This window comes from Lissotriton helveticus, chromosome 5_1 (genome assembly GCF_964261635.1).
Source record: "Lissotriton helveticus chromosome 5_1, aLisHel1.1, whole genome shotgun sequence".
NCBI lineage: Eukaryota > Metazoa > Chordata > Amphibia > Caudata > Salamandridae > Lissotriton > Lissotriton helveticus.
In genome coordinates, this window is record NC_136065.1 from 424,450,499 (window position 1) to 424,522,587 (window position 72,089).

Here is a 72,089-nt window from a genome sequence, read left to right on the forward strand (position 1 = left end):
CACACTTATGGTGGCCAAAAGCGGTACAAAAGGGGGTGGTGATGGACGGAGCATCTGAACCAATCAAACACTCACACCCAGTCAAAAGATCTGGGTTTGATCCATCACCGTTCTTTAGCCCACTCTGCCACCCCAGTTCAGACATGGCTATATGCAAATCAGTCTGACCCTGTGCCTCATGGGAACAGTCCAGCCCGAACTGCCAAGCCATGCCTTCCCTGGACCGGAAACAAGCTTCCGAGGACTGGTTTCTGGCATTACAGTCGTCTTCAGCCCGGCTTGCTTGAATACAGTGGCAAAGTGAGCAAGGGACTCACATCTGAGCATACCCTGCCACACTTATGGCGGCCAAAAGCGGTACAAAAGGGGGTGGTGATGGACGAAACATCTGAACCAATCAAACACTCACACCCAGTCAAAAGATCTGGGTTTGATCCATCACCGTTCTTTAGCCCACTCTGCCACCCCAGTTCAGACATGGCTATATGCAAATCAGTCTGACCCTGTGCCTCATGGGAACAGTCCCGCCCGAACTGCCAAGCCATGCCTTCCCTGGACCGGAAACAAGCTTCCGAGGACCGGTTTCTGGCATTACAGCCGTCTTCAGGCCAGCTTGCTTGTATCCAGTGGCAAAGTGAGCAAGGGACTCACGTCTGAGCATACCCTGCCACACTTATGGCGGCCAAAAGCGGTACAAAAGGGGGTGGTGATGGACGGAGCATCTGAAGCAATCAAACACTCACACCCAGTCAAAAGATCTGGGTTTGATCCATCACCGTTCTTTAGCCCACTCCGCCACCCCAGTTCAGACATGGCTATATGCAAATCAGTCTGACCCTGTGCCTCATGGGAACAGTCCAGCCCGAACTGCCAAGCCATGCCTTCCCTGGACCGGAAACAAGCTTCCGAGGACCGGTTTCTGGCATTACAGTCGTCTTCAGCCCGGCTTGCTTGAATCCAGTGGCAAAGTGAGAAGGGACTCACATCTGAGCATACCCTGCCACACTTATGGCGGCCAAAAGCGGTACAAAAGGGGGTGGTGATGGACGGAGCATCTGAACCAAACACTCACACCCAGTCAAAAGATCTGGGTTTGATCCATCACCGTTCTTTAGCCCACTCTGCCACCCCAGGTCAGACATGGCTATATGCAAATCAGTCTGACCCTGTGCCTCATGGGAACAGTCCAGCCCGAACTGCCAAGCCATGCCTTCCCTTGACCGGAAACAAGCTTCCGAGGACCGGTTTCTGGCATTACAGTCGTCTTCAGCCCGGCTTGCTTGAATACAGTGGCAAAGTGAGCAAGGGACTCACATCTGAACATACCCTGCCACACTTATGGTGCCAAAAGCGGTACAAAAGGGGGTGGTGATGGACGGACCATCTGAACCAATCAAACACTCACACCCAGTCAAAAGATCTGGGTTTGATCCATCACCGTTCTTTAGCCCACTCTGCCACCCCAGTTCAGACATGGCTATATGCAAATCAGTCTGACCCTGTGCCTCATGGGAACAGTCCAGCCCGAACTGCCAAGCCATGCCTTCCCTGGACCGGAAACAAGCTTCCGAGGACCGGTTTCTGGCATTACAGCCGTCTTCAGCCCGGCTTGCTTGAATCCAGTGGCAAAGTGAGCAAGGGACTCACGTCTGAGCATACCCTGCCACACTTATGGCAGCCAAAAGCGGTACAAAAGTGGGTGGTGATGGACGGAGCATCTGAACCAATCAAACACTCACACCCAGTCAAAAGATCTGGGTTTGATCCATCACCGTTCTTTAGCCCACTCTGCCACCCCAGTTCAGACATGGCTATATGCAAATCGGTCTGACCCTGTGCCTCATGGGAACAGTCCAGCCCGAACTGCCAAGCCATGCCTTCCCTGGACCGGAAACAAGCTTCCGAGGACCGGTTTTTGGCATTACAGTCGTCTTCAGCCCGGCTTGCTTGGATCCAGTGGCAAAGTGAGCAAGGGACTCACATCTGAGCATACCCTGCCACACTTATGGCGGCCAAAAGCGGTACAAAAGGGGGTGGTGATGGACGGAGCATCTGAACCAATCAAACACTCACACCCAGTAAAAAGATCTGGGTTTGATCCATCACCGTTCTTTAGCCCACTCTGCCACCCCAGTTCAGACATGGCTATATGCAAATCAGTCTGACCCTGTGCCTCATGGGAACAGTCCAGCCCGAACTGCCAAGCCATGCCTTCCCTGGACCGGAAACAAGCTTCCGAGGACCGGTTTCTGGCATTACAGCCGTCTTCAGCCCGGCTTGTTTGAATCCAGTGGCAAAGTGAGCAAGGGACTCACGTCTGAGCATACCCTGCCACACTTATGGCGGCCAAAAGCGGTACAAAAGGGGGTGGTGATGGACGGAGCATCTGAACCAATCAAACACTCACACCCAGTCAAAAGATCTGGGTTTGATCCATCACCGTTCTTTAGCCCACTCTGCCACCCCAGTTCAGACATTGCTATATGCAAATCAGTCTGACCCTGTGCCTCATGGGAACAGTCCAGCCCGAACTGCCAAGCCATGCCTTCCCTTGACCGGAAACAAGCTTCCGAGGACTGGTTTCTGGCATTACAGTCGTCTTCAGCCCGGCTTCCTTGGATCCAGTGGCAAAGTGAGCAAGGGACTCACGTCTGAGCATACCCTGCCACACTTATGGCGGCCAAAAGCGGTACAAAAGGGGGTGGTGATGGACGGAGCATCTGAACCAATAAAACACTCACACCCAGTCAAAAGATCTGGGTTTGATCCATCACCGTACTTTAGCCCACTCTGCCACCCCAGTTCAGACATGGCTATATGCAAATCAGTCTGACCCTGTGCCTCATGGGAACAGTCCAGCCCGAACTGCCAAGCCATGCCTTCCCTGGACCGGAAACAAGCTTCCGAGGACCGGTTTCTGGCAATACAGCCGTCTTCAGCCCGGCTTGCTTGAATCCAGTGGCAAAGTGAGCAAGGGACTCACGTCTGAGCATACCCTGCCACACTTAAGGCGGCCAAAAGCAGTACAAAAGGGGGTGGTGATGGACGGAGCATCTGAACCAATCAAACACTCACACCCAGTCAAAAGATCTGGGTTTGATCCATCACCCGTCTTTAGCCCACTCTGCCACCCCAGTTCAGACATGGCTATATGCAAATTAGTCTGACCCTGTGCCTCATGTGAACAGTCCAGCCCGAAATGCCAAGCCATGCCTTCCCTGGACCGGAAACAAGCTTCCGAGGACCGGTTTCTGGCATTACAGCCGTCTTCAGCCCGGCTTGCTTGAATCCAGTGGCAAAGTGAGCAAGGGACTCACGTCTGAGCATACCCTGCCACACTTATGGCGGCCAAAAGCGGTACAAAAGGGGGAGGTGATGGACGGACCATCTGAACCAATCAAACACTCACACCCAGTCAAAAGATCTGGGTTTGATCTATCACCGTTCTTTAGCCCACTCTGCCACCCCAGTTCAGACATGGCTATATGCAAATCAGTCTGACCCTGTGCCTCATGGGAACAGTCCAGCCCGAACTGCCAAGCCATGCCTTCCCTGGACCGGAAACTAGCTTCCGAGGACCGGTTTCTGGCATTACAGCCGTCTTCAGGCCAGCTTGCTTGAATCCAGTGGCAAAGTGAGCAAGGGACTCACGTCTGAGCATACCCTGCCACACTTATGGTGGCCAAAAGCGGTACAAAAGGGGGTGGTGATGGACGGAGCATCTGAACCAATCAAACACTCACACCCAGTCAAAAGATCTGGGTTTGATCCATCAACGTTCTTTAGCCCACTCTGCCACCCCAGTTCAGACATTGCTATATGCAAATCAGTCTGACCCTGTGCCTCATGGGAACAGTCCAGCCCGAACTGCCAAGCCATGCCTTCCCTTGACCGGAAACAAGCTTCCGAGGACCGGTTTCTGGCATTACAGTCGTCTTCAGCCCGGCTTCCTTGGATCCAGTGGCAAAGTGAGCAAGGGACTCACATCTGAGCATACCCTGCCACAGTTATGGCGGCCAAAAGCGGTACAAAAGGGGGTGGTGATGGACGGAGCATCTGAACCAATCAAACACTCACACCCAGTCAAAAGATCTGGGTTTGATCCATCACCGTTCATTAGCCCACTCTGCCACCCCAGTTCAGACATGGCTATATGCAAATCAGTCTGACCCTGTGCCTCATGGGAACAGTCCAGCCCGAACTGCCAAGCCATGCCTTCCCTGGACCGGAAACAAGCTTCCGAGGACCGGTTTCTGGCATTACAGCCGTCTTCAGCCCGGCTTGTTTGAATCCAGTGGCAAAGTGAGCAAGGGACTCACGTCTGAGCATACCCTGCCACACTTATGGTGGCCAAAAGCGGTACAAAAGGGGGTGGTGATGGACGGAGCATCTGAACCAATCAAACACTCACACCCAGTCAAAAGATCTGGGTTTGATCCATCACCGTTCTTTAGCCCACTCTGCCACCCCAGTTCAGACATGGCTATATGCAAATCAGTCTGACCCTGTGCCTCATGGGAACAGTCCAGCCCGAACTGCCAAGCCGTGCCTTCCCTGGACCGGAAACAAGCTTCCGAGGACTGGTTTCTGGCATTACAGTCGTCTTCAGCCCGGCTTGCTTGAATACAGTGGCAAAGTGAGCAAGGGACTCACATCTGAGCATACCCTGCCACACTTATGGCGGCCAAAAGCGGTACAAAAGGGGGTGGTGATGGACGAAACATCTGAACCAATCAAACACTCACACCCAGTCAAAAGATCTTGGTTTGATCCATCACCGTTCTTTAGCCCACTCTGCCACCCCAGTTCAGACATGGCTATATGCAAATCAGTCTGACCCTGTGCCTCATGAGAACAGTCCCGCCCGAACTGCCAAGCCATGCCTTCCCTGGACCGGAAACAAGCTTCCGAGGACTGGTTTCTGGCATTACAGTCGTCTTCAGCCCGGCTTGATTGAATACAGTGGCAAAGTGAGCAAGGGACTCACATCTGAGCAAACCCTGCCACACTTATGGCGGCCAAAAGCGGTACAAAAGGGGGTGGTGATGGACGAAACATCTGAACCAATCAAACACTCACACCCAGTCAAAAGATCTGGGTTTGATCCATCACCGTTCTTTAGCCCACTCTGCCACCCCAGTTCAGACATGGCTATATGCAAATCAGTCTGACCCTGTGCCTCATGGGAACAGTCCAGCCCGAACTGCCAAGCCATGCCTTCCCTGGACCGGAAACTAGCTTCCGAGGACCGGTTTCTGGCATTACAGCCGTCTTCAGGCCAGCTTGCTTGAATCCAGTGGCAAAGTGAGCAAGGGACTCACGTCTGAGCATACCCTGCCACACTTATGGCGGCCAAAAGCGGTACAAAAGGGGGTGGTGATGGACGGAGCATCTGAACCAATCAAACACTCACACCCAGTCAAAAGATCTGGGTTTGATCCATCAACGTTCTTTAGCCCACTCTGCCACCCCAGTTCAGACATTGCTATATGCAAATCAGTCTGACCCTGTGCCTCATGGGAACAGTCCAGCCCGAACTGCCAAGCCATGCCTTCCCTTGACCGGAAACAAGCTTCCGAGGACCGGTTTCTGGCATTACAGTCGTCTTCAGCCCGGCTTCCTTGGATCCAGTGGCAAAGTGAGCAAGGGACTCACATCTGAGCATACCCTGCCACAGTTATGGCAGCCAAAAGCGGTACAAAAGGGGGTGGTGATGGACGGAGCATCTGAACCAATCAAACACTCACACCCAGTCAAAAGATCTGGGTTTGATCCATCACCGTTCTTTAGCCCACTCTGCCACCCCAGTTCAGACATGGCTATATGCAAATCAGTCTGACCCTGTGCCTCATGGGAACAGTCCAGCCCGAACTGCCAAGCCATGCCTTCCCTGGACCGGAAACAAGCTTCCGAGGACCGGTTTCTGGCATTACAGCCGTCTTCAGCCCGGCTTGTTTGAATCCAGTGGCAAAGTGAGCAAGGGACTCACGTTTGAGCATACCCTGCCACACTTATGGTGGCCAAAAGCGGTACAAAAGGGGGTGGTGATGGACGGAGCATCTGAACCAATCAAACACTCACACCCAGTCAAAAGATCTGGGTTTGATCCATCACCGTTCTTTAGCCCACTCTGCCACCCCAGTTCAGACATGGCTATATGCAAATCAGTCTGACCCTGTGCCTCATGGGAACAGTCCAGCCCGAACTGCCAAGCCATGCCTTCCCTGGACCGGAAACAAGCTTCCGAGGACTGGTTTCTGGCATTACAGTCGTCTTCAGCCCAGCTTGCTTGAATACAGTGGCAAAGTGAGCAAGGGACTCACATCTGAGCATACCCTGCCACACTTATGGCGGCCAAAAGCGGTACAAAAGGGGGTGGTGATGGACGAAACATCTGAACCAATCAAACACTCACACCCAGTCAAAAGATCTGGGTTTGATCCATCACCGTTCTTTAGCCCACTCTGCCACCCCAGTTCAGACATGGCTATATGCAAATCAGTCTGACCCTGTGCCTCATGGGAACAGTCCCGCCCGAACTGCCAAGCCATGCCTTCCCTGGACCGGAAACAAGCTTCCGAGGACCGGTTTCTGGCATTACAGCCGTCTTCAGGCCAGCTTGCTTGTATCCAGTGGCAAAGTGAGCAAGGGACTCACGTCTGAGCATACCCTGCCACACTTATGGCGGCCAAAAGCGGTACAAAAGGGGGTGGTGATGGACGGAGCATCTGAAGCAATCAAACACTCACACCCAGTCAAAAGATCTGGGTTTGATCCATCACCGTTCTTTAGCCCACTCCGCCACCCCAGTTCAGACATGGCTATATGCAAATCAGTCTGACCCTGTGCCTCATGGGAACAGTCCAGCCCGAACTGCCAAGCCATGCCTTCCCTGGACCGGAAACAAGCTTCCGAGGACCGGTTTCTGGCATTACAGTCGTCTTCAGCCCGGCTTGCTTGAATCCAGTGGCAAAGTGAGAAGGGACTCACATCTGAGCATACCCTGCCACACTTATGGCAGCCAAAAGCGGTACAAAAGGGGGTGGTGATGGACGGAGCATCTGAACCAAACACTCACACCCAGTCAAAAGATCTGGGTTTGATCCATCACCGTTCTTTAGCCCACTCTGCCACCCCAGGTCAGACATGGCTATATGCAAATCAGTCTGACCCTGTGCCTCATGGGAACAGTCCAGCCCGAACTGCCAAGCCATGCCTTCCCTTGACCGGAAACAAGCTTCCGAGGACAGGTTTCTGGCATTACAGTCGTCTTCAGCCCGGCTTGCTTGAATACAGTGGCAAAGTGAGCAAGGGACTCACATCTGAACATACCCTGCCACACTTATGGTGCCAAAAGCGGTACAAAAGGGGGTGGTGATGGACGGACCATCTGAACCAATCAAACACTCACACCCAGTCAAAAGATCTGGGTTTGATCCATCACCGTTCTTTAGCCCACTCTGCCACCCCAGTTCAGACATGGCTATATGCAAATCAGTCTGACCCTGTGCCTCATGGGAACAGTCCAGCCCGAACTGCCAAGCCATGCCTTCCCTGGACCGGAAACAAGCTTCCGAGGACCGGTTTCTGGCATTACAGCCGTCTTCAGCCCGGCTTGCTTGAATCCAGTGGCAAAGTGAGCAAGGGACTCACGTCTGAGCATACCCTGCCACACTTATGGCAGCCAAAAGCGGTACAAAAGTGGGTGGTGATGGACGGAGCATCTGAACCAATCAAACACTCACACCCAGTCAAAAGATCTGGGTTTGATCCATCACCGTTCTTTAGCCCACTCTGCCACCCCAGTTCAGACATGGCTATATGCAAATCGGTCTGACCCTGTGCCTCATGGGAACAGTCCAGCCCGAACTGCCAAGCCATGCCTTCCCTGGACCGGAAACAAGCTTCCGAGGACCGGTTTTTGGCATTACAGTCGTCTTCAGCCCGGCTTGCTTGGATCCAGTGGCAAAGTGAGCAAGGGACTCACATCTGAGCATACCCTGCCACACTTATGGCGGCCAAAAGCGGTACAAAAGGGGGTGGTGATGGACGGAGCATCTGAACCAATCAAACACTCACACCCAGTAAAAAGATCTGGGTTTGATCCATCACCGTTCTTTAGCCCACTCTGCCACCCCAGTTCAGACATGGCTATATGCAAATCAGTCTGACCCTGTGCCTCATGGGAACAGTCCAGCCCGAACTGCCAAGCCATGCCTTCCCTGGACCGGAAACAAGCTTCCGAGGACCGGTTTCTGGCATTACAGCCGTCTTCAGCCCGGCTTGTTTGAATCCAGTGGCAAAGTGAGCAAGGGACTCACGTCTGAGCATACCCTGCCACACTTATGGCGGCCAAAAGCGGTACAAAAGGGGGTGGTGATGGACGGAGCATCTGAACCAATCAAACACTCACACCCAGTCAAAAGATCTGGGTTTGATCCATCACCGTTCTTTAGCCCACTCTGCCACCCCAGTTCAGGCATGGCTATATGCAAATCAGTCTGACCCTGTGCCTCATGGGAACAGTCCCGCCCGAACTGCCAAGCCATGCCTTCCCTGGACCGGAAACAAGCTTCCGAGGACTGGTTTCTGGCATTACAGTCGTCTTCAGCCCGGCTTGCTTGAATACAGTGGCAAAGTGAGCAAGGGACTCACATCTGAGCAAACCCTGCCACACTTATGGCGGCCAAAAGCGGTACAAAAGGGGGTGGTGATGGACGAAACATCTGAACCAATCAAACACTCACACCCAGTCAAAAGATCTGGGTTTGATCCATCACCGTTCTTTAGCCCACTCTGCCACCCCAGTTCAGACATGGCTATATGCAAATCAGTCTGACCCTGTGCCTCATGGGAACAGTCCAGCCCGAACTGCCAAGCCATGCCTTCCCTGGACCGGAAACTAGCTTCCGAGGACCGGTTTCTGGCATTACAGCCGTCTTCAGGCCAGCTTGCTTGAATCCAGTGGCAAAGTGAGCAAGGGACTCACGTCTGAGCATACCCTGCCACACTTATGGCGGCCAAAAGCGGTACAAAAGGGGGTGGTGATGGACGGAGCATCTGAACCAATCAAACACTCACACCCAGTCAAAAGATCTGGGTTTGATCCATCAACGTTCTTTAGCCCACTCTGCCACCCCAGTTCAGACATTGCTATATGCAAATCAGTCTGACCCTGTGCCTCATGGGAACAGTCCAGCCCGAACTGCCAAGCCATGCCTTCCCTTGACCGGAAACAAGCTTCCGAGGACCGGTTTCTGGCATTACAGTCGTCTTCAGCCCGGCTTCCTTGGATCCAGTGGCAAAGTGAGCAAGGGACTCACATCTGAGCATACCCTGCCACACTTATGGCGGCCAAAAGCGGTACAAAAGGGGGTGGTGATGGACGAAACATCTGAACCAATCAAACACTCACACCCAGTCAAAAGATCTGGGTTTGATCCATCACCGTTCTTTAGCCCACTCTGCCACCCCAGTTCAGACATGGCTATATGCAAATCAGTCTGACCCTGTGCCTCATGAGAACAGTCCCGCCCGAACTGCCAAGCCATGCCTTCCCTGGACCGGAAACAAGCTTCCGAGGACTGGTTTCTGGCATTACAGTCGTCTTCAGCCCGGCTTGCTTGAATACAGTGGCAAAGTGAGCAAGAGACTCACATCTGAGCAAACCCTGCCACACTTATGGCGGCCAAAAGCGGTACAAAAGGGGGTGGTGATGGACGAAACATCTGAACCAATCAAACACTCACACCCAGTCAAAAGATCTGGGTTTGATCCATCACCGTTCTTTAGCCCACTCTGCCACCCCAGTTCAGACATGGCTATATGCAAATCAGTCTGACCCTGTGCCTCATGGGAACAGTCCAGCCCGAACTGCCAAGCCATGCCTTCCCTGGACCGGAAACTAGCTTCCGAGGACCGGTTTCTGGCATTACAGCCGTCTTCAGGCCAGCTTGCTTGAATCCAGTGGCAAAGTGAGCAAGGGACTCACGTCTGAGCATACCCTGCCACACTTATGGCGGCCAAAAGCGGTACAAAAGGGGTTGGTGATGGACGGAGCATCTGAACCAATCAAACACTCACACCCAGTCAAAAGATCTGGGTTTGATCCATCAACGTTCTTTAGCCCACTCTGCCACCCCAGTTCAGACATTGCTATATGCAAATCAGTCTGACCCTGTGCCTCATGGGAACAGTCCAGCCCGAACTGCCAAGCCATGCCTTCCCTTGACCGGAAACAAGCTTCCGAGGACCGGTTTCTGGCATTACAGTCGTCTTCAGCCCGGCTTCCTTGGATCCAGTGGCAAAGTGAGCAAGGGACTCACATCTGAGCATACCCTGCCACAGTTATGGCGGCCAAAAGCGGTACAAAAGGGGGTGGTGATGGACGGAGCATCTGAACCAATCAAACACTCACACCCAGTCAAAAGATCTGGGTTTGATCCATCACCGTTCTTTAGCCCACTCTGCCACCCCAGTTCAGACATGGCTATATGCAAATCAGTCTGACCCTGTGCCTCATGGGAACAGTCCAGCCCGAACTGCCAAGCCATGCCTTCCCTGGACCGGAAACAAGCTTCCGAGGACCGGTTTCTGGCATTACAGCCGTCTTCAGCCCGGCTTGTTTGAATCCAGTGGCAAAGTGAGCAAGGGACTCACGTCTGAGCATACCCTGCCACACTTATGGTGGCCAAAAGCGGTACAAAAGGGGGTGGTGATGGACGGAGCATCTGAACCAATCAAACACTCACACCCAGTCAAAAGATCTGGGTTTGATCCATCACCGTTCTTTAGCCCACTCTGCCACCCCAGTTCAGACATGGCTATATGCAAATCAGTCTGACCCTGTGCCTCATGGGAACAGTCCAGCCCGAACTGCCAAGCCATGCCTTCCCTGGACCGGAAACAAGCTTCCGAGGACTGGTTTCTGGCATTACAGTCGTCTTCAGCCCGGCTTGCTTGAATACAGTGGCAAAGTGAGCAAGGGACTCACATCTGAGCATACCCTGCCACACTTATGGCGGCCAAAAGCGGTACAAAAGGGGGTGGTGATGGACGAAACATCTGAACCAATCAAACACTCACACCCAGTCAAAAGATCTGGGTTTGATCCATCACCGTTCTTTAGCCCACTCTGCCACCCCAGTTCAGACATGGCTATATGCAAATCAGTCTGACCCTGTGCCTCATGGGAACAGTCCCGCCCGAACTGCCAAGCCATGCCTTCCCTGGACCGGAAACAAGCTTCCGAGGACCGGTTTCTGGCATTACAGCCGTCTTCAGGCCAGCTTGCTTGTATCCAGTGGCAAAGTGAGCAAGGGACTCACGTCTGAGCATACCCTGCCACACTTATGGCGGCCAAAAGCGGTACAAAAGGGGGTGGTGATGGACGGAGCATCTGAAGCAATCAAACACTCACACCCAGTCAAAAGATCTGGGTTTGATCCATCACCGTTCTTTAGCCCACTCCGCCACCCCAGTTCAGACATGGCTATATGCAAATCAGTCTGACCCTGTGCCTCATGGGAACAGTCCAGCCCGAACTGCCAAGCCATGCCTTCCCTGGACCGGAAACAAGCTTCCGAGGACCGGTTTCTGGCATTACAGTCGTCTTCAGCCCGGCTTGCTTGAATCCAGTGGCAAAGTGAGAAGGGACTCACATCTGAGCATACCCTGCCACACTTATGGCGGCCAAAAGCGGTACAAAAGGGGGTGGTGATGGACGGAGCATCTGAACCAAACACTCACACCCAGTCAAAAGATCTGGGTTTGATCCATCACCGTTCTTTAGCCCACTCTGCCACCCCAGGTCAGACATGGCTATATGCAAATCAGTCTGACCCTGTGCCTCATGGGAACAGTCCAGCCCGAACTGCCAAGCCATGCCTTCCCTTGACCGGAAACAAGCTTCCGAGGACCGGTTTCTGGCATTACAGTCGTCTTCAGCCCGGCTTGCTTGAATACAGTGGCAAAGTGAGCAAGGGACTCACATCTGAACATACCCTGCCACACTTATGGTGCCAAAAGCGGTACAAAAGGGGGTGGTGATGGACGGACCATCTGAACCAATCAAACACTCACACCCAGTCAAAAGATCTGGGTTTGATCCATCACCGTTCTTTAGCCCACTCTGCCACCCCAGTTCAGACATGGCTATATGCAAATCAGTCTGACCCTGTGCCTCATGGGAACAGTCCAGCCCGAACTGCCAAGCCATGCCTTCCCTGGACCGGAAACAAGCTTCCGAGGACCGGTTTCTGGCATTACAGCCGTCTTCAGCCCGGCTTGCTTGAATCCAGTGGCAAAGTGAGCAAGGGACTCACGTCTGAGCATACCCTGCCACACTTATGGCAGCCAAAAGCGGTACAAAAGTGGGTGGTGATGGACGGAGCATCTGAACCAATCAAACACTCACACCCAGTCAAAAGATCTGGGTTTGATCCATCACCGTTCTTTAGCCCACTCTGCCACCCCAGTTCAGACATGGCTATATGCAAATCGGTCTGACCCTGTGCCTCATGGGAACAGTCCAGCCCGAACTGCCAAGCCATGCCTTCCCTGGACCGGAAACAAGCTTCCGAGGACCGGTTTTTGGCATTACAGTCGTCTTCAGCCCGGCTTGCTTGGATCCAGTGGCAAAGTGAGCAAGGGACTCACATCTGAGCATACCCTGCCACACTTATGGCGGCCAAAAGCGGTACAAAAGGGGGTGGTGATGGACGGAGCATCTGAACCAATCAAACACTCACACCCAGTAAAAAGATCTGGGTTTGATCCATCACCGTTCTTTAGCCCACTCTGCCACCCCAGTTCAGACATGGCTATATGCAAATCAGTCTGACCCTGTGCCTCATGGGAACAGTCCCGCCCGAACTGCCAAGCCATGCCTTCCCTGGACCGGAAACAAGCTTCCGAGGACTGGTTTCTGGCATTACAGTCGTCTTCAGCCCGGCTTGCTTGAATACAGTGGCAAAGTGAGCAAGGGACTCACATCTGAGCAAACCCTGCCACACTTATGGCGGCCAAAAGCGGTACAAAAGGGGTGGTGATGGACGAAACATCTGAACCAATCAAACACTCACACCCAGTCAAAAGATCTGGGTTTGATCCATCACCGTTCTTTAGCCCACTCTGCCACCCCAGTTCAGACATGGCTATATGCAAATCAGTCTGACCCTGTGCCTCATGGGAACAGTCCAGCCCGAACTGCCAAGCCATGCCTTCCCTGGACCGGAAACTAGCTTCCGAGGACCGGTTTCTGGCATTACAGCCGTCTTCAGGCCAGCTTGCTTGAATCCAGTGGCAAAGTGAGCAAGGGACTCACGTCTGAGCATACCCTGCCACACTTATGGCGGCCAAAAGCGGTACAAAAGGGGGTGGTGATGGACGGAGCATCTGAACCAATCAAACACTCACACCCAGTCAAAAGATCTGGGTTTGATCCATCAACGTTCTTTAGCCCACTCTGCCACCCCAGTTCAGACATTGCTATATGCAAATCAGTCTGATCCTGTGCCTCATGGGAACAGTCCAGCCCGAACTGCCAAGCCATGCCTTCCCTTGACCGGAAACAAGCTTCCGAGGACCGGTTTCTGGCATTACAGTCGTCTTCAGCCCGGCTTCCTTGGATCCAGTGGCAAAGTGAGCAAGGGACTCACGTCTGAGCATACCCTGCCACACTTATGGCGGCCAAAAGCGGTACAAAAGGGGGTGGTGATGGACGGAGCATCTGAACCAATAAAACACTCACACCCAGTCAAAAGATCTGGGTTTGATCCATCACCGTTCTTTAGCCCACTCTGCCACCCCAGTTCAGACATGGCTATATGCAAATCAGTCTGACCCTGTGCCTCATGGGAACAGTCCAGCCCGAACTGCCAAGCCATGCCTTCCCTGGACCGGAAACAAGCTTCCGAGGACCGGTTTCTGGCAATACAGCCGTCTTCAGCCCGGCTTGCTTGAATCCAGTGGCAAAGTGAGCAAGGGACTCACGTCTGAGCATACCCTGCCACACTTAAGGCGGCCAAAAGCAGTACAAAAGGGGGTGGTGATGGACGGAGCATCTGAACCAATCAAACACTCACACCCAGTCAAAAGATCTGGGTTTGATCCATCACCGTTCTTTAGCCCACTCTGCCACCCCAGTTCAGACATGGCTATATGCAAATCAGTCTGACCCTGTGCCTCATGGGAACAGTCCAGCCCGAACTGCCAAGCCATGCCTTCCCTGGACCGGAAACTAGCTTCCGAGGACCGGTTTCTGGCATTACAGCCGTCTTCAGGCCAGCTTGCTTGAATCCAGTGGCAAAGTGAGCAAGGGACTCACGTCTGAGCATACCCTGCCACACTTATGGCGGCCAAAAGCGGTACAAAAGGGGGTGGTGATGGACGGAGCATCTGAACCAATCAAACACTCACACCCAGTCAAAAGATCTGGGTTTGATCCATCAACGTTCTTTAGCCCACTCTGCCACCCCAGTTCAGACATTGCTATATGCAAATCAGTCTGACCCTGTGCCTCATGGGAACAGTCCAGCCCGAACTGCCAAGCCATGCCTTCCCTTGACCGGAAACAAGCTTCCGAGGACCGGTTTCTGGCATTACAGTCGTCTTCAGCCCGGCTTCCTTGGATCCAGTGGCAAAGTGAGCAAGGGACTCACATCTGAGCATACCCTGCCACAGTTATGGCGGCCAAAAGCGGTACAAAAGGGGGTGGTGATGGACGGAGCATCTGAACCAATCAAACACTCACACCCAGTCAAAAGATCTGGGTTTGATCCATCACCGTTCTTTAGCCCACTCTGCCACCCCAGTTCAGACATGGCTATATGCAAATCAGTCTGACCCTGTGCCTCATGGGAACAGTCCAGCCCGAACTGCCAAGCCATGCCTTCCCTGGACCGGAAACAAGCTTCCGAGGACCGGTTTCTGGCATTACAGCCGTCTTCAGCCCGGCTTGTTTGAATCCAGTGGCAAAGTGAGCAAGGGACTCACGTCTGAGCATACCCTGCCACACTTATGGTGGCCAAAAGCGGTACAAAAGGGGGTGGTGATGGACGGAGCATCTGAACCAATCAAACACTCACACCCAGTCAAAAGATCTGGGTTTGATCCATCACCGTTCTTTAGCCCACTCTGCCACCCCAGTTCAGACATGGCTATATGCAAATCAGTCTGACCCTGTGCCTCATGGGAACAGTCCAGCCCGAACTGACAAGCCATGCCTTCCCTGGACCGGAAACAAGCTTCCGAGGACTGGTTTCTGGCATTACAGTCGTCTTCAGCCCGGCTTGCTTGAATACAGTGGCAAAGTGAGCAAGGGACTCACATCTGAGCATACCCTGCCACACTTATGGCGGCCAAAAGCGGTACAAAAGGGGGTGGTGATGGACGAAACATCTGAACCATTCAAACACTCACACCCAGTCAAAAGATCTGGGTTTGATCCATCACCGTTCTTTAGCCCACTCTGCCACCCCAGTTCAGACATGGCTATATGCAAATCAGTCTGACCCTGTGCCTCATGAGAACAGTCCCGCCCGAACTGCCAAGCCATGCCTTCCCTGGACCGGAAACAAGCTTCCGAGGACTGGTTTCTGGCATTACAGTCGTCTTCAGCCCGGCTTGCTTGAATACAGTGGCAAAGTGAGCAAGGGACTCACATCTGAGCAAACCCTGCCACACTTATGGCGGCCAAAAGCGGTACAAAAGGGGGTGGTGATGGACGAAACATCTGAACCAATCAAACACTCACACCCAGTCAAAAGATCTGGGTTTGATCCATCACCGTTCTTTAGCCCACTCTGCCACCCCAGTTCAGACATGGCTATATGCAAATCAGTCTGACCCTGTGCCTCATGGGAACAGTCCAGCCCGAACTGCCAAGCCATGCCTTCCCTGGACCGGAAACTAGCTTCCGAGGACCGGTTTCTGGCATTACAGCCGTCTTCAGGCCAGCTTGCTTGAATCCAGTGGCAAAGTGAGCAAGGGACTCACGTCTGAGCATACCCTGCCACACTTATGGCGGCCAAAAGCGGTACAAAAGGGGGTGGTGATGGACGGAGCATCTGAACCAATCAAACACTCACACCCAGTCAAAAGATCTGGGTTTGATCCATCAACGTTCTTTAGCCCACTCTGCCACCCCAGTTCAGACATTGCTATATGCAAATCAGTCTGACCCTGTGCCTCATGGGAACAGTCCAGCCCGAACTGCCAAGCCATGCCTTCCCTTGACCGGAAACAAGCTTCCGAGGACCGGTTTCTGGCATTACAGTCGTCTTCAGCCCGGCTTCCTTGGATCCAGTGGCAAAGTGAGCAAGGGACTCACATCTGAGCATACCCTGCCACAGTTATGGCGGCCAAAAGCGGTACAAAAGGGGGTGGTGATGGATGGAGCATCTGAACCAATCAAACACTCACACCCAGTCAAAAGATCTGGGTTTGATCCATCACCGTTCTTTAGCCCACTCTGCCACCCCAGTTCAGACATGGCTATATGCAAATCAGTCTGACCCTGTGCCTCATGGGAACAGTCCAGCCCGAACTGCCAAGCCATGCCTTCCCTGGACCGGAAACAAGCTTCCGAGGACCGGTTTCTGGCATTACAGCCGTCTTCAGCCCGGCTTGTTTGAATCCAGTGGCAAAGTGAGCAAGGGACTCACGTCTGAGCATACCCTGCCACACTTATGGTGGCCAAAAGCGGTACAAAAGGGGGTGGTGATGGACGGAGCATCTGAACCAATCAAACACTCACACCCAGTCAAAAGATCTGGGTTTGATCCATCACCGTTCTTTAGCCCACTCTGCCACCCCAGTTCAGACATGGCTATATGCAAATCAGTCTGACCCTGTGCCTCATGGGAACAGTCCAGCCCGAACTGCCAAGCCATGCCTTCCCTGGACCGGAAACAAGCTTCCGAGGACTGGTTTCTGGCATTACAGTCGTCTTCAGCCCGGCTTGCTTGAATACAGTGGCAAAGTGAGCAAGGGACTCACATCTGAGCATACCCTGCCACACTTATGGCGGCCAAAAGCGGTACAAAAGGGGGTGGTGATGGACGAAACATCTCAACCAATCAAACACTCACACCCAGTCAAAAGATCTGGGTTTGATCCATCACCGTTCTTTAGCCCACTCTGCCACCCCAGTTCAGACATGGCTATATGCAAATCAGTCTGACCCTGTGCCTCATGGGAACAGTCCCGCCCGAACTGCCAAGCCATGCCTTCCCTGGACCGGAAACAAGCTTCCGAGGACCGGTTTCTGGCATTACAGCCGTCTTCAGGCCAGCTTGCTTGTATCCAGTGGCAAAGTGAGCAAGGGACTCACGTCTGAGCATACCCTGCCACACTTATGGCGGCCAAAAGCGGTACAAAAGGGGGTGGTGATGGACGGAGCATCTGAAGCAATCAAACACTCACACCCAGTCAAAAGATCTGGGTTTGATCCATCACCGTTCTTTAGCCCACTCCGCCACCCCAGTTCAGACATGGCTATATGCAAATCAGTCTGACCCTGTGCCTCATGGGAACAGTCCAGCCCGAACTGCCAAGCCATGCCTTCCCTGGACCGGAAACAAGCTTCCGAGGACCGGTTTCTGGCATTACAGTCGTCTTCAGCCCGGCTTGCTTGAATCCAGTGGCAAAGTGAGAAGGGACTCACATCTGAGCATACCCTGCCACACTTATGGCGGCCAAAAGCGGTACAAAAGGGGGTGGTGATGGACGGAGCATCTGAACCAATCAAACACTCACACCCAGTCAAAAGATCTGGGTTTGATCCATCACCGTTCTTTAGCCCACTCTGCCACCCCAGGTCAGACATGGCTATATGCAAATCAGTCTGACCCTGTGCCTCATGGGAACAGTCCAGCCCGAACTGCCAAGCCATGCCTTCCCTTGACCGGAAACAAGCTTCCGAGGACCGGTTTCTGGCATTACAGTCGTCTTCAGCCCGGCTTGCTTGAATACAGTGGCAAAGTGAGCAAGGGACTCACATCTGAACATACCCTGCCACACTTATGGTGCCAAAAGCGGTACAAAAGGGGGTGGTGATGGACGGACCATCTGAACCAATCAAACACTCACACCCAGTCAAAAGATCTGGGTTTGATCCATCACCGTTCTTTAGCCCACTCTGCCACCCCAGTTCAGACATGGCTATATGCAAATCAGTCTGACCCTGTGCCTCATGGGAACAGTCCAGCCCGAACTGCCAAGCCATGCCTTCCCTGGACCGGAAACAAGCTTCCGAGGACCGGTTTCTGGCATTACAGCCGTCTTCAGCCCGGCTTGCTTGAATCCAGTGGCAAAGTGAGCAAGGGACTCACATCTGAGCATACCCTGCCACACTTATGGCAGCCAAAAGCGGTACAAAAGTGGGTGGTGATGGACGGAGCATCTGAACCAATCAAACACTCACACCCAGTCAAAAGATCTGGGTTTGATCCATCACCGTTCTTTAGCCCACTCTGCCACCCCAGTTCAGACATGGCTATATGCAAATCGGTCTGACCCTGTGCCTCATGGGAACAGTCCAGCCCGAACTGCCAAGCCATGCCTTCCCTGGACCGGAAACAAGCTTCCGAGGACCGGTTTTTGGTATTACAGTCGTCTTCAGCCCGGCTTGCTTGGATCCAGTGGCAAAGTGAGCAAGGGACTCACATCTGAGCATACCCTGCCACACTTATGGCGGCCAAAAGCGGTACAAAAGGGGGTGGTGATGGACGGAGCATCTGAACCAATCAAACACTCACACCCAGTAAAAAGATCTGGGTTTGATCCATCACCGTTCTTTAGCCCACTCTGCCACCCCAGTTCAGACATGGCTATATGCAAATCAGTCTGACCCTGTGCCTCATGGGAACAGTCCAGCCCGAACTGCCAAGCCATGCCTTCCCTGGACCGGAAACAAGCTTCCGAGGACCGGTTTCTGGCATTACAGCCGTCTTCAGCCCGGCTTGTTTGAATCCAGTGGCAAAGTGAGCAAGGGACTCACGTCTGAGCATACCCTGCCACACTTATGGCGGCCAAAAGCGGTACAAAAGGGGGTGGTGATGGACGGAGCATCTGAACCAATCAAACACTCACACCCAGTCAAAAGATCTGGGTTTGATCCATCACCGTTCTTTAGCCCACTCTGCCACCCCAGTTCAGACATGGCTATATGCAAATCAGTCTGACCCTGTGCCTCATGGGAACAGTCCAGCCCGAACTGCCAAGCCATGCCTTCCCTGGACCTGAAACAAGCTTCCGAGGACCGGTTTCTGGCAATACAGCCGTCTTCAGCCCGGCTTGCTTGAATCCAGTGGCAAAGTGAGCAAGGGACTCACGTCTGAGCATACCCTGCCACACTTATGGCGGCCAAAAGCGGTACAAAAGGGGGTGGTGATGGACGGAGCATCTGAACCAATAAAACACTCACACCCAGTCAAAAGATCTGGGTTTGATCCATCACCGTTCTTTAGCTCACTCTGCCACCCCAGTTCAGACATGGCTATATGCAAATCAGTCTGACCCTGTGCCTCATGGGAACAGTCCAGCCCAAACTGCCAAGCCATGCCTTCCCTGGACCGGAAACAAGCTTCCGAGGACCGGTTTCTGGCAATACAGCCGTCTTCAGCCCGGCTTGCTTGAATCCAGTGGCAAAGTGAGCAAGGGACTCACGTCTGAGCATACCCTGCCACACTTAAGGCGGCCAAAAGCAGTACAAAAGGGGGTGGTGATGGACGGAGCATCTGAACCAATCAAACACTCACACCCAGTCAAAAGATCTGGGTTTGATCCATCACCCGTCTTTAGCCCACTCTGCCACCCCAGTTCAGACATGGCTATATGCAAATTAGTCTGACCCTGTGCCTCATGTGAACAGTCCAGCCAGAAATGCCAAGCCATGCCTTCCCTGGACCGGAAACAAGCTTCCGAGGACCGGTTTCTGGCATTACAGCCGTCTTCAGCCCGGCTTGCTTGAATCCAGTGGCAAAGTGAGCAAGGGACTCACGTCTGAGCATACCCTGCCACACTTATGGCGGCCAAAAGCGGTACAAAAGGGGGAGGTGATGGACGGACCATCTGAACCAATCAAACACTCACACCCAGTCAAAAGATCTGGGTTTGATCCATCACCGTTCTTTAGCCCACTCTGCCACCCCAGTTCAGACATGGCTATATGCAAATCAGTCTGACCCTGTGCCTCATGGGAACAGTCCAGCCCGAACTGCCAAGCCATGCCTTCCCTGGACCGGAAACTAGCTTCCGGGGACCGGTTTCTGGCATTACAGCCGTCTTCAGGCCAGCTTGCTTGAATCCAGTGGCAAAGTGAGCAAGGGACTCACGTCTGAGCATACCCTGCCACACTTATGGCGGCCAAAAGCGGTACAAAAGGGGGTGGTGATGGACGGAGCATCTGAACCAATCAAACACTCACACCCAGTCAAAAGATCTGGGTTTGATCCATCAACGTTCTTTAGCCCACTCTGCCACCCCAGTTCAGACATTGCTATATGCAAATCAGTCTGACCCTGTGCCTCATGGGAACAGTCCAGCCCGAACTGCCAAGCCATGCCTTCCCTTGACCGGAAACAAGCTTCCGAGGACCGGTTTCTGGCATTACAGTCGTCTTCAGCCCGGCTTCCTTGGATCCAGTGGCAAAGTGAGCAAGGGACTCACATCTGAGCATACCCTGCCACAGTTATGGCGGCCAAAAGCGGTACAAAAGGGGGTGGTGATGGACGGAGCATCTGAACCAATCAAACACTCACACCCAGTCAAAAGATCTGGGTTTGATCCATCACCGTTCTTTAGCCCACTCTGCCACCCCAGTTCAGACATGGCTATATGCAAATCAGTCTGACCCTGTGCCTCATGGGAACAGTACAGCCCGAACTGCCAAGCCATGCCTTCCCTGGACCGGAAACAAGCTTCCGAGGACCGGTTTCTGGCATTACAGCCGTCTTCAGCCCGGCTTGTTTGAATCCAGTGGCAAAGTGAGCAAGGGACTCACGTCTGAGCATACCCTGCCACACTTATGGTGGCCAAAAGCGGTACAAAAGGGGGTGGTGATGGACGGAGCATCTGAACCAATCAAACACTCACACCCAGTCAAAAGATCTGGGTTTGATCCATCACCGTTCTTTAGCCCACTCTGCCACCCCAGTTCAGACATGGCTATATGCAAATCAGTCTGACCCTGTGCCTCATGGGAACAGTCCAGCCCGAACTGCCAAGCCATGCCTTCCCTGGACCGGAAACAAGCTTCCGAGGACTGGTTTCTGGCATTACAGTCGTCTTCAGCCCGGCTTGCTTGAATACAGTGGCAAAGTGAGCAAGGGACTCACATCTGAGCATACCCTGCCACACTTATGGCGGCCAAAAGCGGTACAAAAGGGGGTGGTGATGGACGAAACATCTGAACCAATCAAACACTCACACCCAGTCAAAAGATCTGGGTTTGATCCATCACCGTTCTTTAGCCCACTCTGCCACCCCAGTTCAGACATGGCTATATGCAAATCAGTCTGACCCTGTGCCTCATGGGAACAGTCCCGCCCGAACTGCCAAGCCATGCCTTCCCTGGACCGGAAACAAGCTTCCGAGGACCGGTTTCTGGCATTACAGCCGTCTTCAGGCCAGCTTGCTTGTATCCAGTGGCAAAGTGAGCAAGGGACTCACGTCTGAGCATACCCTGCCACACTTATGGCGGCCAAAAGCGGTACAAAAGGGGGTGGTGATGGACGGAGCATCTGAAGCAATCAAACACTCACACCCAGTCAAAAGATCTGGGTTTGATCCATCACCGTTCTTTAGCCCACTCCGCCACCCCAGTTCAGACATGGCTATATGCAAATCAGTCTGACCCTGTGCCTCATGGGAACAGTCCAGCCCGAACTGCCAAGCCATGCCTTCCCTGGACCGGAAACAAGCTTCCGAGGACCGGTTTCTGGCATTACAGTCGTCTTCAGCCCGGCTTGCTTGAATCCAGTGGCAAAGTGAGAAGGGACTCACATCTGAGCATACCCTGCCACACTTATGGCGGCCAAAAGCGGTACAAAAGGGGGTGGTGATGGACGGAGCATCTGAACCAATCAAACACTCACACCCAGTCAAAAGATCTGGGTTTGATCCATCACCGTTCTTTAGCCCACTCTGCCACCCCAGGTCAGACATGGCTATATGCAAATCAGTCTGACCCTGTGCCTCATGGGAACAGTCCAGCCCGAACTGCCAAGCCATGCCTTCCCTTGACCGGAAACAAGCTTCCGAGGACCGTTTTCTGGCATTACAGTCGTCTTCAGCCCGGCTTGCTTGAATACAGTGGCAAAGTGAGCAAGGGACTCACATCTGAACATACCCTGCCACACTTATGGTGCCAAAAGCGGTACAAAAGGGGGTGGTGATGGACGGACCATCTGAACCAATCAAACACTCACACCCAGTCAAAAGATCTGGGTTTGATCCATCACCGTTCTTTAGCCCACTCTGCCACCCCAGTTCAGACATGGCTATATGCAAATCAGTCTGACCCTGTGCCTCATGGGAACAATCCAGCCCGAACTGCCAAGCCATGGCTTCCCTTGACCGGAAACAAGCTTCCGAGGACCTGTTTCTGGCATTACAGCCGTCTTCAGCCCGGCTTGCTTGAATCCAGTGGTAAAGTGAGCCAGGGACTCACGTCTGAGCATACCCTGCCACACTTATGGCGGCCAAAAGCGGTACAAAAGGGGGTGGTGATGGACGGAGCATCTGAACCAATCCAACACTCACACCCAGTCAAAAGATCTGGGTTTGATCCATCACCGTTCTTTAGCCCACTCTGCCACCCCAGTTCAGACATGGCTATATGCAAATCTATCTGACCCTGTGCCTCATGGGAACAGTCCAGCCCGAACTGCCAAGCCAAGCCTTCCATGGACCGGAAACAAGCTTCCGAGGACCGGTTTCTGGCATTACAGCCATCTTCAGCCCGGCGTGCTTGAATCCAGTGGCAAAGTGAGCAAGGGACTCACGTCTGAGCATACCCTGCCACACTTATGGCGGCCAAAAGCGGTACAAAAGGGGGTGGTGATGGACGGAGCATCTGAACCAATCAAACACTCACACCCGGTCAAAAGATCTGGGTTTGATCCATCACCATTCTTTAGCCCACTCTGCCACCCCAGTTCAGACATGGCTATATGCAAATCAGTCTGACCCTGTGCCTCATGGGAACAGTCCAGCCCGAACTGCCAAGCCATGCCTTCCCTGGACCGGAAACAAGCTTCCGAGGACCGGTTTCTGGCATTACAGCCGTCTTCAGCCCGGCTTGCTTGAATCCAGAGGCAAAGTGAGCAAGGGACTCACGTCTGAGCATACCCTGCCACACTTATGGCGGCCAAAAGCGGTACAAAAGTGGTGGTGATGGACGGAGCATCTGAACCAATCAAACACTCACACCCAGTCAAAAGATCTGGGTTTGATCCATCACCGTTCTTTAGCCCACTCTGCCACCCCAGTTCAGACATGGCTATATGCAAATCAGTCTGACCCTGTGCCTCATGGGAACAGTCCAGCCCGAACTGCCAAGCCATGCCTTCCCTGGACCGGAAACAAGCTTCCGAGGACCGGTTTCTGGCATTACAGCCGTCTTCAGGCCGGCTTGCTTGAATCCAGAGGCAAAGTGAGCAAGGGACTCACGTCTGAGCATACCCTGCCACACTTATGGCGGCCAAAAGCGGTACAAAAGGGGGTGGTGATGGACGGAGCATCTGAACCAATAAAACACTCACACCCAGTCAAAAGATCTGGGTTTGATCCATCACCGTTCTTTAGCCCACTCTGCCACCCCAGTTCAGACATGGCTATATGCAAATCAGTCTGACCCTGTGCCTCATGGGAACAGTCCAGCCCGAACTGCCAAGCCATGCCTTCCCTGGACCGGAAACAAGCTTCCGAGGACCGGTTTCTGGCATTACAGCCGTCTTCAGCCCGGCTTTCTTGAATCCAGTGGCAAAGTGAGCAAGGGACTCACGTCTGAGCATACCCTGCCACACTTATGGCGGCCAAAAGCGGTACAAAAGGGGGTGGTGATGGACGGAGCATCTGAACCAATCCAACACTCACACCCAGTCAAAAGATCTGGGTTTGATCCATCACCGTTCTTTAGCCCACTCTGCCACCCCAGTTCAGACATGGCTATATGCAAATCAGTCTGACCCTGTGCCTCATGGGAACAGTCCAGCCTGAACTGCCAAGCCATGCCTTCCCTGGACCGGAAACAAGCTTCCGAGGACCGGTTTCTGGCATTACAGCCGTCTTCAGCCCGGCTTGCTTGAATCCAGAGGCAAAGTGAGCAAGGGACTCACGTCTGAGCATACCCTGCCACACTTATGGCGGCCAAAAGCGGTACAAAAGGGGGTGGTGATGGACGGAGCATCTGAACCAATAAAACACTCACACCCAGTCAAAAGATCTGGGTTTGATCCATCACCGTTCTTTAGCCCACTCTGCCACCCCAGTTCAGACATGGCTATATGCAAATCAGTCTGACCCTGTGCCTCATGGGAACAGTCCAGCCCGAACTGCCAAGCCATGCCTTCCCTGGACCGGAAACAAGCTTCCGAGGACCGGTTTCTGGCATTACAGCCGTCTTCAGCCCGGCTTGCTTGAATCCAGTGGCAAAGTGAGCAAGGGACTCACGTCTGAGCATACCCTGCCACACTTATGGCGGCCAAAAGCGGTACAAAAGGGGGTGGTGATGGACGGAGCATCTGAACCAATCCAACACTCACACCCAGTCAAAAGATCTGGGTTTGATCCATCACCGTTCTTTAGCCCACTCTGACACCCCAGTTCAGACATGGCTATATGCAAATCTATCTGACCCTGTGCCTCATGGGAACAGTCCAGCCCAAACTGCCAAGCCAAGCCTTCCCTGGACCGGAAACAAGCTTCCGAGGACCGGTTTCTGGCATTACAGCCATCTTCAGCCCGGCGTGCTTGAATCCAGTGGCAAAGTGAGCAAGGGACTCACGTCTGAGCATACCCTGCCACACTTATGGCGGCCAAAAGCGGTACAAAAGGGGGTGGTGATGGACGGAGCATCTGAACCAATCAAACACTCACACCCAGTCAAAAGATCTGGGTTTGATCCATCACCGTTCTTTAGCCCACTCTGCCACCCCAGTTCAGACATGGCTATATGCAAATCAGTCTGACCCTGTGCCTCATGGGAACAGTCCAGCCCGAACTGCCAAGCCATGCCTTCCCTGGACCGGAAACAAGCTTCCGAGGACCGGTTTCTGGCATTACAGCCGTCTTCAGCCCGGCTTGCTTGAATCCAGAGGCAAAGTGAGCAAGGGACTCACGTCTGAGCATACCCTGCCACACTTATGGTGGCCAAAAGCGGTACAAAAGTGGTGGTGATGGACGGAGCATCTGAACCAATCAAACACTCACACCCACTCAAAAGATCTGGGTTTGATCCATCACCGTTCTTTAGCCCACTCTGCCACCCCAGTTCAGACATGGCTATATGCAAATCAGTCTGACCCTGTGCCTCATGGGAACAGTCCAGCCCGAACTGCCAAGCCATGCCTTCCCTGGACCGGAAACAAGCTTCCGAGGACCGGTTTCTGGCATTACAGCCGTCTTCAGCCCGGCTTGCTTGAATCCAGAGGCAAAGTGAGCAAGGGACTCACGTCTGAGCATACCCTGCCACACTTATGGCGGCCAAAAGCGGTACAAAAGGGGGTGGTGATGGACGGAGCATCTGAACCAATAAAACACTCACACCCAGTCAAAAGATCTGGGTTTGATCCATCACCGTTCTTTAGCCCACTCTGCCACCCCAGTTCAGACATGGCTATATGCAAATCAGTCTGACCCTGTGCCTCATGGGAACAGTCCAGCCCGAACTGCCAAGCCATGCCTTCCCTGGACCAGAAACAAGCTTCCGAGGACCGGTTTTTGGCATTACAGCCGTCTTCAGCCCGGCTTGCTTGAATCCAGTGGCAAAGTGAGCAAGGGACTCACGTCTGAGCATACCCTGCCACACTTATGGCGGCCAAAAGCGGTACAAAAGGGGGTGGTGATGGACGGAGCATCTGAACCAATCAAACACTCACACCCAGTCAAAAGATCTGGGTTTGATCCATCACCGTTCTTTAGCCCACTCTGCCACCCCAGTTCAGACATGGCTATATGCAAATCAGTCTGACCCTGTGCCTCATGGGAACAGTCCAGCCCGAACTGCAAAGCCATGCCTTCCCTGGACCGGAAACAAGGTTCCGAGGACCGGTTTTTGGCATTACAGCCGTCTTCAGCCCGGCTTGCTTGAATCCAGTGGCAAAGTGAGCAAGGGACTCACATCTGAGCATACCCTGCCACACGTATGGCGGCCAAAAGCGGTACAAAAGGGGGTGGTGATGGACGGAGCATCTGAACCAATCAAACTCTCACACCCAGTCAAAAGATCTGGGTTTGATCCATCACCGTTCTTTAGCCCACTCTGCCACCCCAGTTCAGACATGGCTATATGCAAATCAGTCTGACCCTGTGCCTCATGGGAACAGTCCAGCCCGAACTGCCAAGCCATGCCTTCCCTGGACCGGGAACTAGCTTCCGAGGACCGGTTTCTGGCATTACAGCCGTCTTCAGGCCAGCTTGCTTGAATCCAGTGGCAAAGTGAGCAAGGGACTCATGTCTGAGCATACCCTGCCACACTTATGGTGGCCAAAAGCGGTACAAAAGGGGGTGGTGATGGACGGAGCATCTGAACCAATCAAACACTCACACCCAGTCAAAAGATCTGGGTTTGATCGATCACCGTTCTTTAGCCCACTCTGCCACCCCAGTTCAGACATGGCTATATGCAAATCAGTCTGACCATGTGCCTCATGGGAACAGTCCAGCCCGAACTGCCAAGCCATGCCTTCCCTGGACCGGAAACAAGCTTCGGAGGACTGGTTTCTGGCATTACAGTCGTCTTCAGCCCGGCTTGCTTGAATACAGTGGCAAAGTGAGCAAGGGACTCACATCTGAGCATACCCTGCCACACTTATGGCGGCCAAAAGCGGTACTAAAGGGGGTGGTGATGGACGAAACATCTGAACCAATCAAACACTCACACCCAGTCAAAAGATCTGGGTTTGATCCATCACCGTTCTTTAGCCCACTCTGCCACCCCAGTTCAGACATGGCTATATGCAAATCAGTCTGACCCTGTGCCTCATGGGAACAGTCCAGCCCGAACTGCCAAGCCATGCCTTCCCTGGACCGGAAACAAGCTTCCGAGGACCGGTTTCTGGCATTACAGCCGTCTTCAGGCCAGCTTGCTTGAATCCAGTGGCAAAGTGAGCAAGGGACTCACGTCTGAGCATACCCTGCCACACTTATGGCGGCCAAAAGCGGTACAAAAGGGGGTGGTGATGGATGGAGCATCTGAACCAATCAAACACTCACACCCAGTCAAAAGATCTGGGTTTGATCCATCACCGTTCTTTAGCCCACTCTGCCACCCCAGTTCAGACATGGCTATGTGCAAATCAGTCTGACCCTGTGCCTCATGGGAACAGTCCAGCCCGAACTGCCAAGCCATGCCTTCCCTGGACCGGAAACAAGCTCCTGAGGACCGGTTTTTGGCATTACAGCCGTCTTGAGCCCGGCTTGCTTGAATCCAGTGGCAAAGTGAGCAAGGGACTCACGTCTGAGCATACCCTGCCACACTTATGGTGGCCAAAAGCGGTACAAAAGGGGGAGGTGATGGACGGACCATCTGAACCAATCAAACACTCACACCCAGTCAAAAGATCTGGGTTTGATCCATCACCGTTCTTTAGCCCACTCTGCCACCCCAGTTCAGACATGGCTATATGCAAATCAGTTTGACCCTGTGCCTCATGGGAACAGTCCAGCCCGAACTACCAAGCCATAGCTTCCCTGGACCGGAAACAAGCTTCCGAGGACCGATTTCTGGTATTACAGTCGTCTTCAGCCCGGCTTGCTTGAATCCAGTGGCAAAGTGAGCAAGGGACTCACATCTGAGCATACCCTGCCACACTTATGGCGGCCAAAAGCGGTACCAAAGGGGGTGGTGATGGACGAAACATCTGAACCAATCAAACACTCACACCCAGTCAAAAGATCTGGGTTTGATCCATCACCGTTCTTTAGCCCACTCTGCCACCCCAGTTCAGACATGGCTATATGCAAATCAGTCTGACCCTGTGCCTCATGGGAACAGTCCAGCCCGAACTGCAAAGCCATGCCTTCCCTGGACCGGAAACAAGCTTCCGAGGACCGGTTTCTGGCATTACAGCCGTCTTCAGGCCAGCTTGCTTGAATCCAGTGGCAAAGTGAGCAAGGGACTCACGTCTGAGCATACCCTGCCACACTTATGGCGGCCAAAAGCGGTACAAAAGGGGGTGGTGATGGACGGAGCATCTGAACCAATCAAACACTCACACCCAGTCAAAAGATCTGGGTTTGATCCATCACCGTTCTTTAGCCCACTCTGCCACCCCAGTTCAGACATGGCTATATGCAAATCAGTCTGACCATGTGCCTCATGGGAACAGTCCAGCCCGAACTGCCAAGCCATGCCTTCCCTGGACCGGAAACAAGCTTCGGAGGACTGGTTTCTGGCATTACAGTCGTCTTCAGCCCGGCTTGCTTGAATACAGTGGCAAAGTGAGCAAGGGACTCACATCTGAGCATACCCTGCCACACTTATGGCGGCCAAAAGCGGTACTAAAGGGGGTGGTGATGGACGAAACATCTGAACCAATCAAACACTCACACCCAGTCAAAAGATCTGGGTTTGATCCATCACCGTTCTTTAGCCCACTCTGCCACCCCAGTTCAGACATGGCTATATGCAAATCAGTCTGACCCTGTGCCTCATGGGAACAGTCCAGCCCGAACTGCAAAGCCATGCCTTCCCTGGACCGGAAACAAGCTTCCGAGGACCGGTTTCTGGCATTACAGCCGTCTTCAGGCCAGCTTGCTTGAATCCAGTGGCAAAGTGAGCAAGGGACTCACGTCTGAGCATACCCTGCCACACTTATGGCGGCCAAAAGCGGTACAAAAGGGGGTGGTGATGGACGGAGCATCTGAACCAATCAAACACTCACACCCAGTCAAAAGATCTGGGTTTGATCCATCACCGTTCTTTAGCCCACTCTGCCACCCCAGTTCAGACATGGCTATGTGCAAATCAGTCTGACCCTGTGCCTCATGGGAACAGTCCAGCCCGAACTGCCAAGCCATGCCTTCCCTGGACCGGAAACAAGCTTCCGAGGACCGGTTTTTGGCATTACAGCCGTCTTGAGCCCGGCTTGCTTGAATCCAGTGGCAAAGTGAGCAAGGGACTCACGTCTGAGCATACCCTGCCACACTTATGGTGGCCAAAAGCGGTACAAAAGGGGGAGGTGATGGACGGACCATCTGAACCAATCAAACACTCACACCCAGTCAAAAGATCTGGGTTTGATCCATCACTGTTCTTTAGCCCACTCTGCCACCCCAGTTCAGACATGGCTATATGCAAATCAGTCTGACCCTGTGCCTCATGGGAACAGTCCAGCCCGAACTACCAAGCCATAGCTTCCCTGGACCGGAAACAATCTTCCGAGGACCGACTTCTGGTATTACAGTCGTCTTCAGCCCGGCTTGCTTGAATCCAGTGGCAAAGTGAGCAAGGGACTCACATCTGAGCATACCCTGCCACACGTATGGCGGCCAAAAGCGGTACAAAAGGGGGTGGTGATGGACGGAGCATCTGAACCAATCAAACTCTCACACCCAGTCAAAAGATCTGGGTTTGATCCATCACCGTTCTTTAGCCCACTCTGCCACCCCAGTTCAGACATGGCTATATGCAAATCAGTCTGACCCTGTGCCTCATGGGAACAGTCCAGCCCGAACTGCCAAGCCATGCCTTCCCTGGACCGGAAACTAGCTTCCGAGGACCGGTTTCTGGCATTACAGCCGTCTTCAGGCCAGCTTGCTTGAATCCAGTGGCAAAGTGAGCAAGGGACTCACGTCTGAGCATACCCTGCCACACTTATGGTGGCCAAAAGCGGTACAAAAGGGGGTGGTGATGGACGGAGCATCTGAACCAATCAAACACTCACACCCAGTGTAGGAAGGTAGATCCCTGACTATGGTTGCCCCCAACTTTTTGCCTGGTGTTTTGCTGGTTTTCTGACTTAGTTGACCTGGGGCCCTGCTATTCAGGGCCCCAGGCCTACTGCTCTCTCTGTAAAATGGATTCCATGTACCTTAGGTACATATCTAAATTGGATACTGAGTCACCTTATCAGTCCCTGTACAGTGTACCTTAGGTACCCAGGGCATAGGTGTACCCAGGGCCTACCAGGGGCTGCAGCATGTATTATGCCACCCCTGGCTGGCCATCCAAATCTGACACAACTGGCTGCTTGACAGCTGGGGCAAGGTGGTGTAATCACCCTTTGCTTTAGATATAGTATACCTATATCTAACCCTAAAATGGACACACAGATCTCCTATCAGTCACTCCTATGGCAGGCCTTAACAATCCTGAAGGCAGAGTGCTTAGAATCGTGTGAGATGGTGCTCTGGCATGAGCTGAGCCTGTCTGCGGCTTTCGGGACCCATCCCTTAGCCGTTTCCATGATATCGCATACCATATACTCTTAAGTGCATTATAATCCTCGCGGTTAAATGCCAACTCTGGTATCGCTTTATCAAAACATGTCGAGTAAGGTGTCATACGAATTGGAATACTAACCCCTCGCCAATTCTGGCGACGGGGTTAGCATTCCACCCTTCTAGAGGGACACGACATGCATGTAACCTATAACCCGGTTAAAAGTCAGACAGAGCCTTAGCATCCACAAAATGGATGCTGCCACCGAGACACAAGTCTGCCCTCCTGCTGCTGGGAGTCCTCCCAGAGCAGGAGATAAGGACAAAGGGTTTCCTGCCAGGGGCGGTGCCAGCACCGTCCCAGACAGGGTTTTGTGTATTGTAGGTAGGCAGGGCTTTAGAGGAAGGTGACTGCACGTGGCACCCCGGTGCTCACTGTGCATAGGCTGGCTGGAACCAGTTCCAGTGACACTCCAGACCCTGTGCTGGGGAAAAGCCCGCCAAGGAAGTGGGTGTAACCACCCCCCTCCTAGTCCCACCCCTAGGGCAGGACTTAGTCGCGTGCCAGCCCCTTTTTACAGGATAAAGGTAGGAACTGGCCCCCTTCCAAATCAGATCATCTTTGAATCCTGAAACTACTTTCCACGAAAGGAACTCAAGACTTCTTCCTAAGATTTCTCCCTTGTGACTAAGGAGTAGTCACCCTGCATCCGCAGGCACCATCTAAGAACACTGCGGTCTGTTGTAAGTCCTTCCTCCGGAATCCGACTGCCCAGCTCGACGAGAACCGGCTTCCCTGGCACCTCTGACCTCTACCCGCCTCTACAGCCCAGCTGAGAACCGTGGGTGCGACGAGACCTCAAGGGACCGGCCATCTTCAAGACTGCACGACTTCTTTCCAGCAAGCCCGCCGAGTAATCTACTGGTGAGTGCTTTGGGGTCCGAGAAGCCCCGACTCTGAGCAGCTCCAGCTCCGAAGTGCAGCCCCCCCAGCATCTCCACGATCTGCGTGGGGCCCTTCTGCTTTCCGCTGCTCACCGCGTTGTTTGGCTACTAGCCCGTTGGCTTGTGGCCTTCCTGACGACGCCCGACGACATTTCTGCTGCTGGTCTGGTTGCTCCAGACTGGCCCTTGCTCCCTTCCAGAAGAGGAGCACCCCGGACCCTCCTGGTCCACTCAAGACGCCATTTTGAGTCCACCGCGTGGGCTTGAATTAGCCAAGGCTTGTTGCCCAATCCTGGGTAACTTCGACGCCGAGAACTTCATCCGACGTGGGACAGCTCGCACCTCCATCCTGGTCGCCGACAACGCCCCTGGTCCGAGAGACTGCAGAGCCCAGCAGCGCCCACTCACCTGACTGCGGTGACTTCGCCCGGTGCCATCCTGGTGCCCACTTAATCACTGGCTAGTGATTCAAGAACTTGGTCCCCTCTGCTTTCAGGTTTTCTTCTTCCTTGATCCAGGCTTGGATCCATCGAACTTTTCTTCACTGGTCGCCTGCCAGCAACTTCTTCCTTCCAGGCTCCTGGTCCGGCAACGAGATCCCCGACGTCTTTTCAGACCTATGCAGCTGCAGCCCCTGGGCTAGGTAACTTCGGCACTCCGGTGTCCCAGCATAGCCTCACTATCCAAGGGTCAGGATCCACTGTCGTTTTCTCCCTACCAGGTCGGGTTCGCCCGTGAACACTAACTTTGTGAATTCTAGCTTCCATAGACTTTGTCCCGCATCCCGCGTGAGAGTGCACACTCTGCACCCGAGTCCCCTGGGCCTCCTAGTAGTAATCTAACGATTCCCTAGTCCAGTCCTAGCGATTCCAAAGCCTATTAGAACTGTTACTTACCTGCTAGTAATTCGCATTCCACTTTTAGAGTATATGGTTTTTCGTGCCCCTCGGGCATTTGTGTATAACGTGCTAACTTAAGTATTTTCGTAAGAGTTTTGTTGTGTGCTTAGCTCCCTGTCTCATAAAGAGCCAGGGTAGTCTTGTTATAAATAAATACACTGTTTATTTTCATAACAACTTGTGTGGTGTCCTTTCACTGGGTGTTCAAGGGGTAATGTGATGGTAAAACAGCTGGCTTAACACGCCCTCTAGAGTCTTAGCCTTAGACTGCTCGTATCCATGCTACTAGGATAGCTGGTCTATAAGGTTGACTTACAACCAATCATCAATAAGGGTTGTTTGGACTGATATATAGTGATCACTAGAATAGTGAGCACTGCACATCAGGCCAACTTCTCACATTGGTGAGCAGCGGTTGGGATTTGAGCTTGCTGTTGTTTTACCACACATGCCCTAAGAATATCTTGTGAAAGATCACATAAGTACTAAAGGTACATATAACTTAGCTTAGAATACTCTGAGTTCTACTGAACCAGCTGTTGTAGCTCCTAGGGCCTAGCACACCCTAAACTACAACTCTAGCAAGGGATCAGTAGGCAAACATATAGTGTAGGTAAGTGCACCACTTACACCTCACTAGAAAAGCATGTCGACTCAGGGGGACTCTACTCAGACTCCCCTGGTCAGTGTTGACCCTCCACAGGTCACTTCAAGATATGCAGCTCTCAGTTTCCAGGAGATGAGACAAATCTGTGTCTCCAGGAAACTGAAGCAGGGGTCTAACCCCACCATTCCCTTCTTAATAGGCCTCTTAGAGACTTATGATGCGAGAAAGCTTTCTCAGCTAGATGGGAATATGCCAGCCTTAGAGGGAACCTCTGGGGATCCAGATCTCCCCAACACTGATTCAGCAGTTGAGGAGGAGGATCAAGAGGTGCTCTCTGGGGATGAGGTAGACAAGAGTCTTGAGGTAGTCAGAAGGCTAACTAGGACCAACTTAGACTTACTTGGGCTAGGATCTGGGGGCCCCCCAGTACTAACCCGAAGTGGGCCTAACCTTGGAGTTAGGAGAGATAGATCTCTTTCTAGGGACTCCAATAGATCTCTGCACTCTAATGCCTCTTCTCAGGGGAGAAGGAATCCTCCACAAAGGAGATTTACTTCCCCTCAGAGAAGGGAGCATGAAGCTAGGATGAGACAAGCTGAACTGAGGATTGAAAGGGAAGAAATTGCCCTGGCCAAAGAGAAGCTTGCCCTGGCAAGAGAGCAGCAGATGAGTGGGCTAGCTCCCACTGGTGGCAGCAATCTCCCACCCCAGTTCAGACATGGCTATATGCAAATCAGTCTGACCATGTGCCTCATGGGAACAGTCCAGCCCGAACTGCCAAGCCATGCCTTCCCTGGACCGGAAACAAGCTTCCGAGGACTGGTTTCTGGCATTACAGTCGTCTTCAGCCCGGCTTGCTTGAATACAGTGGCAAAGTGAGCAAGGGACTCACATCTGAGCATTCCCTACCACACTTATGGCGGCCAAAAGCGGTACAAAAGGGGGTGGTGATGGACGGAGCATCTGAACCAATCAAACACTCACACCCAGTCAAAAGATCTGGGTTTGATCCATCACCGTTCTTTAGCCCACTCTGCCACCCCAGTTCAGACATGGCTATATGCAAATCAGTCTGACCCTGTGCCTCGTGGGAACAGTCCAGCCCGAACTGCCAAGCCATGCCTTCCCAGGACCGGAAACAAGCTTCCGAGGACCGGTTTCTGGCATTACAGTCGTCTTCAGCCCGGCTTGCTTGAATCCAGTGGCAAAGTGAGAAGGGACTCACATCTGAGCATACCCTGACACACTTATGGCGGCCAAAAGCGGTACAAAAGGGGGTGGTGATGGACGGAGCATCTGAACCAATCAAACACTCACACCCAGTCAAAAGATCTGGGTTTGATCCATCACCGTTCTTTAGCCCACTCTGCCACCCCAGTTCAGACATGGCTATATGCAAATCAGTCTGACCCTGTGCCTCATGGGAACAGTCCAGCCCGAACTGCCAAGCCATGCCTTCCCTGGACCGGAAACAAGCTTCCGAGGACCGGTTTCTGGCATTACAGTCGTCTTCAGCCCGGCTTGCTTGAATACAGTGGCAAAGTGAGCAAGGGACTCACATCTGAGCATACCCTGCCACACTTATTGCGGCCAAAAGCGGTACAAAAGGGTTGGTGATGGACGGAGCATCTGAACCAATCAAACACTCACACCCAGTCAAAAGATCTGGGTTTGATCCATCACCGTTCTTTAGCCCACTCTGCCACCCCAGTTCAGACATGGCTATATGCAAATCAGTCTGACCCTGTGCCTCATGGGAACAGTCCAGCCCGAACTGCCAAGCCATGCCTTCCCTGGACCGGAAACAAGCTTCCGAGGACCGGTTTCTGGCATTACAGTCGTCTTCAGCCCGGCTTGCTTGGATCCAGTGGCAAAGTGAGCAAGGGACTCACATCTTAGCATACCCTGCCACACTTATGGCGGCCAAAAGTGGTACAAAAGGGGGTGGTGATGGACGGAGCATCTGAACCAATCAAACACTCACACCCAGTCAAAAGATCTGGGTTTGATCCATCACCGTTCTTTAGCCCACTCTGCCACCCCAGTTCAGACATGGCTATATGCAAATCAGTCTGACACTGTGCCTCATGGGAACAGTCCAGCCCGAACTGCCAAGCCATGCCTTCCCTGGACCGGAAACTAGCTTCCGAGGACCGGTTTCTGGCATTACAGCCGTCTTCAGGCCAGCTTGCTTGAATCCAGTGGCAAAGTGAGCAAGGGACTCACGTCTGAGCATACCCTGCCACACTTATGGCGGCCAAAAGCGGTAAAAAAGGGGGTGGTGATGGACGGAGCATCTGAACCAATCAAACACTCACACCCAGTCAAAAGATCTGGGTTTGATCCATCACCGTTCTTTAGCCCACTCTGCCACCCCAGTTCAGACATGGCTATATGCAAATCAGTCTTGACCCTGTGCCTCATGGGAACAGTCCAGCCCGAACTGCCAAGCCATGCCTTCCCTGGACCGGAAACAAGCTTCCGAGGACCGGTTTCTGGCATTACAGTCGTCTTCAGCCTGACTTGCTTGAATCCAGTGGCAAAGTGAGCATGGGACTCACATCTGAGCATACCCTGCCACACTTATGGCGGCCAAAAGCGGTACAAAAGGGGGTGGTGATGGACGGAGCATCTGAACCAATCAAACTCTCACACCCAGTCAAAAGATCTGGGTTTGATCCATCACCGTTCTTTAGCCCACTCTGCCACCCCAGTTCAGACATGGCTATATGCAAATCAGTCTGACCCTGTGCCTCATGGGAACAGTCCAGCCCGAACTGCCAAGCCATGCCTTCCCTGGACCGGAAACAAGCTTCCGAGGACCGGTTTCTGGCATTACAGCCGTCTTCAGCCCGGCTTGCTTGAATCCAGAGGCAAAGTGAGCAAGGGACTCACGTCTGAGCATACCCTGCCACACTTATGGCGGCCAAAAGCGGTACAAAAGGGGGTGGTGATGGATGGAGCATCTGAACCAATAAAACACTCACACCCAGTCAAAAGATCTGGGTTTGATCCATCACCGTTCTTTAGCACACTCTGCCACCCCAGTTCAGACATGGCTATATGCAAATCAGTCTGACCCTGTGCCTCATGGGAACAGTCCAGCCCGAACTGCCAAGCCATGCCTTCCCTGGACCGGAAACAAGCTTCCGAGGACCGGTTTCTGGCATTACAGCCGTCTTCAGCCCGGCTTGCTTGAATCCAGTGGCAAAGTGAGCAAGGGACTCACGTCTGAGCATACCCTGCCACACCTATGGCGGCCAAAAGCGGTACAAAAGGGGGTGGTGATGGACGGAGCATCTGAACCAATTAAACACTCACACCCAGTAAAAAGATCTGGGTTTGATCCATCACCGTTCTTTAGCCCACTCTGCCACCCCAGTTCAGACATGGCTATATGCAAATCAGTCTGACCCTGTGCCTCATGGGAACAGTCCAGCCCGAACTGCCAAGCCATGCCTTCCCTGGACCGGAAACAAGCTTCCGAGGACCGGTTTCTGGCATTACAGCCGTCTTCAGCCCGGCTTGTTTGAATCCAGTGGCAAAGTGAGCAAGGGACTCACATCTGAGCATACCCTGCCACACTTATGGCGGCCAAAAGCGGTACAAAAGGGGGTGGTGATGGACGGAGCATCTGAACCAATCAAACACTCACACCCAGTCAAAAGATCTGGATTTGATCCATCACCGTTCTTTAGCCCACTCTGCCACCCCAGTTCAGACATGGCTATATGCAAATCAGTCTGACCCTGTGCCTCATGGGAACAGTCCAGCCCGAACTGCCAAACCATGCCTTCCCTGGACCGGAAACAAGGTTCCGAGGACCGGTTTCTGGCATTACAGCCGTCTTCAGGCCAGCTTGCTTGAATCCAGTGGCAAAGTGAGCAAGGGACTCACGTCTGAGCATACCCTGCCACACTTATGGCGGCCAAAAGCGGTACAAAAGGGGGTGGTGATGGATGGAGCATCTGAACCAATCAAACACTCACGCCCAGTCAAAAGATCTGGGTTGGATCCATCACCGTTCTTTAGCCCACTCTGCCACCCCAGTTCAGACATGGCTATATGCAAATCAGTCTGACCCTGTGCCTCATGGGAACAGTCCAGCCCGAACTTCCAAGCCATGCCTTCCCTGGACCGGAAACAAGCTTCCGAGGACCGGTTTCTGGCATTACAGTCGTCTTCAGCCCGGCTTGCTTGAATACAGTGGCAAAGTGAGCAAGGGACTCACATCTGAGCATACCCTGCCACACTTATGGCGGCCAAAAGCGGTACTAAAGGGGGTGGTGATGGACGAAACATCTGAACCAATCACACACTCACACCCAGTCAAAAGATCTGGGTTTGATCCATCACCGTTCTTTAGCCCACTCTGCCACCCCAGTTCAGACATGGCTATATGCAAATCAGTCTGACCCTGTGCCTCATGGGAACAGTCCAGCCCGAACTGCAAAGCCATGCCTTCCCTGGACCGGAAACAAGCTTCCGAGGACCGGTTTCTGGCATTACAGCCGTCTTCAGGCCAGCTTGCTTGAATCCAGTGGCAAAGTGAGCAAGGGACTCACATCTGAGCATACCCTGCCACACTTATGGCGGCCAAAAGCGGTACAAAAGGGGGTGGTGATGGACGGAGCATCTGAACCAATCAAACACTCACACCCAGTCAAAAGATCTGGGTTTGATCCATCACTGTTCTTTAGCCCACTCTGCCACCCCAGTTCAGACATGGCTATATGCAAATCAGTCTGACCCTGTGCCTCATGGGAACAGTCCAGCCCGAATTACCAAGCCATAGCTTCCCTGGACCGGAAACAAGCATCCGAGGACCGATTTCTGGTATTACAGTCGTCTTCAGCCCGGCTTGCTTGAATCCAGTGGCAAAGTGAGCAAGGGACTCACATCTGAGCATACCCTGCCACACGTATGGCGGCCAAAAGCGGTACAAAAGGGGGTGGTGATGGACGGAGCATCTGAACCAATCAAACTCTCACACCCAGTCAAAAGATCTGGGTTTGATCCATCACCGTTCTTTAGCCCACTCTGCCACCCCAGTTCAGACATGGCTATATGCAAATCAGTCTGACCCTGTGCCTCATGGGAACAGTCCAGCCCGAACTGCCAAGCCATGCCTTCCCTGGACCGGAAACTAGCTTCCGAGGACCGGTTTCTGGCATTACAGCCGTCTTCAGGCCAGCTTGCTTGAATCCAGTGGGCAAGGGACTCACGTCTGAGCATACCCTGCCACACTTATGGTGGCCAAAAGCGGGACAAAAGGGGGTGGTGATGGACGGAGCATCTGAACCAATCAAACACTCACACCCAGTCCAAAGATCTGGGTTTGATCCATCACCGTTCTTTAGCCCATTCTGCCACCCCAGTTCAGACATGGCTATATGCAAATCAGTCTGACCATGTGCCTCATGGGAACAGTCCAGCCCGAACTGCCAAGCCATGCCTTCCCTGGACCGGAAACAAGCTTCCGAGGACTGGTTTCTGGCATTACAGTCGTCTTCAGCCCGGCTTGCTTGAATACAGTGGCAAAGTGAGCAAGGGACTCACATCTGAGCATTCCCTACCACACTTATGGCGGCCAAAAGCGGTACAAAAGGGGGTGGTGATGGACGGAGCATCTGAACCAATCAAACACTCACACCCAGTCAAAAGATCTGGGTTTGATCCATCACCGTTCTTTAGCCCACTCTGCCACCCCAGTTCAGACATGGCTATATGCAAATCAGTCTGACCCTGTGCCTCGTGGGAACAGTCCAGCCCGAACTGCCAAGCCATGCCTTCCCTGGACCGGAAACAAGCTTCCGAGGACCGGTTTCTGGCATTACAGTCGTCTTCAGCCCGGCTTGCTTGAATCCAGTGGCAAAGTGAGAAGGGACTCACATCTGAGCATACCCTGCCACACTTATGGCGGCCAAAAGCGGTACAAAAGGGGGTGGTGATGGACGGAGCATCTGAACCAATCAAACACTCACACCCAGTCAAAAGATCTGGGTTTGATCCATCACCGTTCTTTAGCCCACTCTGCCACCCCAGTTCAGACATGGCTATATGCAAATCAGTCTGACCCTGTGCCTCATGGGAACAGTCCAGCCCGAACTGCCAAGCCATGCCTTCCCTGGACCGGAAACAAGGTTCCGAGGACCGGTTTCTGGCATTACAGTCGTCTTCAGCCCGGCTTGCTTGAATACAGTGGCAAAGTGAGCAAGGGACTCACATCTGAGCATACCCTGCCACACTTATGGCGGCCAAAAGCGGTACAAAAGGGTTGGTGATGGACGGAGCATCTGAACCAATCAAACACTCACACCCAGTCAAAAGATCTGGGTTTGATCCATCACCGTTCTTTAGCCCACTCTGCCACCCCAGTTCAGACATGGCTATATGCAAATCAGTCTGACCCTGTGCCTCATGGGAACAGTCCAGCCCGAACTGCCAAGCCATGCCTTCCCTGGACCGGAAACAAGCTTCCGAGGACCGGTTTCTGGCATTACAGTCGTCTTCAGCCCGGCTTGCTTGGATCCAGTGGCAAAGTGAGCAAGGGACTCACATCTTAGCATACCCTGCCACACTTATGGCGGCCAAAAGTGGTACAAAAGGGGGTGGTGATGGACGGAGCATCTGAACCAATCAAACACTCACACCCAGTCAAAAGATCTGGGTTTGATCCATCACCGTTCTTTAGCCCACTCTGCCACCCCAGTTCAGACATGGCTATATGCAAATCAGTCTGACCCTGTGCCTCATGGGAACAGTCCAGCCCGAACTGCCAAGCCATGCCTTCTCTGGACCGGAAACAAGCTTCCGAGGACCGGTTTCTGGCATTACAGCCGTCTTCAGGCCAGCTTGCTTGAATCCAGTGGCAAAGTGAGCAAGGGACTCACGTCTGAGCATACCCTGCCACACTTATGGCGGCCAAAAGCGGTAAAAAAGGGGGTGGTGATGGACGGAGCATCTGAACCAATCAAACTCTCACACCCAGTCAAAAGATCTGGGTTTGATCCATCACCGTTCTTTAGCCCACTCTGCCACCCCAGTTCAGACATGGCTATATGCAAATCAGTCTGACCCTGTGCCTCATGGGAACAGTCCAGCCCGAACTGCCAAGCCATGCCTTCCCTGGACCGGAAACTAGCTTCCGAGGACCGGTTTCTGGCATTACAGCCGTCTTCAGGCCAGCTTGCTTGAATCCAGTGGCAAAGTGAGCAAGGGACTCACGTCTGAGCATACCCTGCCACACTTATGGTGGCCAAAAGCGGGACAAAAGGGGGTGGTGATGGACGGAGCATCTGAACCAATCAAACACTCACACCCAGTCAAAAGATCTGGGTTTGATCCATCACCGTTCTTTAGCCCATTCTGCCACCCCAGTTCAGACATGGCTATATGCAAATCAGTCTGACCATGTGCCTCATGGGAACAGTCCAGCCCGAACTGCCAAGCCATGCCTTCCCTGGACCGGAAACAAGCTTCCGAGGACTGGTTTCTGGCATTACAGTCGTCTTCAGCCCGGCTTGCTTGAATACAGTGGCAAAGTGAGCAAGGGACTCACATCTGAGCATTCCCTACCACACTTATGGCGGCCAAAAGCGGTACAAAAGGGGGTGGTGATGGACGGAGCATCTGAACCAATCAAACACTCACACCCAGTCAAAAGATCTGGGTTTGATCCATCACCGTTCTTTAGCCCACTCTGCCACCCCAGTTCAGACATGGCTATATGCAAATCAGTCTGACCCTGTGCCTCGTGGGAACAGTCCAGCCCGAACTGCCAAGCCATGCCTTCCCTGGACCGGAAACAAGCTTCCGAGGACCGGTTTCTGGCATTACAGTCGTCTTCAGCCCGGCTTGCTTGAATCCAGTGGCAAAGTGAGCAAGGGACTCACATCTGAGCATACCCTGCCACACTTATGGCGGCCAAAAGCGGTACAAAAGGGTTGGTGATGGACGGAGCATCTGAACCAATCAAACACTCACACCCAGTCAAAAGATCTGGGTTTGATCCATCACCGTTCTTTAGCCCACTCTGCCACCCCAGTTCAGACATGGCTATATGCAAATCAGTCTGACCCTGTGCCTCATGGGAACAGTCCAGCCCGAACTGCCAAGCCATGCCTTCCCTGGACCGGAAACAAGCTTCCGAGGACCGGTTTCTGGCATTACAGTCGTCTTCAGCCCGGCTTGCTTGGATCCAGTGGCAAAGTGAGCAAGGGACTCACATCTTAGCATACCCTGCCACACTTATGGCGGCCAAAAGTGGTACAAAAGGGGGTGGTGATGGACGGAGCATCTGAACCAATCAAACACTCACACCCAGTCAAAAGATCTGGGTTTGATCCATCACCGTTCTTTAGCCCACTCTGCCACCCCAGTTCAGACATGGCTATATGCAAATCAGTCTGACCCTGTGCCTCATGGGAACAGTCCAGCCCGAACTGCCAAGCCATGCCTTCCCTGGACCGGAAACAAGCTTCCGAGGACCGGTTTCTGGCATTACAGCCGTCTTCAGGCCAGCTTGCTTGAATCCAGTGGCAAAGTGAGCAAGGGACTCACGTCTGAGCATACCCTGCCACATTTATGGCGGCCAAAAGCGGTAAAAAAGGGGGTGGTGATGGACGGAGCATCTGAACCAATCAAACACTCACACCCAGTCAAAAGATCTGGGTTTGATCCATCACCGTTCTTTAGCCCACTCTGCCACCCCAGTTCAGACATGGCTATATGCAAATCAGTCTTGACCATGTGCCTCATGGGAACAGTCCAGCCCGAACTGCCAAGCCATGCCTTCCCTGGACCGGAAACAAGCTTCCGAGGACCGGTTTCTGGCATTACAGTCGTCTTCAGCCTGACTTGCTTGAATCCAGTGGCAAAGTGAGCATGGGACTCACATCTGAGCATACCCTGCCACACTTATGGCGGCCAAAAGCGGTACAAAAGGGGGTGGTGATGGACGGAGCATCTGAACCAATCAAACTCTCACACCCAGTCAAAAGATCTGGGTTTGATCCATCACCGTTCTTTAGCCCACTCTGCCACCCCAGTTCAGACATGGCTATATGCAAATCAGTCTGACCCTGTGCCTCATGGGAACAGTCCAGCCCGAATAGCCAAGCCATGCCTTCCCTGGACCGGAAACAAGCTTCCGAGGACCGGTTTCTGGCATTACAGCCGTCTTCAGCCCGGCTTGCTTGAATCCAGAGGCAAAGTGAGCAAGGGACTCACGTCTGAGCATACCCTGCCACACTTATGGCGGCCAAAAGCGGTAAAAAAGGGGGTGGTGATGGACGGAGCATCTGAACCAATCAAACACTCACACCCAGTCAAAAGATCTGGGTTTGATCCATCACCGTTCTTTAGCCCACTCTGCCACCCCAGTTCAGACATGGCTATATGCAAATCAGTCTGACCCTGTGCCTCATGGGAACAGTCCAGCCCGAACTGCCAAGCCATGCCTTCCCTGGACCGGAAACAAGCTTCCGAGGACCGGTTTCTGGCATTACAGCCGTCTTCAGCCCGGCTTGCTTGAATCCAGAGGCAAAGTGAGCAAGGGACTCACGTCTGAGCATACCCTGCCACACTTATGGCGGCCAAAAGCGGTAAAAAAGGGGGTGGTGATGGACGGAGCATCTGAACCAATCAAACACTCACACCCAGTCAAAAGATCTGGGTTTGATCCATCACCGTTCTTTAGCCCACTCTGCCACCCCAGTTCAGACATGGCTATATGCAAATCAGTCTTGACCCTGTGCCTCATGGGAACAGTCCAGCCCGAACTGCCAAGCCATGCCTTCCCTGGACCGGAAACAAGCTTCCGAGGACCGGTTTCTGGCATTACAGCCGTCTTCAGCCCGGCTTGCTTGAATCCAGAGGCAAAGTGAGCAAGGGACTCACGTCTGAGCATACCCTGCCACACTTATGGCGGCCAAAAGCGGTACAAAAGGGGGTGGTGATGGACGGAGCATCTGAACCAATAAAACACTCACACCCAGTCAAAAGATCTGGGTTTGATCCATCACCGTTCTTTAGCACACTCTGCCACCCCAGTTCAGACATGGCTATATGCAAATCAGTCTGACCCTGTGCCTCATGGGAACAGTCCAGCCCGAACTGCCAAGCCATGCCTTCCCTGGACCGGAAACAAGCTTCCGAGGACCGGTTTCTGGCATTACAGCCGTCTTCAGCCCGGCTTGCTTGAATTCAGTGGCAAAGTGAGCAAGGGACTCACGTCTGAGCATACCCTGCCACACCTATGGCGGCCAAAAGCGGTACAAAAGGGGGTGGTGATGGACGGAGCATCTGAACCAATCAAACACTCACACCCAGTCAAAAGATCTGGGTTTGATCCATCACCGTTCTTTAGCCCACTCTGCCACCCCAGTTCAGACATGGCTATATGCAAATCGGTCTGACCCTGTGCCTCATGGGAACAGTCCAGCCCGAACTGCCAAGCCATGCCTTCCCTGGACCGGAAACAAGCTTCCGAGGACCGGTTTTTTGCATTACAGTCGTCTTCAGCCCGGCTTGCTTGGATCCAGTGGCAAAGTTAGCAAGGGACTCACGTCTGAGCATACCCTGCCACACTTATGGTGGCCAAAAGCGGGACAAAAGGGGGTGGTGATGGACGGAGCATCTGAACCAATCAAACACTCACACCCAGTCAAAAGATCTGGGTTTGATCCATCACCGTTCTTTAGCCCATTCTGCCACCCCAGTTCAGACATGGCTATATGCAAATCAGTCTGACCATGTGCCTCATGGGAACAGTCCAGCCCGAACTGCCAAGCCATGCCTTCCCTGGACCGGAAACAAGCTTCCGAGGACTGGTTTCTGGCATTACAGTCGTCTTCAGCCCGGCTTGCTTGAATACAGTGGCAAAGTGAGCAAGGGACTCACATCTGAGCATTCCCTACCACACTTATGGCGGCCAAAAGCGGTACAAAAGGGGGTGGTGATGGACGGAGCATCTGAACCAATCAAACACTCACACCCAGTCAAAAGATCTGGGTTTGATCCATCACCGTTCTTTAGCCCACTCTGCCACCCCAGTTCAGACATGGCTATATGCAAATCAGTCTGACCCTGTGCCTCATGGGAACAGTCCAGCCCGAACTGCCAAGCCATGCCTTCCCTGGACCGGAAACAAGGTTCCGAGGACCGGTTTCTGGCATTACAGTCGTCTTCAGCCCGGCTTGCTTGAATACAGTGGCAAAGTGAGCAAGGGACTCACATCTGAGCATACCCTGCCACACTTATGGCGGCCAAAAGCGGTACAAAAGGGTTGGTGATGGACGGAGCATCTGAACCAATCAAACACTCACACCCAGTCAAAAGATCTGGGTTTGATCCATCACCGTTCTTTAGCCCACTCTGCCACCCCAGTTCAGACATGGCTATATGCAAATCAGTCTGACCCTGTGCCTCATGGGAACAGTCCAGCCCGAACTGCCAAGCCATGCCTTCCCTGGACCGGAAACAAGCTTCCGAGGACCGGTTTCTGGCATTACAGTCGTCTTCAGCCCGGCTTGCTTGGATCCAGTGGCAAAGTGAGCAAGGGACTCACATCTTAGCATACCCTGCCACACTTATGGCGGCCAAAAGTGGTACAAAAGGGGGTGGTGATGGACGGAGCATCTGAACCAATCAAACACTCACACCCAGTCAAAAGATCTGGGTTTGATCCATCACCGTTCTTTAGCCCACTCTGCCACCCCAGTTCAGACATGGCTATATGCAAATCAGTCTGACCCTGTGCCTCATGGGAACAGTCCAGCCCGAACTGCCAAGCCATGCCTTCCCTGGACCGGAAACAAGCTTCCGAGGACCGGTTTCTGGCATTACAGCCGTCTTCAGGCCAGCTTGCTTGAATCCAGTGGCAAAGTGAGCAAGGGACTCACGTCTGAGCATACCCTGCCACACTTATGGCGGCCAAAAGCGGTAAAAAAGGGGGTGGTGATGGACGGAGCATCTGAACCAATCAAACTCTCACACCCAGTCAAAAGATCTGGGTTTGATCCATCACCGTTCTTTAGCCCACTCTGCCACCCCAGTTCAGACATGGCTATATGCAAATCAGTCTGACCCTGTGCCTCATGGGAACAGTCCAGCCCGAACTGCCAAGCCATGCCTTCCCTGGACCGGAAACTAGCTTCCGAGGACCGGTTTCTGGCATTACAGCCGTCTTCAGGCCAGCTTGCTTGAATCCAGTGGCAAAGTGAGCAAGGGACTCACGTCTGAGCATACCCTGCCACACTTATGGTGGCCAAAAGCGGGACAAAAGGGGGTGGTGGTGGACGGAGCATCTGAACCAATCAAACACTCACACCCAGTCAAAAGATCTGGGTTTGATCAATCACCGTTCTTTAGCCCATTCTGCCACCCCAGTTCAGACATGGCTATATGCAAATCAGTCTGACCATGTGCCTCATGGGAACAGTCCAGCCCGAACTGCCAAGCCATGCCTTCCCTGGACCGGAAACAAGCTTCGGAGGACTGGTTTCTGGCATTACAGTCGTCTTCAGCCCGGCTTGCTTGAATACAGTGGCAAAGTGAGCAAGGGACTCACATCTGAGCATTCCCTACCACACTTATGGCGGCCAAAAGCGGTACAAAAGGGGGTGGTGATGGACGGAGCATCTGAACCAATCAAACACTCACACCCAGTCAAAAGATCTGGGTTTGATCCATCACCGTTCTTTAGCCCACTCTGCCACCCCAGTTCAGACATGGCTATATGCAAATCAGTCTGACCCTGTGCCTCATGGGAACAGTCCAGCCCGAACTGCCAAGCCATGCCTTCCCTGGACCGGAAACAAGGTTCCGAGGACCGGTTTCTGGCATTACAGTCGTCTTCAGCCCGGCTTGCTTGAATACAGTGGCAAAGTGAGCAAGGGACTCACATCTGAGCATACCCTGCCACACTTATGGCGGCCAAAAGCGGTACAAAAGGGTTGGTGATGGACGGAGCATCTGAACCAATCAAACACTCACACCCAGTCAAAAGATCTGGGTTTGATCCATCACCGTTCTTTAGCCCACTCTGCCACCCCAGTTCAGACATGGCTATATGCAAATCAGTCTGACCCTGTGCCTCATGGGAACAGTCCAGCCCGAACTGCCAAGCCATGCCTTCCCTGGACCGGAAACAAGCTTCCGAGGACCGGTTTCTGGCATTACAGTCGTTTTCAGCCCGGCTTGCTTGGATCCAGTGGCAAAGTGAGCAAGGGACTCACATCTTAGCATACCCTGCCACACTTATGGCGGCCAAAAGTGGTACAAAAGGGGGTGGTGATGGACGGAGCATCTGAACCAATCAAACACTCACACCCAGTCAAAAGATCTGGGTTTGATCCATCACCGTTCTTTAGCCCACTCTGCCACCCCAGTTCAGACATGGCTATATGCAAATCAGTCTGACCCTGTGCCTCATGGGAACAGTCCAGCCCGAACTGCCAAGCCATGCCTTCCCTGGACCGGAAACAAGCTTCCGAGGACCGGTTTCTGGCATTACAGCCGTCTTCAGGCCAGCTTGCTTGAATCCAGTGGCAAAGTGAGCAAGGGACTCACGTCTGAGCATACCCTGCCACACTTATGGCGGCCAAAAGCGGTAAAAAAGGGGGTGGTGATGGACGGAGCATCTGAACCAATCAAACTCTCACACCCAGTCAAAAGATCTGGGTTTGATCCATCACCGTTCTTTAGCCCACTCTGCCACCCCAGTTCAGACATGGCTATATGCAAATCAGTCTGACCCTGTGCCTCATGGGAACAGTCCAGCCCGAACTGCCAAGCCATGCCTTCCCTGGACCGGAAACTAGCTTCCGAGGACCGGTTTCTGGCATTACAGCCGTCTTCAGGCCAGCTTGCTTGAATCCAGTGGCAAAGTGAGCAAGGGACTCACGTCTGAGCATACCCTGCCACACTTATGGTGGCCAAAAGCGGGACAAAAGGGGGTGGTGGTGGACGGAGCATCTGAACCAATCAAACACTCACACCCAGTCAAAAGATCTGGGTTTGATCAATCACCGTTCTTTAGCCCATTCTGCCACCCCAGTTCAGACATGGCTATATGCAAATCAGTCTGACCATGTGCCTCATGGGAACAGTCCAGCCCGAACTGCCAAGCCATGCCTTCCCTGGACCGGAAACAAGCTTCCGAGGACTGGTTTCTGGCATTACAGTCGTCTTCAGCCCGGCTTGCTTGAATACAGTGGCAAAGTGAGCAAGGGACTCACATCTGAGCATTCCCTACCACACTTATGGCGGCCAAAAGCGGTACAAAAGGGGGTGGTGATGGACGGAGCATCTGAACCAATCAAACACTCACACCCAGTCAAAAGATCTGGGTTTGATCCATCACCGTTCTTTAGCCCACTCTGCCACCCCAGTTCAGACATGGCTATATGCAAATCAGTCTGACCCTGTGCCTCGTGGGAACAGTCCAGCCCGAACTGCCAAGCCATGCCTTCCCTGGACCGGAAACAAGCTTCCGAGGACCGGTTTCTGGCATTACAGTCGTCTTCAGCCCGGCTTGCTTGAATCCAGTGGCAAAGTGAGAAGGGACTCACATCTGAGCATACCCTGCCACACTTATGGCGGCCAAAAGCGGTACAAAAGGGGGTGGTGATGGACGGAGCATCTGAACCAATCAAACACTCACACCCAGTCAAAAGATCTGGGTTTGATCCATCACCGTTCTTTAGCCCACTCTGCCACCCCAGTTCAGACATGGCTATATGCAAATCAGTCTGACCCTGTGCCTCATGGGAACAGTCCAGCCCGAACTGCCAAGCCATGCCTTCCCTGGACCGGAAACAAGGTTCCGAGGACCGGTTTCTGGCATTACAGTCGTCTTCAGCCCGGCTTGCTTGAATACAGTGGCAAAGTGAGCAAGGGACTCACATCTGAGCATACCCTGCCACACTTATGGCGGCCAAAAGCGGTACAAAAGGGTTGGTGATGGACGGAGCATCTGAACCAATCAAACACTCACACCCAGTCAAAAGATCTGGGTTTGATCCATCACCGTTCTTTAGCCCACTCTGCCACCCCAGTTCAGACATGGCTATATGCAAATCAGTCTGACCCTGTGCTTCATGGGAACAGTCCAGCCCGAACTGCCAAGCCATGCCTTCCCTGGACCGGAAACAAGCTTCCGAGGACCGGTTTCTGGCATTACAGTCGTCTTCAGCCCGGCTTGCTTGGATCCAGTGGCAAAGTGAGCAAGGGACTCACATCTTAGCATACCCTGCCACACTTATGGCGGCCAAAAGTGGTACAAAAGGGGGTGGTGATGGACGGAGCATCTGAACCAATCAAACACTCACACCCAGTCAAAAGATCTGGGTTTGATCCATCACCGTTCTTTAGCCCACTCTGCCACCCCAGTTCAGACATGGCTATATGCAAATCAGTCTGACCCTGTGCCTCATGGGAACAGTCCAGCCCGAACTGCCAAGCCATGCCTTCCCTGGACCGGAAACAAGCTTCCGAGGACCGGTTTTTTGCATTACAGTCGTCTTCAGCCCGGCTTGCTTGGATCCAGTGGCAAAGTGAGCAAGGGACTCACATCTGAGCATACCCTGCCACACTTATGGCGGCCAAAAGCGGTACAAAAGGGGGTGGTGATGGACGGAGCATCTGAACCAATCAAACACTCACACCCAGTCAAAAGATCTGGGTTTGATCCATCACCGTTCTTTAGCCCACTCTGCCACCCCAGTTCAGACATGGCTATATGCAAATCAGTCTGACCCTGTGCCTCATGGGAACAGTCCAGCCCGAACTGCAAAGCCATGCCTTCCCTGGACCGGAAACAAGCTTCCGAGGACCGGTTTCTGGCATTACAGCCGTCTTCAGGCCAGCTTGCTTGAATCCAGTGGCAAAGTGAGCAAGGGACTCACGTCTGAGCATACCCTGCCACACTTATGGCGGCCAAAAGCGGTACAAAAGGGGGTGGTGATGGACGGAGCATCTGAACCAATCAAACACTCACACCCAGTCAAAAGATCTGGGTTTGATCCATCACCGTTCTTTAGCCCACTCTGCCACCCCATTTCAGACATGGCTATGTGCAAATCAGTCTGACCCTGTGCCTCATGGGAACAGTCCAGCCCGAACTGCCAAGCCATGCCTTCCCTGGACCGGAAACAAGCTTCCGAGGACCGGTTTTTGGCATTACAGCCGTCTTGAGCCCGGCTTGCTTGAATCCAGTGGCAAAGTGAGCAAGGGACTCACGTCTGAGCATACCCTGCCACACTTATGGTGGCCAAAAGCGGGACAAAAGGGGGTGGTGATGGACGGAGCATCTGAACCAATCAAACACTCACACCCAGTCAAAAGATCTGGGTTTGATCCATCACCGTTCTTTAGCCCATTCTGCCACCCCAGTTCAGACATGGCTATATGCAAATCAGTCTGACCATGTGCCTCATGGGAACAGTCCAGCCCGAACTGCCAAGCCATGCCTTCCCTGGACCGGAAACAAGCTTCCGAGGACTGGTTTCTGGCATTACAGTTGTCTTCAGCCCGGCTTGCTTGAATACAGTGGCAAAGTGAGCAAGGGACTCACATCTGAGCATTCCCTACCACACTTATGGCGGCCAAAAGCGGTACAAAAGGGGGTGGTGATGGACGGAGCATCTGAACCAATCAAACACTCACACCCAGTCAAAAGATCTGGGTTTGATCCATCACCGTTCTTTAGCCCACTCTGCCACCCCAGTTCAGACATGGCTATATGCAAATCAGTCTGACCCTGTGCCTCGTGGGAACAGTCCAGCCCGAACTGCCAAGCCATGCCTTCCCTGGACCGGAAACAAGCTTCCGAGGACCGGTTTCTGGCATTACAGTCGTCTTCAGCCCGGCTTGCTTGAATCCAGTGGCAAAGTGAGAAGGGACTCACATCTGAGCATACCCTGCCACACTTATGGCGGCCAAAAGCGGTACAAAAGGGGGTGGTGATGGACGGAGCATCTGAACCAATCAAACACTCACACCCAGTCAAAAGATCTGGGTTTGATCCATCACCGTTCTTTAGCCCACTCTGCCACCCCAGTTCAGACATGGCTATATGCAAATCAGTCTGACCCTGTGCCTCATGGGAACAGTCCAGCCCGAACTGCCAAGCCATGCCTTCCCTGGACCGGAAACAAGGTTCCGAGGACCGGTTTCTGGCATTACAGTCGTCTTCAGCCCGGCTTGCTTGAATACAGTGGCAAAGTGAGCAAGGGACTCACATCTGAGCATACCCTGCCACACTTATGGCGGCCAAAAGCGGTACAAAAGGGTTGGTGATGGACGGAGCATCTGAACCAATCAAACACTCACACCCAGTCAAAAGATCTGGGTTTGATCCATCACCGTTCTTTAGCCCACTCTGCCACCCCAGTTCAGACATGGCTATATGCAAATCAGTCTGACCCTGTGCCTCATGGGAACAGTCCAGCCCGAACTGCCAAGCCATGCCTTCCCTGGACCGGAAACAAGCTTCCGAGGACCGGTTTCTGGCATTACAGTCGTCTTCAGCCCGGCTTGCTTGGATCCAGTGGCAAAGTGAGCAAGGGACTCACATCTTAGCATACCCTGCCACACTTATGGCGGCCAAAAGTGGTACAAAAGGGGGTGGTGATGGACGGAGCATCTGAACCAATCAAACACTCACACCCAGTCAAAAGATCTGGGTTTGATCCATCACCGTTCTTTAGCCCACTCTGCCACCCCAGTTCAGACATGGCTATATGCAAATCAGACTGACCCTGTGCCTCATGGGAACAGTCCAGCCCGAACTGCCAAGCCATGCCTTCCCTGGACCGGAAACAAGCTTCCGAGGACCGGTTTCTGGCATTACAGCCGTCTTCAGGCCAGCTTGCTTGAATCCAGTGGCAAAGTGAGCAAGGGACTCACGTCTGAGCATACCCTGCCACACTTATGGCGGCCAAAAGCGGTAAAAAAGGGGGTGGTGATGGACGGAGCATCTGAACCAATCAAACTCTCACACCCAGTCAAAAGATCTGGGTTTGATCCATCACCGTTCTTTAGCCCACTCTGCCACCCCAGTTCAGACATGGCTATATGCAAATCAGTCTGACCCTGTGCCTCATGGGAACAGTCCAGCCCGAACTGCCAAGCCATGCCTTCCCTGGACCGGAAACTAGCTTCCGAGGACCGGTTTCTGGCATTACAGCCGTCTTCAGGCCAGCTTGCTTGAATCCAGTGGCAAAGTGAGCAAGGGACTCACGTCTGAGCATACCCTGCCACACTTATGGTGGCCAAAAGCGGGACAAAAGGGGGTGGTGGTGGACGGAGCATCTGAACCAATCAAACACTCACACCCAGTCAAAAGATCTGGGTTTGATCCATCACCGTTCTTTAGCCCATTCTGCCACCCCAGTTCAGACATGGCTATATGCAAATCAGTCTGACCATGTGCCTCATGGGAACAGTCCAGCCCGAACTGCCAAGCCATGCCTTCCCTGGACCGGAAACAAGCTTCCGAGGACTGGTTTCTGGCATTACAGTCGTCTTCAGCCCGGCTTGCTTGAATACAGTGGCAAAGTGAGCAAGGGACTCACATCTGAGCATTCCCTACCACACTTATGGCGGCCAAAAGCGGTACAAAAGGGGGTGGTGATGGACGGAGCATCTGAACCAATCAAACACTCACACCCAGTCAAAAGATCTGGGTTTGATCCATCACCGTTCTTTAGCCCACTCTGCCACCCCAGTTCAGACATGGCTATATGCAAATCAGTCTGACCCTGTGCCTCGTGGGAACAGTCCAGCCCGAACTGCCAAGCCATGCCTTCCCTGGACCGGAAACAAGCTTCCGAGGACCGGTTTCTGGCATTACAGTCGTCTTCAGCCCGGCTTGCTTGAATCCAGTGGCAAAGTGAGAAGGGACTCACATCTGAGCATACCCTGCCACACTTATGGCGGCCAAAAGCGGTACAAAAGGGGGTGGTGATGGACGGAGCATCTGAACCAATCAAACACTCACACCCAGTCAAAAGATCTGGGTTTGATCCATCACCGTTCTTTAGCCCACTCTGCCACCCCAGTTCAGACATGGCTATATGCAAATCAGTCTGACCCTGTGCCTCATGGGAACAGTCCAGCCCGAACTGCCAAGCCATGCCTTCCCTGGACCGGAAACAAGGTTCCGAGGACCGGTTTCTGGCATTACAGTCGTCTTCAGCCCGGCTTGCTTGAATACAGTGGCAAAGTGAGCAAGGGACTCACATCTGAGCATACCCTGCCACACTTATGGCGGCCAAAAGCGGTACAAAAGGGTTGGTGATGGACGGAGCATCTGAACCAATCAAACACTCACACCCAGTCAAAAGATCTGGGTTTGATCCATCACCGTTCTTTAGCCCACTCTGCCACCCCAGTTCAGACATGGCTATATGCAAATCAGTCTGACCCTGTGCCTCATGGGAACAGTCCAGCCCGAACTGCCAAGCCATGCCTTCCCTGGACCGGAAACAAGCTTCCGAGGACCGGTTTCTGGCATTACAGTCGTCTTCAGCCCGGCTTGCTTGGATCCAGTGGCAAAGTGAGCAAGGGACTCACATCTTAGCATACCCTGCCACACTTATGGCGGCCAAAAGAGGTACAAAAGGGGGTGGTGATGGACGGAGCATCTGAACCAATCAAACACTCACACCCAGTCAAAAGATCTGGGTTTGATCCATCACCGTTCTTTAGCCCACTCTGCCACCCCAGTTCAGACATGGCTATATGCAAATCAGTCTGACCCTGTGCCTCATGGGAACAGTCCAGCCCGAACTGCCAAGCCATGCCTTCCCTGGACCGGAAACAAGCTTCCGAGGACCGGTTTCTGGCATTACAGCCGTCTTCAGGCCAGCTTGCTTGAATCCAGTGGCAAAGTGAGCAAGGGACTCACGTCTGAGCATACCCTGCCACACTTATGGCGGCCAAAAGCGGTAAAAAAGGGGGTGGTGATGGACGGAGCATCTGAACCAATCAAACACTCACACCCAGTCAAAAGATCTGGGTTTGATCCATCACCGTTCTTTAGCCCACTCTGCCACCCCAGTTCAGACATGGCTATATGCAAATCAGTCTTGACCCTGTGCCTCATGGGAACAGTCCAGCCCGAACTGCCAAGCCATGCCTTCCCTGGACCGGAAACAAGCTTCCGAGGACCGGTTTCTGGCATTACAGTCGTCTTCAGCCTGACTTGCTTGAATCCAGTGGCAAAGTGAGCATGGGACTCACATCTGAGCATACCCTGCCACACTTATGGCGGCCAAAAGCGGTACAAAAGGGGGTGGTGATGGACGGAGCATCTGAACCAATCAAACTCTCACACCCAGTCAAAAGATCTGGGTTTGATCCATCACCGTTCTTTAGCCCACTCTGCCACCCCAGTTCAGACATGGCTATATGCAAATCAGTCTGACCCTGTGCCTCATGGGAACAGTCCAGCCCGAACTGCCAAGCCATGCCTTCCCTGGACCGGAAACAAGCTTCCGAGGACCGGTTTCTGGCATTACAGCCGTCTTCAGCCCGGCTTGCTTGAATCCAGAGGCAAAGTGAGCAAGGGACTCACGTCTGAGCAAACCCTGCCACACTTATGGCGGCCAAAAGCGGTAAAAAAGGGGGTGGTGATGGACGGAGCATCTGAACCAATCAAACACTCACACCCAGTCAAAAGATCTGGGTTTGATCCATCACCGTTCTTTAGCCCACTCTGCCACCCCAGTTCAGACATGGCTATATGCAAATCAGTCTGACCCTGTGCCTCATGGGAACAGTCCAGCCCGAACTGCCAAGCCATGCCTTCCCTGGACCGGAAACAAGCTTCCGAGGACCGGTTTCTGGCATTACAGCCGTCTTCAGCCCGGCTTGCTTGAATCCAGAGGCAAAGTGAGCAAGGGACTCACGTCTGAGCATACCCTGCCACACTTATGGCGGCCAAAAGCGGTAAAAAAGGGGGTGGTGATGGACGGAGCATCTGAACCAATCAAACACTCACACCCAGTCAAAAGATCTGGGTTTGATCCATCACCGTTCTTTAGCCCACTCTGCCACCCCAGTTCAGACATGGCTATATGCAAATCAGTCTTGACCCTGTGCCTCATGGGAACAGTCCAGCCCGAACTGCCAAGCCATGCCTTCCCTGGACCGGAAACAAGCTTCCGAGGACCGGTTTCTGGCATTACAGCCGTCTTCAGCCCGGCTTGCTTGAATCCAGAGGCAAAGTGAGCAAGGGACTCACGTCTGAGCATACCCTGCCACACTTATGGCGGCCAAAAGCGGTACAAAAGGGGGTGGTGATGGACGGAGCATCTGAACCAATAAAACACTCACACCCAGTCAAAAGATCTGGGTTTGATCCATCACCGTTCTTTAGCACACTCTGCCACCCCAGTTCAGACATGGCTATATGCAAATCAGTCTGACCCTGTGCCTCATGGGAACAGTCCAGCCCGAACTGCCAAGCCATGTCTTCCCTGGACCGGAAACAAGCTTCCGAGGACCGGTTTCTGGCATTACAGCCGTCTTCAGCCCGGCTTGCTTGAATCCAGTGGCAAAGTGAGCAAGGGACTCACGTCTGAGCATACCCTGCCACACCTATGGCGGCCAAAAGCGGTACAAAAGGGGGTGGTGATGGACGGAGCATCTGAACCAATCAAACACTCACACCCAGTCAAAAGATCTGGGTTTGATCCATCACCGTTCTTTAGCCCACTCTGCCACCCCAGTTCAGACATGGCTATATGCAAATCGGTCTGACCCTGTGCCTCATGGGAACAGTCCAGCCCGAACTGCCAAGCCATGCCTTCCCTGGACCGGAAACAAGCTTCCGAGGACCGGTTTTTTGCATTACAGTCGTCTTCAGCCCGGCTTGCTTGGATCCAGTGGCAAAGTGAGCAAGGGACTCACGTCTGAGCATACCCTGCCACACTTATGGTGGCCAAAAGCGGGACAAAAGGGGGTGGTGATGGACGGAGCATCTGAACCAATCAAACACTCACACCCAGTCAAAAGATCTGGGTTTGATCCATCACCGTTCTTTAGCCCATTCTGCCACCCCAGTTCAGACATGGCTATATGCAAATCAGTCTGACCATGTGCCTCATGGGAACAGTCCAGCCCGAACTGCCAAGCCATGCCTTCCCTGGACCGGAAACAAGCTTCCGAGGACTGGTTTCTGGCATTACAGTCGTCTTCAGCCCGGCTTGCTTGAATACAGTGGCAAAGTGAGCAAGGGACTCACATCTGAGCATTCCCTACCACACTTATGGCGGCCAAAAGCGGTACAAAAGGGGGTGGTGATGGACGGAGCATCTGAACCAATCAAACACTCACACCCAGTCAAAAGATCTGGGTTTGATCCATCACCGTTCTTTAGCCCACTCTGCCACCCCAGTTCAGACATGGCTATATGCAAATCAGTCTGACCCTGTGCCTCGTGGGAACAGTCCAGCCCGAACTGCCAAGCCATGCCTTCCCTGGACCGGAAACAAGCTTCAGAGGACCGGTTTCTGGCATTACAGTCGTCTTCAGCCCGGCTTGCTTGAATCCAGTGGCAAAGTGAGAAGGGACTCACATCTGAGCATACCCTGCCACACTTATGGCGGCCAAAAGCGGTACAAAAGGGGGTGGTGATGGACGGAGCATCTGAACCAATCAAACACTCACACCCAGTCAAAAGATCTGGGTTTGATCCATCACCGTTCTTTAGCCCACTCTGCCACCCCAGTTCAGACATGGCTATATGCAAATCAGTCTGACCCTGTGCCTCATGGGAACAGTCCAGCCCGAACTGCCAAGCCATGCCTTCCCTGGACCGGAAACAAGGTTCCGAGGACCGGTTTCTGGCATTACAGTCGTCTTCAGCCCGGCTTGCTTGAATACAGTGGCAAAGTGAGCAAGGGACTCACATCTGAGCATACCCTGCCACACTTATGGCGGCCAAAAGCGGTACAAAAGGGTTGGTGATGGACGGAGCATCTGAACCAATCAAACACTCACACCCAGTCAAAAGATCTGGGTTTGATCCATCACCGTTCTTTAGCCCACTCTGCCACCCCAGTTCAGACATGGCTATATGCAAATCAGTCTGACCCTGTGCCTCATGGGAACAGTCCAGCCCGAACTGCCAAGCCATGCCTTCCCTGGACCGGAAACAAGCTTCCGAGGACCGGTTTCTGGCATTACAGTCGTCTTCAGCCCGGCTTGCTCGGATCCAGTGGCAAAGTGAGCAAGGGACTCACATCTTAGCATACCCTGCCACACTTATGGCGGCCAAAAGTGGTACAAAAGGGGGTGGTGATGGACGGAGCATCTGAACCAATCAAACACTCACACCCAGTCAAAAGATCTGGGTTTGATCCATCACCGTTCTTTAGCCCACTCTGCCACCCCAGTTCAGACATGGCTATATGCAAATCAGTCTGACCCTGTGCCTCATGGGAACAGTCCAGCCCGAACTGCCAAGCCATGCCTTCCCTGGACCGGAAACAAGCTTCCGAGGACCGGTTTCTGGCATTACAGCCGTCTTCAGGCCAGCTTGCTTGAATCCAGTGGCAAAGTGAGCAAGGGACTCACGTCTGAGCATACCCTGCCACACTTATGGCGGCCAAAAGCGGTAAAAAAGGGGGTGGTGATGGACGGAGCATCTGAACCAATCAAACTCTCACACCCAGTCAAAAGATCTGGGTTTGATCCATCACCGTTCTTTAGCCCACTCTGCCACCCCAGTTCAGACATGGCTATATGCAAATCAGTCTGACCCTGTGCCTCATGGGAACAGTCCAGCCCGAACTGCCAAGCCATGCCTTCCCTGGACCGGAAACTAGCTTCCGAGGACCGGTTTCTGGCATTACAGCCGTCTTCAGGCCAGCTTGCTTGAATCCAGTGGCAAAGTGAGCAAGGGACTCACGTCTGAGCATACCCTGCCACACTTATGGTGGCCAAAAGCGGGACAAAAGGGGGTGGTGGTGGACGGAGCATCTGAACCAATCAAACACTCACACCCAGTCAAAAGATCTGGGTTTGATCAATCACCGTTCTTTAGCCCATTCTGCCACCCCAGTTCAGACATGGCTATATGCAAATCAGTCTGACCATGTGCCTCATGGGAACAGTCCAGCCCGAACTGCCAAGCCATGCCTTCCCTGGACCGGAAACAAGCTTCCGAGGACCGGTTTTTTGCATTACAGTCGTCTTCAGCCCGGCTTGCTTGGATCCAGTGGCAAAGTGAGCAAGGGACTCACGTCTGAGCATACCCTGCCACACTTATGGTGGCCAAAAGCGGGACAAAAGGGGGTGGTGATGGACGGAGCATCTGAACCAATCAAACACTCACACCCAGTCAAAAGATCTGGGTTTGATCCATCACCGTTCTTTAGCCCATTCTGCCACCCCAGTTCAGACATGGCTATATGCAAATCAGTCTGACCATGTGCCTCATGGGAACAGTCCAGCCCGAACTGCCAAGCCATGCCTTCCCTGGACCGGAAACAAGCTTCCGAGGACTGGTTTCTGGCATTACAGTCGTCTTCAGCCCGGCTTGCTTGAATACAGTGGCAAAGTGAGCAAGGGACTCACATCTGAGCATTCCCTACCACACTTATGGCGGCCAAAAGCGGTACAAAAGGGGGTGGTGATGGACGGAGCATCTGAACCAATCAAACACTCACACCCAGTCAAAAGATCTGGGTTTGATCCATCACCGTTCTTTAGCCCACTCTGCCACCCCAGTTCAGACATGGCTATATGCAAATCAGTCTGACCCTGTGCCTCGTGGGAACAGTCCAGCCCGAACTGCCAAGCCATGCCTTCCCTGGACCGGAAACAAGCTTCCGAGGACCGGTTTCTGGCATTACAGTCGTCTTCAGCCCGGCTTGCTTGAATCCAGTGGCAAAGTGAGAAGGGACTCACATCTGAGCATACCCTGCCACACTTATGGCGGCCAAAAGCGGTACAAAAGGGGGTGGTGATGGACGGAGCATCTGAACCAATCAAACACTCACACCCAGTCAAAAGATCTGGGTTTGATCCATCACCGTTCTTTAGCCCACTCTGCCACCCCAGTTCAGACATGGCTATATGCAAATCAGTCTGACCCTGTGCCTCATGGGAACAGTCCAGCCCGAACTGCCAAGCCATGCCTTCCCTGGACCGGAAACAAGGTTCCGAGGACCGGTTTCTGGCATTACAGTCGTCTTCAGCCCGGCTTGCTTGAATACAGTGGCAAAGTGAGCAAGGGACTCACATCTGAGCATACCCTGCCACACTTATGGCGGCCAAAAGCGGTACAAAAGGGTTGGTGATGGACGGAGCATCTGAACCAATCAAACACTCACACCCAGTCAAAAGATCTGGGTTTGATCCATCACCGTTCTTTAGCCCACTCTGCCACCCCAGTTCAGACATGGCTATATGCAAATCAGTCTGACCCTGTGCCTCATGGGAACAGTCCAGCCCGAACTGCCAAGCCATGCCTTCCCTGGACCGGAAACAAGCTTCCGAGGACCGGTTTCTGGCATTACAGTCGTCTTCAGCCCGGCTTGCTTGGATCCAGTGGCAAAGTGAGCAAGGGACTCACATCTTAGCATACCCTGCCACACTTATGGCGGCCAAAAGTGGTACAAAAGGGGGTGGTGATGGACGGAGCATCTGAACCAATCAAACACTCACACCCAGTCAAAAGATCTGGGTTTGATCCATCACCGTTCTTTAGCCCACTCTGCCACCCCAGTTCAGACATGGCTATATGCAAATCAGTCTGACCCTGTGCCTCATGGGAACAGTCCAGCCCGAACTGCCAAGCCATGCCTTCCCTGGACCGGAAACAAGCTTCCGAGGACCGGTTTCTGGCATTACAGCCGTCTTCAGGCCAGCTTGCTTGAATCCAGTGGCAAAGTGAGCAAGGGACTCACGTCTGAGCATACCCTGCCACACTTATGGCGGCCAAAAGCGGTAAAAAAGGGGGTGGTGATGGACGGAGCATCTGAACCAATCAAACTCTCACACCCAGTCAAAAGATCTGGGTTTGATCCATCACCGTTCTTTAGCCCACTCTGCCACCCCAGTTCAGACATGGCTATATGCAAATCAGTCTGACCCTGTGCCTCATGGGAACAGTCCAGCCCGAACTGCCAAGCCATGCCTTCCCTGGACCGGAAACTAGCTTCCGAGGACCGGTTTCTGGCATTACAGCCGTCTTCAGGCCAGCTTGCTTGAATCCAGTGGCAAAGTGAGCAAGGGACTCACGTCTGAGCATACCCTGCCACACTTATGGTGGCCAAAAGCGGGACAAAAGGGGGTGGTGTTGGACGGAGCATCTGAACCAATCAAACACTCACACCCAGTCAAAAGATCTGGGTTTGATCAATCACCGTTCTTTAGCCCATTCTGCCACCCCAGTTCAGACATGGCTATATGCAAATCAGTCTGACCATGTGCCTCATGGGAACAGTCCAGCCCGAACTGCCAAGCCATGCCTTCCCTGGACCGGAAACAAGCTTCCGAGGACTGGTTTCTGGCATTACAGTCGTCTTCAGCCCGGCTTGCTTGAATACAGTGGCAAAGTGAGCAAGGGACTCACATCTGAGCATTCCCTACCACACTTATGGCGGCCAAAAGCGGTACAAAAGGGGGTGGTGATGGACGGAGCATCTGAACCAATCAAACACTCACACCCAGTCAAAAGATCTGGGTTTGATCCATCACCGTTCTTTAGCCCACTCTGCCACCCCAGTTCAGACATGGCTATATGCAAATCAGTCTGACCCTGTGCCTCGTGGGAACAGTCCAGCCCGAACTGCCAAGCCATGCCTTCCCTGGACCGGAAACAAGCTTCCGAGGACCGGTTTCTGGCATTACAGTCGTTTTCAGCCCGGCTTGCTTGAATACAGTGGCAAAGTGAGAAGGGACTCACATCTGAGCATACCCTGCCACACTTATGGCGGCCAAAAGCGGTACAAAAGGGGGTGGTGATGGACGGAGCATCTGAACCAATCAAACACTCACACCCAGTCAAAAGATCTGGGTTTGATCCATCACCGTTCTTTAGCCCACTCTGCCACCCCAGTTCAGACATGGCTATATGCAAATCAGTCTGACCCTGTGCCTCATGGGAACAGTCCAGCCCGAACTGCCAAGCCATGCCTTCCCTGGACCGGAAACAAGGTTCCGAGGACCGGTTTCTGGCATTACAGTCGTCTTCAGCCCGGCTTGCTTGAATACAGTGGCAAAGTGAGCAAGGGACTCACATCTGAGCATACCCTGCCACACTTATGGCGGCCAAAAGCGGTACAAAAGGGTTGGTGATGGACGGAGCATCTGAACCAATCAAACACTCACACCCAGTCAAAAGATCTGGGTTTGATCCATCACCGTTCTTTAGCCCACTCTGCCACCCCAGTTCAGACATGGCTATATGCAAATCAGTCTGACCCTGTGCCTCATGGGAACAGTCCAGCCCGAACTGCCAAGCCATGCCTTCCCTGGACCGGAAACAAGCTTCCGAGGACCGGTTTCTGGCATTACAGTCGTCTTCAGCCCGGCTTGCTTGGATCCAGTGGCAAAGTGAGCAAGGGACTCACATCTTAGCATACCCTGCCACACTTATGGCGGCCAAAAGTGGTACAAAAGGGGGTGGTGATGGACGGAGCATCTGAACCAATCAAACACTCACACCCAGTCAAAAGATCTGGGTTTGATCCATCACCGTTCTTTAGCCCACTCTGCCACCCCAGTTCAGACATGGCTATATGCAAATCAGTCTGACCCTGTACCTCATGGGAACAGTCCAGCCCGAACTGCCAAGCCATGCCTTCCCTGGACCGGAAACAAGCTTCCGAGGACCGGTTTCTGGCATTACAGCCGTCTTCAGGCCAGCTTGCTTGAATCCAGTGGCAAAGTGAGCAAGGGACTCACGTCTGAGCATACCCTGCCACACTTATGGCGGCCAAAAGCGGTAAAAAAGGGGGTGGTGATGGACGGAGCATCTGAACCAATCAAACACTCACACCCAGTCAAAAGATCTGGGTTTGATCCATCACCGTTCTTTAGCCCACTCTGCCACCCCAGTTCAGACATGGCTATATGCAAATCAGTCTTGACCCTGTGCCTCATGGGAACAGTCCAGCCCGAACTGCCAAGCCATGCCTTCCCTGGACCGGAAACAAGCTTCCGAGGACCGGTTTCTGGCATTACAGTCGTCTTCAGCCTGACTTGCTTGAATCCAGTGGCAAAGTGAGCATGGGACTCACATCTGAGCATACCCTGCCACACTTATGGCGGCCAAAAGCGGTACAAAAGGGGGTGGTGATGGACTGAGCATCTGAACCAATCAAACTCTCACACCCAGTCAAAAGATCTGGGTTTGATCCATCACCGTTCTTTAGCCCACTCTGCCACCCCAGTTCAGACATGGCTATATGCAAATCAGTCTGACCCTGTGCCTCATGGGAACAGTCCAGCCCGAACTGCCAAGCCATGCCTTCCCTGGACCGGAAACAAGCTACCGAGGACCGGTTTCTGGCATTACAGCCGTCTTCAGCCCGGCTTGCTTGAATCCAGAGGCAAAGTGAGCAAGGGACTCACGTCTGAGCATACCCTGCCACACTTATGGCGGCCAAAAGCGGTAAAAAAGGGGGTGGTGATGGACGGAGCATCTGAACCAATCAAACACTCACACCCAGTCAAAAGATCTGGGTTTGATCCATCACCGTTCTTTAGCCCACTCTGCCACCCCAGTTCAGACATGGCTATATGCAAATCAGTCTGACCCTGTGCCTCATGGGAACAGTCCAGCCCGAACTGCCAAGCCATGCCTTCCCTGGACCGGAAACGAGCTTCCGAGGACCGGTTTCTGGCATTACAGCCGTCTTCAGCCCGGCTTGCTTGAATCCAGAGGCAAAGTGAGCAAGGGACTCACGTCTGAGCATACCCTGCCACACTTATGGCGGCCAAAAGCGGTAAAAAAGGGGGTGGTGATGGACGGAGCATCTGAACCAATCAAACACTCACACCCAGTCAAAAGATCTGGGTTTGATCCATCACCGTTCTTTAGCCCACTCTGCCACCCCAGTTCAGACATGGCTATATGCAAATCAGTCTTGACCCTGTGCCTCATGGGAACAGTCCAGCCCGAACTGCCAAGCCATGCCTTCCCTGGACCGGAAACAAGCTTCCGAGGACCGGTTTCTGGCATTACAGCCGTCTTCAGCCCGGCTTGCTTGAATCCAGAGGCAAAGTGAGCAAGGGACTCACGTCTGAGCATACCCTGCCACACTTATGGCGGCCAAAAGCGGTACAAAAGGGGGTGGTGATGGACGGAGCATCTGAACCAATAAAACACTCACACCCAGTCAAAAGATCTGGGTTTGATCCATCACCGTTCTTTAGCACACTCTGCCACCCCAGTTCAGACATGGCTATATGCAAATCAGTCTGACCCTGTGCCTCATGGGAACAGTCCAGCCCGAACTGCCAAGCCATGCCTTCCCTGGACCGGAAACAAGCTTCCGAGGACCGGTTTCTGGCATTACAGCCGTCTTCAGCCCGGCTTGCTTGAATCCAGTGGCAAAGTGAGCAAGGGACTCACGTCTGAGCATACCCTGCCACACCTATGGCGGCCAAAAGCGGTACAAAAGGGGGTGGTGATGGACGGAGCATCTGAACCAATCAAACACTCACACCCAGTCAAAAGATCTGGGTTTGATCCATCACCGTTCTTTAGCCCACTCTGCCACCCCAGTTCAGACATGGCTATATGCAAATCGGTCTGACCCTGTGCCTCATGGGAACAGTCCAGCCCGAACTGCCAAGCCATGCCTTCCCTGGACCGGAAACAAGCTTCCGAGGACCGTTTTTTTGCATTACAGTCGTCTTCAGCCCGGCTTGCTTGGATCCAGTGGCAAAGTGAGCAAGGGACTCACATCTGAGCATACCCTGCCACACTTATGGCGGCCAAAAGCGGTACAAAAGGGGGTGGTGATGGACGGAGCATCTGAACCAATCAAACACTCACACCCAGTCAAAAGATCTGGGTTTGATCCATCACCGTTCTTTAGCCCACTCTGCCACCCCCGGTCAGACATGGCTATATGCAAATCAGTCTGACCCTGTGCCTCATGGGAACAGTCCAGCCCGAACTGCCAAGCCATGCCTTCCCTGGACCGGAACCAAGCTTCTGAGGACCGGTTTCTGGCATTACAGTCGTCTTCAGCCCGGCTTGTTTGAATCCAGTGGCAAAGTGAGCAAGGGACTCACATCTGAGCATACCCTGCCACACTTATGGCGGCCAAAAGCGGTACAAAAGGGGGTGGTGATGGACGGAGCATCTGAACCAATCAAACACTCACACCCAGTCAAAAGATCTGGATTTGATCCATCACCGTTCTTTAGCCCACTCTGCCACCCCAGTTCAGACATGGCTATATGCAAATCAGTCTGACCCTGTGCCTCATGGGAACAGTCCAGCCCGAACTGCCAAACCATGCCTTCCCTGGACCGGAAACAAGGTTCCGAGGACCGGTTTCTGGCATTACAGCCGTCTTCAGGCCAGCTTGCTTGAATCCAGTGGCAAAGTGAGCAAGGGACTCACGTCTGAGCATACCCTGCCACACTTATGGCGGCCAAAAGCGGTACAAAAGGGGGTGGTGATGGATGGAGCATCTGAACCAATCAAACACTCACGCCCAGTCAAAAGATCTGGGTTGGATCCATCACCGTTCTTTAGCCCACTCTGCCACCCCAGTTCAGACATGGCTATATGCAAATCAGTCTGACCCTGTGCCTCATGGGAACAGTCCAGCCCGAACTTCCAAGCCATGCCTTCCCTGGACCGGAAACAAGCTTCCGAGGACCGGTTTCTGGCATTACAGTCGTCTTCAGCCCGGCTTGCTTGAATCCAGTGGCAAAGTGAGAAGGGACTCACATCTGAGCATACCCTGCCACACTTATGGCGGCCAAAAGCGGTACAAAAGGGGGTGGTGATGGACGGAGCATCTGAACCAATCAAACACTCACACCCAGTCAAAAGATCTGGGTTTGATCCATCACCGTTCTTTAGCCCACTCTGCCACCCCCGGTCAGACATGGCTATATGCAAATCAGTCTGACCCTGTGCCTCATGGGAACAGTCCAGCCCGAACTGCCAAGCCATGCCTTCCCTGGACCGGAACCAAGCTTCTGAGGACCGGTTTCTGGCATTACAGTCGTCTTCAGCCCGGCTTGCTTGAATACAGTGGCAAAGTGAGCAAGGGACTCACATCTGAGTATACCCTGCCACACTTATGGCGGCCAAAAGCGGTACAAAAGGGGGTGGTGATGGACGGAGCATCTGAACCAATCAAACACTCATACCCAGTCAAAAGATCTGGGTTTGATCCATCACCGTACTTTAGCCCACTCTGCCACCCCAGTTCAGACATGGCTATATGCAAATCAGTCTGACCCTGTGCCTCATGGGAACAGTCCAGCCCGAACTGCCAAGCCATGCCTTCCCTGGACCGGAAACAAGCTTCCGAGGACCAGTTTCTGGCATTACAGCCATCTTCAGCCCGGCGTGCTTGAATCCAGTGGCAAAGTGAGCAAGGGACTCACGTCTGAGCATACCCTGCCACACTTATGGCGGCCAAAAGCGGTACAAAAGGGGGTGGTGATGGACGGAGCATCTGAGCCAATCAAACACTCACACCCAGTCAAAAGATCTGGGTTTGATCCATCACCGTTCTTTAGCCCACTCTGCCACCCCAGTTCAGACATGGCTATATACAAATCAGTCTGACCCTGTGCCTCATGGGAACAGTCCAGCCCGAACTGCCAAACCATGCCTTCCCTGGACCGGAAACAAGCTTCCGAGGACCGGTTTCTGGCATTACAGCCGTCTTCAGCCCGGCTTGCTTGAATCCAGACGCAAAGTGAGCAAGGGACTCACGTCTGAGCATACCCTGCCACACTTATGGCGGCCAAAAGCAGTACAAAAGGGGGTGGTGATGGACGGAGCATCTGAACCAATCAAACACTCACACCCAGTCAAAAGATCAGGGTTTGATCCATCACCGTTCTTTAGCCCACTCTGCCACCCCAGTTCAGACATGGCTATATGCAAATCAGTCTGACCCTGTGCCTCATGGGAACAGTCCAGCCCGAACTGCCAAGCCATGCCTTCCCTGGACCGGAAACAAGCTTCCGAGGACCGGTTTTTGGCATTACAGCCGTCTTCAGCCCGGCTTGCTTGAATCCAGTGGAAAAGTGAGCAAGGGACTCACATCTGAGCATACCCTGCCTCACGTATGGCGGCCAAAAGCGGTACAAAAGGGGGTGGTGATGGACGGAGCATCTGAACCAATCAAACTCTCACACCCAGTCAAAATATCTGTGTTTGATCCATCACCGTTCTTTAGCCCACTCTGCCACCCCAGTTCAGACATGCCTATATGCAAATCAGTCTGACCCTGTGCCTCATGGGAACAGTCCAGCCCGAACTGCCAAGCCATGCCTTCCCTGGACCGGAAACTAGCTTCCGAGGACCGATTTCTGGTATTACAGTCGTCTTCAGCCCGGCTTGCTTGAATCCAGTGGCAAAGTGAGCAAGGGACTCACATCTGAGCATACCCTGCCACACTTATGGCGGCCAAAAGCGGTACAAAAGGGGGTGGTGATGGACGGAGCATCTGAACCAATCAAACACTCACACCCAGTCAAAAGATCTGGGTTTGATCCATCACCGTTCTTTAGCCCACTCTGCCACCCCAGTTCAGACATGGCTATATGCAAATCAGTCTGACCCTGTGCCTCATGGGAACAGTCCAGCCCGAACTGCCAAGCCATACCTTCCCTGGACCGGAAACTAGCTTCCGAGGACCGGTTTCTGGCATTACAGCCGTCTTCAGGCCAGCTTGCTTGAATCCAGTGGCAAAGTGAGCAAGGGACTCACGTCTGAGCATACCCTGCCACACTTATGGTGGCCAAAAGCGGTACAAAAGGGGGTGGTGATGGACGGAGCATCTGAACCAATCAAACACTCACACCCAGTCAAAAGATCTGGGTTTGATCCATCACCGTTCTTTAGCCCACTCTGCCACCCCAGTTCAGACATGGCTATATGCAAATCAGTCTGACCATGTGCCTCATGGGAACAGTCCAGCCCGAACTGCCAAGCCATGCCTTCCCTGGACCGGAAACAAGCTTCTGAGGACTGGTTTCTGGCATTACAGTCGTCTTCAGCCCGGCTTGCTTGAATACAGTGGCAAAGTGAGCAAGGGACTCACATCTGAGCATTCCCTGCCACACTTATGGCGGCCAAAAGCGGTGCAAAAGGGGGTGGTGATGGACGGAGCATCTGAACCAATCAAACACTCACACCCAGTCAAAAGATCTGGGTTTGATCCATCACCGTTCTTTAGCCCACTCTGCCACCCCAGTTCAGACATGGCTATATGCAAATCAGTCTGACCCTGTGCCTCGTGGGAACAGTCCAGCCCGAACTGCCAAGCCATGCCTTCCCTGGACCGGAAACAAGCTTCCGAGGACCGGTTTCTGGCATTACAGTCGTCTTCAGCCCGGCTTGCTTGAATCCAGTGGCAAAGTGAGAAGGGACTCACATCTGAGCATACCCTGCCACACTTATGGCGGCCAAAAGCGGTACAAAAGGGGGTGGTGATAGACGGAGCATCTGAACCAATCAAACACTCACACCCAGTCAAAAGATCTGGGTTTGATCCATCACCGTTCTTTAGCACACTCTGCCACCCCAGTTCAGACATGGCTATATGCAAATCAGTCTGACCCTGTGCCTCATGGGAACAGTCCAGCCCGAACTGCCAAGCCATGCCTTCCCTGGACCGGAAACAAGCTTCCGAGGACCGGTTTCTGGCATTACAGTCGTCTTCAGCCCGGCTTGCTTGAATACAGTGGCAAAGTGAGCAAGGGACTCACATCTGAGCATACCCTGCCACACTTATGGCGGCCAAAAGCGGTACAAAAGGGTTGGTGATGGACGGAGCATCTGAACCAATCAAACACTCACACCCAGTCAAAAGATCTGGGTTTGATCCATCACCGTTCTTTAGCCCACTCTGCCACCCCAGTTCAGACATGGCTATATGCAAATCAGTCTGACCCTGTGCCTCATGGGAACAGTCCAGCCCGAACTGCCAAGCCATGCCTTCCCTGGACCGGAAACAAGCTTCCGAGGACCGGTTTCTGGCATTACAGTCGTCTTCAGCCCGGCTTGCTTGGATCCAGTGGCAAAGTGAGCAAGGGACTCACATCTGAGCATACCCTGCCACACTTATGGCGGCCAAAAGCGGTACAAAAGGGGGTGGTGATGGACGGAGCATCTGAACCAATCAAACACTCACACCCAGTCAAAAGATCTGGGTTTGATCCATCACCGTTCTTTAGCCCACTCTGCCACCCCAGTTCAGACATGGCTATATGCAAATCAGTCTGACCCTGTGCCTCATGGGAACAGTCCCGCCCGAACTGCCAAGCCATGCCTTCCCTGGACCGGAAACAAGCTTCCGAGGACCGGTTTCTGGCATTACAGTCGTCTTCAGCCCGGCTTGCTTGGATCCAGTGGCAAAGTGAGCAAGGGACTCACATCTTAGCATACCCTGCCACACTTATGGCGGCCAAAAGTGGTACAAAAGGGGGTGGTGATGGACGGAGCATCTGAACCAATCAAACACTCCCACCCAGTCAAAAGATCTGGGTTTGATCCATCACCGTTCTTTAGCCCACTCTGCCACCCCAGTTCAGACATGGCTATATGCAAATCAGTCTGACCCTGTGCCTCATGGGAACAGTCCAGCCCGAACTGCCAAGCCATGCCTTCCCTGGACCGGAAACTAGCTTCCGAGGACCGGTTTCTGGCATTACAGCCGTCTTCAGGCCAGCTTGCTTGAATCCAGTGGCAAAGTGAGCAAGGGACTCACGTCTGAGCATACCCTGCCACACTTATGGCGGCCAAAAGCGGTACAAAAGGGGGTGGTGATGGACGGAGCATCTGAACCAATCAAACACTCACACCCAGTCAAAAGATCTGGGTTTGATCCATCACCGTTCTTTAGCCCACTCTGCCACCCCAGTTCAGACATGGCTTTATGCAAATCAGTCTTGACCCTGTGCCTCATGGGAACAGTCCAGCCCGAACTGCCAAGCCATGCCTTCCCTGGACCGGAAACAAGCTTCCGAGGACCGGTTTCTGGCATTACAGTCGTCTTCAGCCTGACTTGCTTGAATCCAGTGGCAAAGTGAGCAAGGGACTCACATCTGAGCATACCCTGCCACACTTATGGTGGCCAAAAGCGGTACAAAAGGGGGTGGTGATGGACGGAGCATCTGAACCAATCAAACTCTCACACACAGTCAAAAGATCTGGGTTTGATCCATCACCGTTCTTTAGCCCACTCTGCCACCCCAGTTCAGACATGGCTATATGCAAATCAGTCTGACCCTGTGCCTCATGGGAACAGTCCAGCCCGAACTGCCAAGCCATGCCTTCCCTGGACCGGAAACTAGCTTCCGAGGACCGGTTTCTGGCATTACAGCCGTCTTCAGGCCAGCTTGCTTGAATCCAGTGGCAAAGTGAGCAAGGGACTCACGTCTGAGCATACCCTGCCACACTTATGGCGGCCAAAAGCGGTACAAAAGGGGGTGGTGATGGACGGAGCATCTGAACCAATCAAACACTCACACCCAGTCAAAAGATCTGGGTTTGATCCATCACCGTTCTTTAGCCCACTCTGCCACCCCAGTTCAGACATGGCTATATGCAAATCAGTCTGACCCTGTGCCTCATGGGAACAGTCCAGCCCGAATTGCCAAGCCATGCCTTCCCTGGACCGGAAACAAGCTTCCGAGGACCGGTTTCTGGCATTACAGCCGTCTTCAGCCCGGCTTGCTTGAATCCAGAGGCAAAGTGAGCAAGGGACTCATGTCTGAGCATACCCTGCCACACTTATGGCGGCCAAAAGCGGTACAAAAGGGGGTGGTGATGGACGGAGCATCTGAACCAATAAAACACTCACACCCAGTCAAAGATCTGGGTTTGATCCATCACCGTTCTTTAGCACACACTGCCACCCCAGTTCAGACATGGCTATATGCAAATCAGTCTGACCCTGTGCCTCATGGGAACAGTCCAGCCCGAACTGCCAAGCCATGCCTTCCCTGGACCGGAAACAAGCTTCCGAGGACCGGTTTCTGGCATTACAGCCGTCTTCAGCCCGGCTTGCTTGAATCCAGTGGCAAAGTGAGCAAGGGACTCACGTCTGAGCATACCCTGCCACACCTATGGCGGCCAAAAGCGGTACAAAAGGGGGTGGTGATGGACGGAGCATCTGAACCAATCAAACACTCACACCCAGTCAAAAGATCTGGGTTTGATCCATCACCGTTCTTTAGCCCACTCTGCCACCCCAGTTCAGACATGGCTATATGCAAATCGGTCTGACCCTGTGCCTCATGGGAACAGTCCAGCCCGAACTGCCAAGCCATGCCTTCCCTGGACCGGAAACAAGCTTCCGAGGACCGGTTTTTTGCATTACAGTCGTCTTCAGCCCGGCTTGCTTGGATCCAGTGGCAAAGTGAGCAAGGGACTCACATCTGAGCATACCCTGCCACACTTATGGCGGCCAAAAGCGGTACAAAAGGGGGTGGTGATGGACGGAGCATCTGAACCAATCAAACACTCACACCCAGTAAAAAGATCTGGGTTTGATCCATCACCGTTCTTTAGCCCACTCTGCCACCCCAGTTCAGACATGGCTACATGCAAATCAGTCTGACCCTGTGACTCATGGGAACAGTCCAGCCCGAACTGCCAAGCCATGCCTTCCCTGGACCGGAAACAAGCTTCCGAGGACCGGTTTCTGGCATTACAGCCGTCTTCAGCCCGGCTTGTTTGAATCCAGTGGCAAAGTGAGCAAGGGACTCACATCTGAGCATACCCTGCCACACTTATGGCGGCCAAAAGCGGTACAAAAGGGGGTGGTGATGGACGGAGCATCTGAACCAATCAAACACTCACACCCAGTCAAAAGATCTGGATTTGATCCATCACCGTTCTTTAGCCCACTCTGCCACCCCAGTTCAGACATGGCTATATGCAAATCAGTCTGACCCTGTGCCTCATGGGAACAGTCCAGCCCGAACTGCCAAGCCATGCCTTCCCTGGACCGGAAACAAGGTTCCGAGGACCGGTTTCTGGCATTACAGCCGTCTTCAGGCCAGCTTGCTTGAATCCAGTGGCAAAGTGAGCAAGGGACTCACGTCTGAGCATACCCTGCCACACTTATGGCGGCCAAAAGCGGTACAAAAGGGGGTGGTGATGGACGGAGCATCTGAACCAATCAAACACTCACGCCCAGTCAAAAGATCTGGGTTGGATCCATCACCGTTCTTTAGCCCACTCTGCCACCCCAGTTCAGACATGGCTATATGCAAATCAGTCTGACCCTGTGCCTCATGGGAACAGTCCAGCCCGAACTTCCAAGCCATGCCTTCCCTGGACCGGAAACAAGCTTCCGAGGACCGGTTTCTGGCATTACAGTCGTCTTCAGCCCGGCTTGCTTGAATCCAGTGGCAAAGTGAGAAGGGACTCACATCTGAGCATACCCTGCCACACTTATTGCGGCCAAAAGCGGTACAAAAGGGGGTGGTGATGGACGGAGCATCTGAACCAATCAAACACTCACACCCAGTCAAAAGATCTGGGTTTGATCCATCACCGTTCTTTAGCCCACTCTGCCACCCCAGTTCAGACATGGCTATATGCAAATCAGTCTGACCATGTGCCTCATGGGAACAGTCCAGCCCGAACTGCCAAGCCATGCCTTCCCTGGACCGGAAACAAGCTTCCGAGGACTGGTTTCTGGCATTACAGTCGTCTTCAGCCCGGCTTGCTTGAAAACAGTGGCAAAGTGAGCAAGGGACTCACATCTGAGCATTCCCTGCACACTTATGGCGGCCAAAAGCGGTACAAAAGGGGGTGGTGATGGACGGAGCATCTGAACCAATCAAACACTCACACCCAGTCAAAAGATCTGGGTTTGATCCATCACCGTTCTTTAGCCCACTCTGCCACCCCAGTTCAGACATGGCTATATGCAAATCAGTCTGACCCTGTGCCTCGTGGGAACAGTCCAGCCCGAACTGCCAAGCCATGCCTTCCCTGGACCGGAAACAAGCTTCCGAGGACCGGTTTCTGGCATTACAGTCGTCTTCAGCCCGGCTTGCTTGAATCCAGTGGCAAAGTGAGAAGGGACTCACATCTGAGCATACCCTGCCACACTTATGGCGGCCAAAAGCGGTACAAAAGGGGGTGGTGATGGACGGAGCATCTGAACCAATCAAACACTCACACCCAGTCAAAAGATCTGGGTTTGATCCATCACCGTTCTTTAGCCCACTCTGCCACCCCAGTTCAGACATGGCTATATGCAAATCAGTCTGACCCTGTGCCTCATGGGAACAGTCCAGCCCGAACTGCCAAGCCATGCCTTCCCTGGACCGGAAACAAGCTTCCGAGGACCGGCTTCTGGCATTACAGTCGTCTTCAGCCCGGCTTGCTTGAATACAGTGGCAAAGTGAGCAAGGGACTCACATCTGAGCATACCCTGCCACACTTATGGCGGCCAAAAGCGGTACAAAAGGGTTGGTGATGGACGGAGCATCTGAACCAATCAAACACTCACACCCAGTCAAAAGATCTGGGTTTGATCCATCACCGTTCTTTAGCCCACTCTGCCACCCCAGTTCAGACATGGCTATATGCAAATCAGTCTGACCCTGTGCCTCATGGGAACAGTCCAGCCCGAACTGCCAAGCCATGCCTTCCCTGGACCGGAAACAAGCTTCCGAGGACCGGTTTCTGGCATTACAGTCGTCTTCAGCCCGGCTTGCTTGGATCCAGTGGCAAAGTGAGCAAGGGACTCACATCTGAGCATACCCTGCCACACTTATGGCGGCCAAAAGCGGTACAAAAGGGGGTGGTGATGGACGGAGCATCTGAACCAATCAAACACTCA